The sequence below is a fragment of the Xenopus tropicalis genome, chromosome 5, assembly GCF_000004195.4.
Source record: "Xenopus tropicalis strain Nigerian chromosome 5, UCB_Xtro_10.0, whole genome shotgun sequence".
In the NCBI taxonomy this organism is placed as follows: Eukaryota; Metazoa; Chordata; class Amphibia; order Anura; family Pipidae; genus Xenopus; species Xenopus tropicalis.
The window spans coordinates 84,963,681-85,035,769 of NC_030681.2; the positions used below are offsets into that span (position 1 = coordinate 84,963,681).

At 39.6% G+C, this 72,089-nt stretch overlaps 1 protein-coding gene across 5 annotated transcripts; it reads left to right on the plus strand.

Annotated features, from left to right (window-relative positions):
- Nucleotides 1-16,185: 16,185 nt before the first annotated feature.
- Nucleotides 16,186-50,884, plus strand: map3k7 (mitogen-activated protein kinase kinase kinase 7). 5 transcript variants are annotated; one of them, XM_012962583.3, is made up of 17 exons: nucleotides 16,186-16,622; nucleotides 24,118-24,228; nucleotides 26,222-26,287; nucleotides 28,417-28,462; nucleotides 30,145-30,283; nucleotides 30,579-30,703; nucleotides 31,766-31,894; nucleotides 32,955-33,085; nucleotides 34,865-34,946; nucleotides 36,566-36,717; nucleotides 37,011-37,173; nucleotides 41,178-41,258; nucleotides 45,495-45,562; nucleotides 46,213-46,327; nucleotides 47,322-47,383; nucleotides 49,510-49,625; nucleotides 50,088-50,884. In XM_012962583.3, the coding sequence occupies exons 1-17, from the start codon at nucleotides 16,536-16,538 to the stop codon at nucleotides 50,266-50,268; spliced, it is 1,854 nt and encodes a 617-aa protein (XP_012818037.1). In that variant the 5' UTR covers nucleotides 16,186-16,535; the 3' UTR covers nucleotides 50,269-50,884. The 5 variants fall into 5 exon arrangements, with proteins under 5 accessions (XP_012818037.1, XP_012818039.1, XP_012818040.1 ...); XM_012962585.3 differs by having other exon boundaries at nucleotides 45,498-45,562; XM_012962586.3 differs by lacking the exon at nucleotides 41,178-41,258.
- Nucleotides 50,885-72,089: the final 21,205 nt, after the last annotated feature.

The window sequence follows — 72,089 nt, forward strand, 5'->3', positions numbered from 1 at the left end:
AGGTGTGAAAAACATAGGGGATTACATGTTTAAACAATACAGGAGGATTACAGGCTGAATCTGAGGTGAGAACCATGCAGGGGGCCAGTTAATCTCAGTACTGATACCATTTAAATCTTACACAAAGGTAAGCCATCAAAGCAGCCAGACAGGTGGGGGGCCACACAGAGGGGGTTCGCGGGCCGTCAGTTGGACAGCCCTGCTCTAGCAGAAGCTAGAGACACATTAATCAGGCAAAAATAAATGGAACAAAGTGCCTCTTTCTATATAAAGGAAGACAAAGTAACAAAAAGCTCTATTTCACATCTTTTTCTATCACACTTTTGAAATGCATGCGCTTAAATTAATAATGCATCAGAAACACTAAAATATAGCATGCCATACAATAGACAGACAGGTTAAGCTAAAAACTGGACTGGTGCTATGAAAGTGAAGCATACAGGAGATGTCAACCCCTCCCTTATATTTTCAGGAGTTACCTTGTTTTGGCATCTCTCCCCTTGTCTCCCAGCACCCCATACCATTCTCACAGCGCAAGTGCAGTGATGTCAACTGAAGCGATTGCAGATGCGTGGGTAGCAAATTTTCGGTGTCAGCTGTGTATTTTCACATGACGTCACTTCTGGGGGCACACACTTGCATCTGATGTTACTTCTGGTCTTTGGAAAGATCCTTCATCGGAGCAAGCGGATATTGAATATTAAAAGTTGACAGCTCTGGGCATCATATTGCTTGGTTACATGGTTACTGAAGTGGTACTGACACTAAAAAACTACTCTTCAATATATTACTGTACATTAAAAGTCACCTATAGGTCATGTTGCTCATTATTTGCTGATAGGGCTGCTTTTGTAGGTAACCATTACATGAGGTTTTAAACCTGACTGTTTTGCCAACCTGCCTCTTTTCGACTCTTTTCAAAATCAGAATTTCTAATACTAAAGGCCTACTGCAGCACAAATATGGCAGCCTTGTACAAAAACATGGGGAATCAGATAGGTATTGTAAAAGCATCAGGCAAATACTTTTATGGCAAAAATAGAAGGAACAGTGCAGTTTGTGGGTCAAAAATATGGTGACTTGCATTTTAAATTGCACTTTGCAAACTGTTCTTGCAGTGTTAAATGACCCTTGGGGCTACATTCATCAAATCACAAGTTTGAATTCCAAATGATAAAATTCGGATTGGATACGATAATTTCTGATGATCGTAAATATCACGAAAATGCTTTCGAAAAAATCAGAATAGTCATGATAATATTGTATTGGCGCTCCGAAAGCCACAAAATTTTCGTACCGAACGATTGTAAACAGTGGGAAAACCTTTCCAACTTTGATCCTTCTGTGCATGATTTTGGAAGCCTCCCATAGGAATCAATGGCACTCTGCAGCTCCAACCTGGACCAAGGAAAGTCACGATAACGAAGCTTGAATGAATCCGAAACTTTCATACTCTGCGCAACAATACGATTTTGTCACACAAATTTTGTCACAAGGTACAAAATCGTTGCGCAAGGTATGATATCGTCACAGAAAATACGCTCAGAGCATTTGTACATTAATAAATGTCCCCCTTGGAGTGTATTTAAATCTTAAACCTAATATTGTAACTCACCATGGATACCAAATAATCAAGGGATAGTGGATTTCCATGTATTAATAGGAAAGGAAAGCTCTGGAGCTATAAGGGCAGGGTCTGCATGACAAGGGATCTGAATGACCAGCAGCCAGATTACACTGGTTTATGTTTAGAGATTGGCAGGACCAGGTGCAGCTGTGATTAGGTGAGGAGGCAGGAGAAAGCTGTCCTGGGGGGGGGAGAAAGAGAGGTATGTGATGTCAGAAAAAGAAGCAGTCACTTCCTTATCTTCTGAGCAGGTAGAAACATCCCACCTACCCTCCCCCTTTTTGTATATTTTGCATATTTTGCAAAATGTCAGGAGTTTCTCTTCTTTTTGTTCTTATATTATCTGTTAATAACTGAATGTGGATGTTTTCTTGAATGCATTGTTATATTGTACTTTCTATATCTTTATACAGTATAAACTTGAGAGTCAGCATTGTATTTAATTCATGTTAACTACAATTACTTGATCCAAGGAATTTTTTCCCTCTTGAGGCATAACTGACACAAGCTTCAGGTTGGGTTTTTTGCCTTCCTCTGGATCAAAACAGTGGATATATGATAATGTATTTTAAGTTTTATATGTCACAGCAGCTGTAGGACCTTGCCAGAATACTGCACAGGTAATTTTAGCAGAGGGAGAAAGGAGGTTCTCTCCTGTGACTGCACGGTAGATTGACAGATAAAGACTGCTTGTGCTAGGTGACAGCCTGCTTGGATTTCCTTTCATCGAGACACTGCAGATCCAGGACCGGCAGCAGGGTTGCTAAACTTCTCTCATGGACATGGGTGTCCACAGAAGGGGGCAAGAGGGGGCACTTGCCCCCCCCTGGAAAAGTAGCAAAAAAAAAAAAAAACCTTACTCCGTTTCTGCACTGTCCTGGAATGTGCTTGCAAGCCCGTTTTGCTGTGCTCCGATTGGATCTTTCTTCTTGTGGATTCTCCAATCAGAGCACATCTTCCTTGACAGACAGTAAAATTGACCAATCAGAGCACAGATGCACACAGGGATCGGGAGATTTTGCAAACTGGAAACAGAAATGAAGACTGAAAAGAAGAATCTGCAGCTGTAACTTTACCTAAGAACCAACTCTCAACTTTTGCTGCAGTTTTCATCCCACAGGTACTATACACAGGCACTATACACAGGTACTATACACAGGCACTATACACAGGTACTATACACAGGTACTATACACAGGTACTATACACAGGCACTATACCCAGGTACTATACACAGGTACTATACACAGGCACTATACCCAGGTACTATACCCAGGTACTATACACAGGCACTATACACAGGCACTATACACAGGCACTATACACAGGTACTATACACAGGTACTATACCCAGGCACTATACACAGGTACTATACACAGGTACTATACACAGGCACTATACACAGGTACTATACACAGGCACTATACCCAGGCACTATACACAGGTACTATACACAGGTACTATACACAGGCACTATACACAGGTACTATACACAGGCACTATACCCAGGTACTATACCCAGGTACTATACCCAGGCACTATACACAGGTACTATACACAGGCACTATACACAGGCACTATACACAGGCACTATACACAGGTACTATACACAGGTACTATACCCAGGCACTATACACAGGTACTATACACAGGTACTATACAGTTCTAAAGAATCACTAGCTGACATTAAATAGTTTTTTGCCTGACCTGACATCTATAATAATTTATAATCTATCCCCTACCCTAACACATGGAGGGTAAGTTAACTCTTTCCCTCTGAAAAAGCTCATTGTGTGTTTCTCTTTCTCTTCTGCCTCTATACAGATTTCAAATGGGGGCCAAAAAATATTGCTCTGTGAGGCTACAATTTTATTATTATTATAATTTTGTATTACTTATTTTTCCAAGTAGGCCCCTTAACTATTCATATTCCCATCTCTTGTTTAAACCACTACCTAGTTGCTAGGGTAAATAAGACCCTAGCAACCAGATAGCTGCTGAAATACCAAATGGAGAGCTGCTGAACAAAAAGCTAAATAACTGAAAAACCATTAAAAATAAAAGTGAATTCAAATGCGAACTACCCCTTTAAAGGAACAGTAACACCAAAAAATGAAAGAGCTTTAAAGTAATAAAAATATAATGCACTGTTGCCCTGCACTGGTACAACTGGTGTGTTTGCTACAGTAACACTACTATAATTTATATAATAAGCTGCTGTGTAGCCACGGGGGCAGCCATTCAAGCTGGAAAAAAGGAGAAAAGGCACAGGTTACATAGCAGATAACAGATAAGTTCTGTAGAATACAATAGTGTTTTATCTGTTATCTGCTTTCAATGGCTGCCTCCATGGCTACACAGCAGCTTATTTATATAAATTATAGTAGACTTTCTGAAGTAAACACACAACTTTTACCAGTGCAGGGCAGCAGCACATTATATTTTAGTTACTTTTATACACTTTCATTTTTTGGTGTTACTGTTCCTTTAAGATAACTGATCCCAAACACAAATGTTTGCAGATCCCCTCACAGAAGTGCGCGTATAAATACTTTTACATCCTAAACATTTTAGGGTAAAAAAAAAAAGCACCCCCCGCACTTTTGTACAGTATCCCTGGGAGTCAGTGGGAACGGCAAGAGGTAGTTGGGAGGTTAACTTTTTACGCCAGCAGCGAATCCACTAAGTGTCACATTAGCTATAGGTCAGTCTGTGTATGGGCCATTTTTAGCCTCCCCTAGTATCATCCTGCAAAAAAAAAATATATATATATATTTATATATATATATATATTTGTCTGTTGCAGGATGATGCTAGCTTACTTGCCCCCCCTTGGAAAATTTTCTGCGGACGCCCATGCTCATGGATGCAGCTCCTGCTGGTAGCAGAGTTTGGGGCCATCCTCTTTGTAGGGAGAGGCAATCTAATACTCATTCAAGTCTTCAGCGAGGAACGGCAGAGCATAGTAGCGACCTCTTATGGAATTATCGGCAAAAGACAAAAAACACTACTCACTACGAATACTTCTCGATCTCCCTGCTGCTTTTGACACTGTGGATCACCCTCTTCTCCTCCAGTCTCTCCGCTCTCTTGGCCTTCCTGACACTGCCTTATCCTGGTTTTTATCTTATCTCTCAGATCGATCCTTCAGTGTCTCTTACAATGGAGCATCGTCTTCTCTCTTGCCTCTTTCTGTCGGGGTTCCTCAAGGCTCTGTCCTTGGCCCCTTACTATTTTCTCTCTATACCTCCTCACTTGGCAAATTAATCAATTCTTTTGGCTTTCAGTACCACCTCTATGCTGACGATACTCAGATCTATCTTTCCTCTCCTAATCTCAACCCAGAGCTTCTAACTCATGTCTCTTCCTGCCAGTCCGCTATCTCCACTTGGATGTCCAAACGTTACCTTAAATTAAATCTTTCTAAGCCTGAATTAGTTCTCTTTCCCCCCACCAACACCCACATTGTTCCCGAGGTATCTATAAAGGTTAACAATTCTACCATCATCCCAGGCCCGCTGCCTTGGGGTTATCCTTGATTCTGCCCTGTCCTTCACTCCTCATATCCAGTCACTTATCAAATCATGTCACTTTCACCTAAAAAATATCTCCAAAATACGATCATTTATCACCCAAGATGCTGCCAAAATTCTTATTCACTCTCTTATAATATCTTACCTGGACTACTGTAACTCCCTATTAATTGGCCTTCCCCTCCAAAGACTGTCCCCTCTCCAGTCCATAATGAATACTGCTGCCAGGCTCATACACCTCTCCAACAGTTCCTCCTCTGCCATGCCGCTCTGCCAATCCCTGCACTGGCTTCCCCTACCATCCAGGATAAAATTCAAACTAATGACTCTCACATTCAAAGCAGTTCATAACTCTGCCCCACCCTACATCTCTGAACTTATCTCTAGATACCATCCAACCCGCTTGTTACGCTCCTCTACTGACCTGCTCCTTAACTCCTCTCCCTCCTCACACACCCGCATTCAAGACTTTGCAAGGGCTGCGCCCTTCTCTGGAATTCACTCCCACAAACTGTCAGACTTTCTTCCAATCTCTCTGCCTTCAAAAGATCTCTAAAAACACATTTATTTATAGAAGCTTACCCTAATCTAGTTTAACCTAACCTCAGTGTGCTGCTATAAGCAATAACCTGTGCCACACCTCTCCCAACTCTGGTCATGCCCATTACCACACCTTGTGTCTCAACCCTTTCTCCTTGTAGATTGTAAGCTCTTTTGGGCACCTCTTGTATCGGTTATTGATTGCCTTATACTGTATGTTACTCTGTATGTCCAATGTATGAAACCCACTTATTGTACAGCGCTGCGGAATAAGTTGGCGCTTTATAAATAAATGTTGGTAGTTATTCTGCTGTTTTGAGCCCTCTACTTTATGGGGAAAAAGTGAGTAGTAAAGCGCAGGGGCACCTTTCAAATGTGGTATTAGTGCTAGGAACTTTGATATACTCATAGTGACACAATTACTGAAACATTTCACTATCTCTTTAAGAATAATCTTTGGAGACGAAGGCACAAATAACAGGAAATTGTGAAGGGAGGCGATTTCTCATGATTAAGCCAGATCACCTTGAACAATATGTTTTAATACATTATTTTGCCTAGTCCTGCGCTTAAGGGCAAATGCCCATACCCGGTGCACTCTTACTTTCCAGTTTGTGCCTGTATGTTACCCAACCACTTAGATTGTAAGCTCTACAGGGCAGGGACCTCCTTCCTACTGTGTCTCATACCACATGGCACCTATTCCCTGTGCATTTATATATATTTATTGTATTTATTTATTATAAAACTTGTCCTCCCTGTGTGTAATTTTGCATTTTGTAAGATTGTACAGCGCTGCATACCCTTGTGGCGCTGTATAAATGAAGTTATACAACATACATACTTGCAGCAAATCCCAATGTTAGTCTATGGCAAGGCATTTTTGGGGGAGATTTGTAGCCAGCAGTAGCCAGTTTTTAATGCTGGCTACAAATCTCCCCATGTGTCATTGCCCTTATGTTTCCCTATCAGCTACTAACTTGTATCTACTTATGAACAAACACTCAAATATTCAAGTTCAGGTCCCTCTCTTTTCAGTGGAGGACTTGGGCCAGCAATCCCTAAAAAATAAAAGTAAAATCTTGTAATCAAAGTTATAAAAAATGAATATAAAATGTAACATCTAACTCTAAAACTTTGTTCCTAACATGGACTGATAATAATTGATTGTGACTTGTAGTAGTAGCCCTCCTGACATGCACACATTTAAAAGAGAACCCTCTCTGAAATGATTAGTATATACGGTAGGTTATGGTTCTGAATTTTGGAGTAAAAAGCAAGAAAATGAATTTAAAGTTAATTATATTTTTATATAGAAATAAAAATAATTTATTGGGATGTATCTTTTGAACCAGTTAAAAGCTGCAAAATATTTATATTTGTGGGAGCACCCATGCAATACAGTATATAAATAAGGGCAGTGCTGGATTTGGGGAGGGATGAGAAGGGATGCCATCCCTTCACTTCTTTTTTTCCTTGAAATAGCATCCCCTTGTAATACTGGAGCTTTCTTTTGATACTCTCCACATCTGCATTCAAATAAAATGGAAAGGTTAAAGGACAAGTCAACCCAAAATATATTTTGCCTATAAAATAAAACATAATTCTAAGCAACTTTGCAGTACACACCCGGTTGGCTGGGCCCACCCCAGCTACCTGGAATTTGTTTTTCTGAGTTAGTGGCCATTTATTAGTAAAACAGAAAAGTCCAGTGAGAGACAATATCAATATCAAGGGTCCAGCAACATCAGGGTTGTATTCTTAAAGAGCCAGATTTATATTCAGGTGGTATTTTCATTGGAGGAGGATTTTGCATTTAAATGTGCCCTGGAGAATTGTGTACATTTTATTGTGCACTACAATAACCTGATGTTGTTGAACAATTGCACCCAGTATGAGTTAATCTTGATTATGTGTGAATCCGGCCGAAACCCATAGGTAGAGTGGGTACTGGACAACCAATTACCCCTAGAAGAGAATCATGGGCAGGTGTTGGGCCATATTCGACACCAGCTCAGCCGCTCCCCGACATCTAAAAGCTGGCCCAACCCCACACCTGACAGAGCGGCACTTGTTAAAATCTTTACACTTAGCCGTCCCTCCTCTGATGCTGTCAGAGAAGAGTTGGCAATGGTAATTAAATTGGTGCAGAGTGGTTCTATGGGTTGGTGTTGGGCTCAGGCTTAAGTTGTGTTAGGTTAAAAATATTTGACCCACACATCACAAATATTAAAGTATGTTGGGATTTGAAGTCCAGCAACAAATGGTTACAGTGTGGTTGAACAGTACAGTACAGCAGTGTTTAGTATTTTTTTAAAAGGGACCTGTCACCCAGACATAAAAAGCTGTATAATAAAAGTCTATTTCAAATTAAATATGAAAAACAAATTCCTTTTTTTATTAACACATCTATACCCATTATAAAGGCATTTAAAAATCCCAGCTGTCAATCATATATTGCCTGCCCCGCCTCTATGCCTTAGGCATAGAAGCGGAGCAGACAATAACTTTAACTTTCCATTCAGCACTACCTAGATGCCACTGCAATTCTCACTTTCCCCCTCCCACTTCACCATCTAATTGTGTAGGCAATGCATGAGTATGGGCCTCTGGTCCTCCATTCTATCAAATAAACCAGATTTTAGAATGATGCAAAACTTGTCATAATAACAGTGTCCACAAAATGGTGCCTGCCTGCTTGTTATATACATAGTTACATAGTTACATAGGGTTGAAAAAAGACCATTGTCCATCAAGTTCAACCCATCCGAGTAAACCCAGCACACAACCTATACTAACCAATCTATACACTCACATACATAAACTATATATATACAACCAGTAATACTAACTGTAGATATTAGTATCACAATAGCCCTGGATATTCTGCTTGTTCAAAAACTCATCCAGGCCCCTCTTAAAGGCATTAACAGAGTCTGCCATTACCACATCACTAGGAAGGGCATTCCACAGCCTCACTGCCCTCACCGTGAAAAACCCCCTACGCTGCTTCAAATGGAAGCTCTGTTCCTCTAATCTATAGGGGTGACCTCTGGTGCGCTGATTGTTTTTATGGGAAAAAAGAACATCCCCCAACTGCCTATAATCCCCTCTAATGTACTTGTACAGAGTAATCATGTCCCCTCGCAAGCGCCTCTTTTCCAGAGAAAACAACCCCAACCTCGACAGTCTAACCTCATAGCTTAAATCTTCCATCCCCTTTACCAGTTTAGTTGCACGTCTCTGCACTCTCTCCAGATCATTAATATCCTTCTTAAGGACTGGAGCCCAAAACTGCACTGCATACTCAAGGTGAGGCCTTACCAGGGACCTATAAAGCGGCAAAAATATGTTCTCATCCCTTGAGTCAATGCCCTTTTTATACAAGACAGCACTTTATTTGCTGTAGTAGCCACAGAATGACACTGCCTGGAATTGGACAACTTGTGATCTACAAAAACCCCTAGATCCTTCTCCATTAAGGAAACCCCCAACACACTACCATTCAGTAGATAGTTTGCGTTTATATTATTCCTACCAAAGTGCATAACTTTGCACTTGTCAACATTAAACCTCATTTTCCAGTTTGCTGCCCAGTTTTCCAATTTTGTCAAATCGCTCTGCAAAGCGGCAGCATCATGCATGGAACTTATAGTTTTGCACAATTTAGTGTCATCAGCAAAAATAGAAACAGTACTGTCTATGCCCACCTCCAGGTCATTAATAAACAAGTTAAAAAGCAAAGGACCAAGGACTGACCCCTGCGGTACTCCACTAACCACACTGGCCCAATTAGAAAATGTTCCATTTACCACCACTCTTTGTACTCTATCCTTCAGCCAGTTTTCTATCCAATTACAAATATTATGTTCTAGGCCAATATTCCTCAATTTGATCATTAACCTTCTGTGAGGTACTGTATCAAACGCTTTAGCAAAATCTAAGTAGATGACATCAACTGCCATTCCAGCATCAAGGTTCCTGCTCACCTCCTCATAAAAGGCAACTAAATTAGTCTGGCAAGATCTGTTACGCATAAAACCATGCTGGCACAAACTAATAGTATTGTGAACTGCAATGTATTCAACTATCCTATCCCTTATTACCCCTTCCAGAAGCTTTCCTACTACTGATGTTATAATAGTGTAATTCCAATTTTTAAATTTTATATAGTGTAAGTGAAGTTTATTTTTCTCAACTAACATGGTATAAATAAATTTGGAATTAGGTCCCCTTTAAGTCTGCTAAAAACATTTAAAAATAAATATAGCACTGTTTTGAAAGCATTATAGATTTCTGCTAGTTTAGTAAGTGTAACCCCTTTTTGGCTAAAAAGCACTTGAATCCCAGGCTATGGATAGAGCATGGGGCACATTGGGACTCTTCACAGGAAGGGTATAGTGTGTGCAGAGAATAGCAGATAATGGAGCTGAGGTTGTAGTTTAACTACAACTCACAAAGGCTGTATGGTGCAGATGTATCAAATAGAATGCCAAAAGGTTCAGTAGTAAACTATAATACAAGGCTTTATTCATCCAAGACAGATGTATTTTGCTTCAAAGAGGATCAGTACTCACATGAACAAGATAGAAGTAGCAGAACCCACTTAGGATAGCAAAGGAGGGTACCACCAGTTCATCCCACCTCTTTTGGAGTCTGGGCAGGGTAAAGTACCTGTCAGCTGAAACCACTTGGGAAGGCAGATCAGATAGTGAAATCCCCAGGTTGATAACCTTTAACTCTTGAGGGTCCTACAGCTGGGCATAGATAAGGGGTTATCCTGCCTGTATCCTGTCACTAGTTCGTGGCCCTAAGCTAAGGCAGCATTGCCTAGTGGAAGAAATACTTCCATCTAGTTGGGGCCTCAGCACATTGAAATGTGTCCATCTCTTGATACCATACCAGACGTCTTGGAAAAAGCAAAGAATAAGTAAAATGGCAAGTACAGTACCCTGTAATGCTACTATCAGGTTTTGGGATAGGTCTTTTGAATGTCTATTTAACTATACTTAACTCTTTATACTTCCACCACTCTCCAATCAATTAACTTGCTCTAATCTAAAATACCCCACAGGCCATACACACCAATATTTTGCTTATTGGTGAGTGAGCTTATTAAAAGCCTGTATCAATGAATCTGTCACTTGTGTGTATCATTTGGCAGGGAAAACATGCCCCTTATTAGTATGAGCTGCTCCATGTAGTGATGCTAGCCTTATATGGCACTCATTACAGAGATTATGTTTCCTTCATTTGTTCTGTAATTTTTTTCAGAAATAATATCCTATGAAGTTATGTAGTTATGGAGGGTGCATATGCCTATAGCAACTACTGAACATCTTAAATACTATTGGGGTTAAAACACCATAGGCATTGGTCTAAGTAACTGTATTTTCTACAAGCACTGGAAGGAAACCAATAGTGTTTCAATGGATATGAAGCAGATTCAATTATTTTGTGGTAGTAGTCATTCAAATGATGTTTCTTTTTCACTTCTATTTTACACTTCAGTTCTCTAATACTATGTCTGTCTGTCGTAAGACCTGAGTTTTTAAGTAATTGAAGCTATAAAACTAATTTCCTTTTAACTTCTTAAACAAGCTTATTCCTTTTATGAATGTGAATTTGGGTTTGCTTATCCTATTACCCTAATATATGTCCCTTTCAGTGTGCTTAGAGTAAGGCAGTGAACTGTACTTTCATTTGATTCTGTTATGCCATACACCCATAAAATCCCATTGAATTTACTTTGCTGACAGAACTCATTTCTTGTTAAGTATGATAATGACATCTTTCTGACACAATTTAACAGCTTATGTATCACTGAGCAGGAGCACCCAAGCATGTGCACTTATGGATATTCATTAGGACAAAATATTCAGAATGAAACAAGCCCAATGCAAGCAAATCACCTTCACTGCTCATTCCACATACTTTTCACCCTAATTCTTAATAAAACCTTACAGGGACTGTGTGGATTAAGCCACATTTGCAGCATTGTATCCTATATGTCTGTTCATGTTAGCATTAGACCATAATGGATATAATTAGTTTATGTCTGCTTCCTGTCTTTACTGCTATTCTTCCACAAGCATACGGAAACATAACAGGGCTCAGGCTAACCCATACGGCCTCCTATCTGACCCCCCCTTCTGCATGCGCACCTACATGTGCATGTTCGGCCACACTAAAGATGGGGGGAAGTAATAGACAGGTGGTTGGGGACAAGGTCACAGACTAGGGATAGGCAAAAGAGGTACGTGCCTGGCGGCCCCAACAGGTTTGTGGTGAGGCCAAAAAGGCCTGAGCCCAAGGCGCCATAAATGTAGGGGCGGCATGCTGCTTGAATGTTAAAATTGTTGGTTAAAGGAGAAGGAAAGGCTAGTAAAGAGTTAATCTCAAGCTGCAGGCATACCTTCAGTTGTCTCAATAGTGCCCTTAAGTCTCCCCATATTTCTTCTGTTCAGAAGATCTGAAGCCAAACAGGAAGAAAAAATGCTGAGCTGTGTAAAGAAAGTTCCCATAATGCCTCACTCCTGCACAGGCACCAGGACCAAGTGAACATGCTCAGTTAGTAAGACTATGAGTCAGCTTCCTGCTGATTGGCTCAGATCCACATTCCTAAGGGGGGGAGTGAGTTCTAAGCATTCTTGAGGGAGGGGGGGAGCAGGAGAGAGAAGGAAGCTGAAAGCTGCGTGTCTCTGGCACAAGAATTACAGACACAACTAATCTTTTTACAGAGAAGTCAGTGCAGCGTTTCTGTGAGTGCTTATGGCTGTATTTACATAGACCTTTCTGATAAAGCTTACTTAGTTTTTACCTTTCCTTCTCCTTTAAGGGTGAAGACACACAGAGCTGCTAGTAGCAGCTACTTGTCACGGCTACAAAAATAGACAATGCTGATCATTTACTGATAATTGCCTCTACGTGTGTCTTCGCCCTTAAGGGCAGGGGTACACGAGGAGATTTGTCACCCAGGGACAAATCTTCTTTGTCGTGGGCGACTAATCTCCCTGCAATGCCATCCCACCGGCTAGAATGTAAATCGCTGGTGGGACAGCATACGTGTCGCTGCGATGTCCCACATTGCTTCGTTTTGTTTAAGTCTTCTGTTCTGAGGGGTATGAAGGGTTAGGGATGGAGGAAAGGGTGGACAGAGTTGATGAGCTGGTCATAGCCATGGGCGAGAAGCCCCTGAACCAGCCAGCCCATGTGATATGCTAATTGTGGTCAATGTGCAAAAGCGGGCACCTGCTCACAGTGGGGTACCTGGCACCAGCAGGACTATTCCTTATTATTTCCCTCCATAAGTGTACAACATATAGCACCACAGTAGACAGAAATGGTGGATTGGCTGACCCTGGGAAGCTCCTTTTTTGTGGACAGCAGGGAGCAGGCTTCTGGGTGGTCCAAAAATATGTGCTGGCACAACGTGGCAATTCAAAGTGGGGGTTCCTCCTGTGTGTTTATTTGGATTTGTATGCACAGGAATAGAGGGTGTTGATAGTTCTTTATGTACTTAGCACCAGGCTAAAAACTTTGGAAAAGGTCAGGGTGTGCGAGTACTTTTGATAAACAGGTTTCTGGGTGAGTCACCAGTGCCTACAGCCACCTCAGTGCTGGAGGACTCCCTGGAGTATCTGCTACTTTTTGTGTAGGAGTCAAAGTTAATATTTCAAGATTCACTTTGGATGGACCTGGGTCAAAAATCCATCCCCAGGAACAAGGGAAAAGAATTTAGAGGTTTGCAGCTGGTGGTGGCCATGGTGTACTCTGCAACATCTGCACCCTCCTCTGCCACCTTCACTCCCAAAGCTCTATTCCTCCACAGTCCATGTCCAAGCTCACTATTTTGGATTTTGCTCCTTCAGACCTCCGGGAGCAACAAATTCCTATGGATGTAAATAGTTTTGATTTTCCATTGTCCTCTTCCAGAAATCCATGGCAAAGGCATAGACTCTTCCTAGGACTGAGACTGATTTTGTCCATTTGTCAGGTTCTTCATTGGGACATTTGGCCTGGGGGGGGGAATTTTGGTTGTAAGTTGAAATTATTGGCCAGCACATAGGTCTGAGTTATGTTAATTCTTTCTTGTGAAGTTTTTAATAAAAACACATAAAAACCCTACAGGTTTCCCTTCTCCAGTTTTTTGTCAAGATGCCTCTCTCCTCCAGCAACCCCCATGTGCAGAGCCTCAATGACAACCTGGTACAGCCGTTGGTAGTGCAGCATCTTCCTTATTAGTTGGTTGACTCATCCCCCTTCTGCCACTGATGGCTAGCACTGCCCCTAACTGGAAAAGCCCCAGCCACCATAAGTGTTCCAGGACAACTGTCCCTACTCTCTACCAGCAGGTGGTGGATAATGTTTCTGTAACCCTTTCTTGGCACACTCACTTATTTGGGCTATATACAGAAGAATTTGTTCTCTTTGAATTATAAAGATACTGGGAACTGGGATTTTAGCGAAGTGCCTCCACCTAGTGGACACTGAGGAACACACCTCAAGGGACTTTCCACTAGGAATAATCACACACAGTTGCAGAAATATCAAACTTTATATAACTGTTGAAATAGAATGTAAACCAACTTTAGGGATAACTGAATGTCCTGCCCTGAGGAACCTTTGCAGTCTAACCACTCCTGGCACAGTCTCTGTAGGTGCCCAGTCCCAACTTGGATCCGGATAGACCACAACCCCTTAAATCAGTTCAGTCCCTTCCCCAAGAGCTCTTAAGTCCCCCCAGGTAGCGCTACCTGCCCCAGAGTACCTTCACCTATGGAAAGGTGGCTGCTCCCATGTAGCGGGCAAACGAGCAATACCTTAGATTTTAAGCTCTACGGGGCAGGGACCTCCTTACTACTGTGTCTCATACCACATGGCACTTATATATACAGTATATATATATATATTTATTGTATTTATTTATTATATCACTTGTCCTCCCTGTGTGTAAGATTGTACAGCGCTGCGTACCCTTGTGGCGCTTTATAAATAAAGTTATACATACATATGTAGGGGATCAGAGAACCCTGTCCCCTGTTTCTCAGTCTGTGATCTCATCCAGCCTAGCTACAGCCTGGGGAGGGATCCGGTTGGCTGGCTGCCCCAGTGCACGTCTGGGAGAGGTGTGCCTAAGCTTTGGAGCCAAAAATCTAGGGGCGGGCCCAGCAGTTTATAAAGGGAGCCCCTGCTGTTGTTTGCCAGAGTTGAAAGAGATACAGTGTGAGCAGCCATATTGTGTGTTAGACTTGAAAGAATAAAAGTCTGCTGGGCTGCCAGGAAGGAATCAGTCCTCTGTGGTATCTCTAGTGTGTGTCCCCTGCTGTGAACAGGTATTGTTCGTTTGCCTGCTACGTGGGAGCAGCCACCTTTATAAAGGGAAGGTACTCTGGGGCAGGTAGCGCTACCTGGGGGGACTAAAGAGCTCTTGGGGAAGGGACTGAACTAACCTAAGGGTTGTGGTTTATCCGGATCCAAGTGGGGATTGGGCATCTATAGAGACTGTCGGTGCCAGCTGTGGATAAACTACATGGGTTCCTCAGAGCAGGAAAATCAGTTGTACATAAAGTGTTAACTTCCAACTCCAACAGTTATATAAAGTTTAACATTTCTGCCAAACCTGTGTGTGATTATTTCCTAGTGGAAATCCCCTAGAGGTGTGTTCCTCAGTGTCCACTAGGTGGAGGCACTGCGCTGTTCCCAGTTCCCAGTATCAATATTCTTTGAGAACACACATCTCCTGAAAATACAGCCATATATAAGTGAATGTGCCAAGAAAGGGTTACACATACATACCTGTTCTCACCAGGGGACACACACGGAGATTCCACAGAGGACTTTGTAATCCCTGGCAGCCCTGCAGACTCTTCTTTTTTCAGTCTCAACTCACAACATGTGGTACGGGCTGCTCACTCTATATCTCTCCTCCAAAAACTGGCAAAACACCTTTATCAACTGCTGCCCCCCCCTTGATTTTTGGCTCCAAACTGGGGCATCCAGCCAGCACTTGCCTGAGGCTGGAGATCTCCCTATAAAGTTAAAGGGAAAACCCAGCTTCTGCACAATTGTGTCAGATTTGTGACAAAATGTGCATACAGTTGTGGGAATTTTGTCACATCAAATGTAGTTGTGTAGGCGCAATAGTGATTGCAATTCAGTGGAAAAGGCTGCATTGTGGGGAAAAAATGCACTCAGAATTCCACTTTGTTTACTGCACTTGCCTATAAGAGTATATTTCTATACTTTCACTATTGGTTATAAATTAAGAGCAGGCACTGAGAAATGATTTCTGGAAGTTTTAAAAACCTAACAACACTTCCAGAGACAATTTATTTCGGAGGGCAGATAGTACCGTCATATAAGACAGCAAAACGTAAACAAAACAGCAGAGCAAAAAAAAAAAAGACTATATTGTAGAAAGAATTTTCATTTTGTCATGTCAATAAAGTTGTATAAAAAAACTATCTTTCCGAACACGCCTCACTTTGCTTCTGTGCAAGACGACATCACGAAGCCCCGCCCTGCTTTCGCCGCCGCTCTGCATTAGGCCTGCGCTTCTTCGCCTCTACCTGTATGGTCGGATCGGAAGTTGGCCAGCGCATCAGCGGCTACAGTAGTAGCAAGAGAGCCCTCCCCTCTTCCACCACAGGCCCTGGCTCCAAGCAGGCTAGGCCCAGCAGCCCAGAAGGGGGTTACCTGGTCCTTGATGGGCCGGGGCCGCCCGTCACGTACAAGTATTACGGTGGCTCCTGTTAAACCCGCTCTGTTTTCCCCAGCTGTGTACCCCGGCTTCCGCCGGTGGGGTCCCCGATTTCTCTTGTAAGGGCACGGCATGTCTGCCGCCTCTGCTGACATGATTGAGACTCCACCGGTGCTAAACTTTGAGGAGATCGACTACAAGGAGATAGAGGTGGAAGAGGTGAGCCTGCGGGGTGACACGGGCAAATGGGCTAAAGGCAGATCTCCAACCTGCAGCTTTTCATTAACATATAACTTCTAGCAGTTGCTGCCAGTAGTTGCACTTTACTGACCGCAGGTTGGACTTTCCCCGCTTATTGTTTGTAAATATTTAGTCCTATTCATTCTTTGCCAGAGAAAGTTCTATGGAGACAAATCTAGTAGTAAAGACACCCTTAAAGGGGAAGTTCACTTGTAAAGCAGCTATTAGGTTTTTCCTGGCTGGCCTATTCTCGGCAACTATTCAATTGATTATTTCTAATTTATATGTTTTATGGTTTTTTTTAATGATTCCCCCTCCTATCATTGCCATTTTACATGTTGCAATTTGAAAATGTCAGTTTTTTGGGGGACACTGTCCCTCCCCCAATTATATAGCTGATACTTGTCTTTGGCTTGTCTTTGTTTAGAGTTTCTTTCCTTTTCATCTTTCTGACTTTCCAACCACTGCCTGGTTCAAGGTAAACATTCTAAGTTGGATAGCTGCAGAGCAAAATGTGAAATAATTAAAAAAAAACAAAAAAACAAAAGAAATAACTAAAGAACAGTAGCAAACTGTCATAACATTCAGGTGAATTGCTTCTTGAAAGACTGCGTTTGTCCCAGACAACATATCTGTACATTTGCCGCTGATATGAGGCATCAGAGGTGACAGGTAGCCCATCCATTTTTTGTATGATTTATTTCATATATTTCCCAATGGCTTGCACATTCCATGCATCTCCATAGTGGTACAAACTTTGCTTGGAAACCTCTTTTTCTATTGGTTTCATCTGTAATATTAATGCGATAGCAAAACAGATTAATTCATAGTTTGTCAAAGAATTTTGTTTTTAAATTATCAGAAAACACAATGAAAAGACACTTGTGAAGCACCAGTTTTATGTAGTTGTTTTTATTCTTACCGCTGATGCATGTGTTTGAAGTATGACCATATTTATAGCCAAAAATATTGGGTAGGCATGTTTTCTGGTTGTAGTCACATGGGTGTCGTGCCGTACTCATGGTGATTCCTGTTGAATGTAAAGGGGAAGTGATGTTCCTCTAAATTATGTTAATTTACCCCAAATCTTGTCACATTAGTCTTATTGACGTTTTGCTTTTGTGTATATGCCATTTTCAAGCAAAGGCCAATTGGATATTCTTACGGTGGCCATGCACGAGTAGATTTTAGCTGCAGATTCGGGTCCTTTAGAATGATTCAGCAGCTTATCTGCCCATGTATGGGCACGCCTGCCAGGCCTACCTGACTACATCGTCAGATCCGCCACACACCCATCAGAGCTGAAACAGCAGATAAGGAGGAAGAAACAATAGGATTTCTACCTCCTTCTGCCGATTCAGCCCTGACGGCAGATTTTGGTCAGGCGCCTTCTATGGCGCCCGATCAAATTTTTTTAACCGGTCCGATCGGCGAGTCGACCGATATTAGCAGTTTCCTGCGATATTGGTCGACTCGCCGACATGCCATACACGCACTGAATATAGTACGAAAAGAGGTTTCGTACGATAGTATCGGTGCGTGTATGGCCAGCTTTAGATCTGCCCTAAAATTAACCAGATCTTGGTCAGATAGGTTTGATTTTATGACTTATAAGGGACTGCATCATTTGGTCCAAACTTGCCCACCTAACGAGAAGATCCACTCGTTTGGCGAACTCTCCAAACAAGCAGATCTTAAAGTGTGTGGCTGCCTCAACTCAACATTGTGAAAGTTCATCAATCTGGAATCGGTGAAGGATTGTTGTCTGATCCAAATTCCCTTGTACAGGAACATGCAGTATATTTTCCTGTAGAACCATGGGACTTGATAGCATAGGTTAGGTTTAATGAAACCATCAGGGTGAAGACAGACAGAGAAACTAGTCGCTGCGATTTTAAAAATCCAGTCTAGGTGACTTATTGGCCGCCACAAAAGTCTTGGATTTCTTACTGTTGCATGCTATTATGATATCTACTGGGAGCTGATATCTTGCTCCCTTCCCATTGTTCTGCTGATTGACTGCTGTGGGAGATTAATATCGCTCCAACTTGCAGTGCAGCAGTAAAGTGTGATTGAAGTTTTTCAGAGCACAGGTGACATGGCTGTGGCACCCTGGGAAATGAAGGATATGGCTAGCCCCATGTGAAATTTCAAAATTAAATATAAAAATCTGTGTATTTGAAAAATGGATTTTAATGCAGGATTCTGCTTCTCTCTGGAGAAGCTCCATTAACTCATGTGTTTTGGAAAAAAAAACATGGTTTTCCATGACAGTATCCCTTTTAAGGTGCATTTTGCTGGCAGTGCCTCTTCTCATTCTATGTACTGTTAGGGCAAAGACACACGGAGCTGCTTAGTAGCAGCTACTTGCGACGGCTAGAAAACTCCAGAAAATACCCTGCCACAGACAAAACTTGAGAATTGCCTCTACACATGTAGAGACAATTACCAGTAAATGATCAGCATTGTCAATTTTTGTAGCCATGACAACTAGCTGCTACAGGTATGGGATCCCTTATCCGGAAACCCATTATCCAGAAAGCTCAGAATTACGGAAAGCCCGTCTCCCATAGACTCTATTTTAATCAAATAATTCAGAATTTTAAAACTGATTTCCTTTTTCTCTGTAGTAATAAAACAGTACCTTGTAATTGATCCCAACTAAGATATAAATAATCCTTATTGGGTGCAAAACAATCCAGTTGGGTTTAATTCATGTTTTATTGATTTCTTAGGAGACTTAAGGTATGGAGATCCAAATTACTGAAAGACCCCTTATCCAATATACCCTTGGTCCCGAGCATTCTGGATAATGGGTCCTATACCTGTACTAGTAGCTCTGTGTGTCTTCACACATTGTTTAAAGGTGGCCACATACGTGGCGATCTGACGATCTTTCGTGCGACCATCGGTCGCACGAAAGATTGTCAGATCCGCCACTAACCTTCAGGGCTGAAACAGGCAGATAAGGAGGTAGAAACAATAGGATTTCTACCTCCTTCTGCCGATTCAGCGCTGAAGGCAGATTTTGGTCAGGCGCTTTCTATGGCGCCTGATCAAAATCTTTTAACTTGCCCAATCGGCGAGTCGACCGATATCGCAGGAAGCTGCTGATATCGATCGACTTGCCATACACGCACCGAATTTTGAAGGGAAGGAATCAGAGCATTATTGTTATGGGGGAGTTGATGTGAGTTTGCTCAGTATCAAGATATATCTAGCCATATTCTTTTTATGGCTTTATTACCACTTTAAAGGGACAGTATAACTCACTTTTTAACATTGATTTAATTAATAGGCCTTGTGCTGAACATACTACAATGTAAATTGCTGGTGGGATGACATACACGGCGACGCGTTTTTCCAAAGTTGCGGAAGTTTCCTCTGAAGGCGACTTCGGCAAATTTACATTCTAGCCGGTGGGATGGCATTTCGGGGAGATTAGTCGCCCGCAACAATGCAGATTTTGACAGTGAAAGGAAGGTCAATTCTACTTTCAGGTTTCAGTTAGCAAAGTCACAGAGTGCTTCTCAGTGGTCTGCTGATTTGTCTTTGCTCATTGGGTCCAGGAAGTAGAATGGGACTTCAATTTATGGGACTTCAATTTTCAAAATTTGTCCTGTTTATAACAAGAAAAAAAAGAGTTACGTTTTCTGTGCACCAACTGCTTCTATCAAAAGTGTCCCTTTGTGCTGCTTTGGTTCTTCTGTCAGAGCTCGGCAGCTAGAGCTCATCTGTATTTTAGCCCGTGAGTCAGCTCAGACCCCTTTTATTTTTACCAAAGTTTTCTTAGATGATTGCCCTGTTATGTTATAGTAAGCCTGCATGTTAAATAAGAGAATTATAGATGGCACTCAGCTCTTTACAGCAATGGGTTTGACCCTCCTAGGACAGTTTAGGTAAGTGGCTGAGGTGCTCAGCACAAGGGCTCATTTGGATTAGTTTTGAGGGGTAACCATAGATTTTCTTTCTTTTTTTTTTGTTTGGAACTCTGGCTGATACTGTAGTTGGTTTGGAAATTGTGTTTTTCTTGCATAGCAAAACCCCAAAAATACCTTCCCATATGCTAACATTTGCCACATATTTGCTGGTACAATCACATTATCAAGAGAAAATACAGAAACTAGAATTTATACGTGCTAGTGATTGTACTATTTGCAGAACCTGACTAACACTGCTAGATTATGTGTCTCTGGCTTACACTTTAATAAATGTCATGGATTTACTTGAAACATGCAGGGTAATCACATGAATAAACAGAGCCTTGGCAGCAAAGGGGTTAAATGCTAGTTTGGCTCTTTATGTGCAACAAGTCATTTACTAATTTGCAGATTGAACAGATTTGCCAAATAAGACCACTGTACATACATCTAATGTGATAATTCATTCAGGCATTCAGAGGAGTCAAACTATTGACAAATTCCTTACAGTGCAGGATTAGGATGCTTGGTATATACGTTGTGCTGAGGATTACAAAGATTTATTACAGAATTAAATATAGACTCGGCATTAGTAAGAAGGACATGGTCCAAGAACTGACATGCCGATGATTATTTTAATTGTGCCGGTATCCTTCTAATTGTTTGGGCCCAGAATATTAGATTATGTATATAAGTAGGTATATTTCTGCATGTCTGACCCCTGGCAACCCGAAAAGAATTTTTCCCCGAAATCTTTTCTTTTTTTTTTTTTTGTAGCTTTCTATCTTTCTCTCTTTGGGCCCCCTACTGTGCATCTTTCATTCTGACTTACAAACTGTTGCCTGTTTTTTAACCAGATTGCATTTGATATTTCAAGCATATGACCTCAAGAACAAAAATGTAAATATTTCAGTAATCACTGAAAATAAAAAATGTGGTGTTATGTTATAAAAGGTGCAACATTTGCTACAGGCCTAAATCGCCTATAGCAACCAATCAGCAGATAGCATTTTCTACAAACATCTTACTGGTTGCTATGATTGACTGCACCTTGGCAAATTTAGTATCTTTTATTACATATGGATGGAGTTGTGTCTATATATCACTGAAAGGACAACTGAACTCCCATCTATGTGTTGTTAACCGATGACCCCCATTCCAACCATGTGTCCTGGCTCTCCATATCAGCTATGTAACTGAAAGTACTGCAGCAGAGTTTGCAGAAGGCATATTCAGCTGCATTACATCCTGCTTTTTATTCCCTGGGGGTGATCATCTACCAGGAGTATGTGTAGTGGAAGACCAGATCTGTTTCCACGTGTGTGCTTCTGGAATGTTGCTTTTAGTGAAAAATCTATCTATCTATCTATTCTTTGGTCCCCTCAAAAATCAGGGTTTTACTGTATAATTCTTTAATGCTGAATTATTCACTGCTCCATATGCCATGTGTTGTCAGATTGAATTAATTTTTCCCATGCTTAAGTCTGCTTATGAAAGTAGTGCTATTAGGGCATCTTGGTAACATTTTATTTGGTCTTTATTTTATTTACTTATTTTTTAATAGCTTTTTAAGTGTTTGCCTCGTCTGATCTTTCTAGCTTTCTAATAGGTGTCACTGATCCCTAGTAGCATAAAAACCTTTATTCCTTCTCTTTTTATTCTCTCTCCTTCATAGAAATGCCTGGTTGCAATGGAAAAATGGATGCTAGCAAGCTGATTTAACTACTGATTCACCCCTACTGTAATTATTAAGGCCTCAAGTATAACACATTCCAGATAGGTGTAAAATGGTTAATGCTGGGGCCTTTTTGAAGTTTTTGGTTGTAGACCTTTTTAGTCCAAATTATATCCCCTGTCGAATAGAATGTTAGAAATTGCTAAATGCCATCCTGTGAGCAAGGCTGTGATGATATGAAGCAAGCTCTCGTTTTGAAAAGAAAGTGACTGTGCTAGTAGAAGGGCCATATCCCCAGAATATTAAAAAGGAAATAACTTTGCAGCACTTGCTTAACTAGACACAGATGGCAGCTGAGGTCTCAGAGGACAGTAAAGGGACAGATGTGATCCTCGCATAAAACTAAAGTTCTATTTGTCTAGTAAGTAAATTAATGGAAATGTTGCAGAGAGGAAGAATAATTGATTACCTTGTATCCAGCAAACTGCATAATCAAAAGCTGCAAAGATTCCCAAAGGAGTGATCATGTCAAACATATCTCAGATTTCTTTGACAGGGTTACCAGAGCAGTTCATCAAGGAGAGGAGCACTGGATGTAGTTTATTTTGATTCCAGCACCTCCTTTGACACCCTTCCATGTAATGTACTTGCTGAGTGTGTCCTGATACAGTCAGGTAGATAGGAAATTTGCAAATAGATGGAGTGTAACCAAGGGATTAGCATAGGGCTTTCTGTGTGCTTACACAGTTTGTGCAAGGTCTCTGAGGACTACTTTGAAACTTTGTCCATTACAAGATTTAAAAGTAGTGATCGGTTGGCTTATTTTTTTTTTCTTGATCTGGCAGGTGCCTTTTAGTAACAAATATATTCTATATTTACCTCAAATCACTATTTACATTACATTTTTTTTTAATGAACAGAACTCTCGTCTAATTTGCAGCTTTTGTCTCTACAGTTAAAGGAGAAGGAAAGGCTAAGTCACTTGAGGGTGCTAAAATGTTAGGCACCACCAAGTGACTTTAATCGATTACCTCGTACCCTGGGCTGGTGCCCCTGTTAGGAGAAAACAGCACCAGAGCACCATGCAGAGTGAAAAGCCGACTTCTCTGTTTAAGTTCGACTTTTCACTCTACTGCGCATGCGCGCACGAGCGATACAGGAAGGAGGAAGCGCTCGCTGCTACCCCGGGCTGGTGCTGTTCTCTCTCTACAGGGGCACCAGCCCAGGGTATGCGATTCAAGTCACTTGGGGGTGCCTAACATTTTGGCACCCCCAAGTGACTTTGCCTTTCCTTCTCCTTTAACACATATTTGCTTGAAGAAAGTGAAATCATTCTCAACCTATTACAATAACCATATAGTTAAAGGAGTTGACAACATTTTTATAGTTGGATCAGAGATTCATTTCAGACCACTGCCCCTTTTAGGGTGAAGACACACAGCTATCTATGGCGGGGTATTTTTTGGCATATAGTAGCAGCTACTTGTTGTAGCTACTAAAATAGTCAATGCTGATCATTTAATGATAATTGTCTGTATGTATGTGCCTATGGCAGGGTAGTTTCTGGCATTTGTGGATTGGAAAGGGTAGAGCAGAGCTGCAGCAGATTATCGGACTTCAAAGACAAATCAATATTGTTTCAGAAAACTACAAAGATAATCAATTATTTTTAATTTGGTTCTTTACCTATTGCCTGACTAAGTTCTATGCATTAGAAAAGAACATGTTTTCACATTTTAGCATTTTAGGTTTATTGCTCATCATGATTTATTGCCACAAAGTTGTATTTCTTTTTTAGAAGTGTAAAAGCAACAGCGATGCTAATGATAAATACGTTGTACTGATTTTCACATATTCTTCAAAATTTTTCTTCTAATAGGTAGTTGGAAGAGGAACCTTTGGTGTTGTCTGCAAAGCCAAATGGCGAGGAAAGGATGTGGCAATTAAACAAATTGAAAGTGAATCTGAAAGGAAAGCCTTTATTGTTGAGGTAAGGTTTTAATTCTGTAATGTTCTTTTTTTTTTTTTAAGAAAGAATGTCAGACTTCGTTTGACATGAAACAGTCTGTTATTGATTCTAGAGTATTGGCTTTTTGGGTAATACCATGGGGTGTTTTGTTACCGATGCAAAAATCACTTCTTCTCCAGCAGACAAAACACCCATGAATACATTTATATTGAAGAATAATTGAAATCAACTTATCCTAGCAAGTGAAATCAGGTAATTAAGTAGAACTATTATCAGCTGATTACATGATTCAACAAGCCAGTATAAGGGCAATTCTTTTAGAAAGAAATCTATACTTGGGCATATGTCCACCAAATGTGAGGAGGTTTTATGCAAGTGAGTACCATGCCACCTTAAAGAGCTTCATCTAAAGTCCCACATTATTGCCCCTTAAAAGCATGTAACAGTTGCAAATGCCTCTCACGTATCCACACCCTTAAAGGACAAGGAAAGGCAAAGTCACTTGGGGGTACCAAAATGTTAGGCACCCCCAAGTGACTTTAATTGCTTACCTTGTACCCTGGGCTGGTGCCCCTGTTAGGAGAAAACAGCACCAGCCCGGGGTACCTGCAGCGATGCGCTTCCTCCTTCCTGCTTCGTTAAGCTGTGACTATGCGGTAGGTGCATGCGCAGTAGAGTGAAAAGCCGGCTTCTCTGTTAAAGTTCGGCTTTTACTCTACTGCGCACGCGCGAGCGGTTCAGGAAGGAGGAAGCGCTGCAGCTACCCCGGGCTGGTGCTGTTCTCTCCCAACAGGGGCACCAGCCCGGGGTTAAAGGTAAGCGGTTAAAGTTACTTGGGGGTGACTAATATTTTGGCACCCCCAAGTGACTTTGCCTTTCTATGTCCTTTAAGTACTTGAATTAAATTTAGATATTCAATTTGATGCAGTCGCAGGTCTTTCTATTGCTCAGTTTTATATAGTGCTTACTGCACTGATTTTCCACCCTAGCACCAAGTGTTTTCCTTCAGGCAGGGCACAAGAAGCAGATCTGCTGCTTTCCTCTGCCTGTGTTTTTTCACCCAGTTGGGGAAAAACAGATCCTTTCATGTTCTACTTCCTGTAGCTCCATTCACATGCATGGTCTTGGCCTGTGTGGAGCTACATGGAGTGAATATCCGTGCAGAAATGTGCAATAGAAGGCTCATATTTCAACCTTATGTTAATATCCCCTTTCGGCTTGTGTCAAATTACATAACTGTTGTAAGATGCACAACAGTTATGTAATTTGATACAAGCCATTTGTACATTAAGGGGTATATTTATCATAGTCTGTAAGCCAGCATCGCTGGTGATGTTGCCCATAGCAACTTATCAGATCTTAGATTTGACTGGTCACATACAAGCTAGAAAACAAAAGCAAGTGCTGATTGGTTGCTATGGGCAATGTCACTGGTGATGCTGCCTTACACATCATAATAAATATGTCCCTAAGATGTAGTGTCATGAGACGAGACTTTCCCACTGTCGGATACGTCAAGCTTTCCAGAACACACTGTTGAGTGTTCAGCTATGGGAGCTGATATGTTGCTTGCCTCAGCCTGTGCCAGGACAAGCAGTAAAACACATTCCATTTACAGAATAATGCAAATATGTAGAGTAAGTGTAATTCTATTTTAATATCAAAACAACTGTGCCATGGATGTTAACTATAACATTTAGAGCATAAACAATATAGCTACGTCAATTGGCCTTGCATAGCAAAACACAATTTTGGTTCGGGAATCATAATCCAAAATGGAGATGTTGTTTATTTTTGGTATTATTTCTTGTTTTGTGTCACTTCTGTCAAATATATCTCAAAACTTTTAAGGCTGAATGAATATGTAAATTAATTTTGTCAATCTTTTGTTTCGCTATTATTTGAGAATTACTTAGGTAAACTAATAACGTTCTGTAAAATCCAGAGCATATCCGGTTTTGTTTTTACATTTTTTGTTGTTTCAGTCTTCATTTTGTTGTCCTTCCAATTTCAGCTGCGGCAGTTGTCTCGTGTTAACCATCCCAATATTGTCAAGTTGTATGGAGCCTGCCTAAATCCTGTAAGTTAAAATGCATTTTAAAGAAATTATAGACAAGAAAGTAGTGACAAAGTATGGGCTGTGCACACAATATGACAATAAACTGATGTGCAAATGACTGAGCAGGTGATTCTTTGAACAAATAACTAGTACTTATGTTATTAATACTCAAGTGTTTGCATTTTAATCTCAAGTAATTTATAAATTTTTTTTTAAATTCATTGTCAAGCGGCATATTTCAAAATCTCTTACTGAAGATGTTAAAAGAAACACAACATCACTTCTGTTAACTTAAAGCAGGGGTCCCCAACCGCCGGTCCACGGACCAGTTCCGGGCCGTGGACAGCAGGGCAGTGGGCCGCAGCGCACCCCCCCTCCCCAGCGCGTCGCATGCATTACGCGCTGCGCCCCGCCCCCCTCGGTCCGTGGGAAAAAAACATTTGCCTCCTACCGGGCCGTGCTGCTAAAAGGTTGGGAACCCCTGACTTAAAGTATGTACAGCAGCCCTATGGCAGATGCCTGCATCCACACAGCTTGCTCAGATCGGTGAATCTTGCAACCATAGCTAAAGGGCATTTTTCCATTCAGTTCATGGGCATCAGGCATATAGAAATGACAGTGTTAGGATTTTGTTCCTGTTATAGGTCTCCTGTATATGCTGTAATGTACTATTTAACCGTTTCCTAAAACTTGTTTGCAGCATCAAAAACATTTAGGCTGCAGGCAACATGGAAGCGGTTTGCTTCTGTTTGTAATCCACATTAGCATGTATCAAACACTTACCCTTTACTTACATGGCTGGAAAGAAAGATTGGACATGTTATTTAAAGGAGAAGGAAAGGCTAGTAAAGAGTAAATCTCAAGCTGCAGGCATACCTTCAGTTCTCTCAATAATGCCCTTAAGTCTCCCCATATTTCACCTGTTCAGAAGATCTGAAGCCAAACAGGAAGAAAAAATGCTGAGCTGTGTAAAGAAAGTTCCCATAATGCCTCACTCCTACACAGACACCCAGACCAAGTGAACATGCTCAGTTAGACTATGGGGCAGATTTACTAATCCACTAATCCGAATCCTGAAAGAGAAAAAAACGTATTGTAAATGAAAATATTGCGACTTTTTCATCGCCGTCACGATTTTTCGTATTTGTCGCGACTTTTTCGTATTGCGCGATATTAAACGCCGGAAAAACCAATCCGATTTTTTCCCGGCTGCAACGAAAAAGTAGCGGAAAATATACGAAAAAGTTGCGACGGCGATTAAAAAATTGCGTGACATACAAAAAAGTTGCGACGGCGACGAAAAAGTTTCAAAAATACTGATCATTACGAAAAAACGCTTTCGGTCCTTTCGTGGATTAGTAAATCTGCCCCTATGAGTCGGCTTCCTGCTGATTGGCTCAGATTCACATTCCGGAGGGACAGTGTGGATGTGCTATGCATTACTTAAGGACAAGAGTGACCAAGATGACCAGAAACTACTAAGAATAATTTTAAATATATGGGTATTTACTCATGATGCTGCTGCATCGCTGGGCTGCTTGCCCTGTGAATAATACTTCTAAGTACTGGTATGGGACCTGTTATGCAGAATGCTCAGGACATGGGTTTTCTGTAATTTGAATCTCTATACATTAAAATTACTAAAAAAAAAAAAAAATGTAAACAGATCAAACCCAATAGGATTGTTATTCACTAATATGGATTCAGGCAGTTTAGTTCGTATCAAGTACAAGGCACTGTTTTATTATACAGAGAGAAAGGAAATCATTTTTATAAATGGCAATTATTTGATTAAAATATAATAATATAATTCCAAACTTTCTGGGTAATGGGTTTCCAGATCAAACAGACTCTGCATAATAGACTTCTGCTTATTTGCGGGCCAAAACTGTCACAGCAGAGAGCCATGGGAGTGGCTTTTATAATTGTTGTCTAATTATCTACCTCGCAAGGATTAAACATGTAGTAGCTTTGATTTCTTTGTTTGCCCTGTTTAGCTCAATAAATAAATAAATAAACAGAAATCATAATTCATAATTATGTTGAACAAAAGGGTGTTTTACCCCTTTAATTGTAAATCAGCATATTGGAAAATAGAATATTATACAGTGTTTGCTGTTGATTAACTAATGGTTATTTTTATATTTTAGGTATGTTTAGTAATGGAATATGCAGAAGGCGGTTCCCTGTACAATGGTAAGGTTTCCACGCCTTGGTATGATCTGCTACATTGCATTTACCAGTTTCTTAAAAGTTACCTATCCCAAGTCAAATTTTTCTATTTAGTGTTGCAGGATAAGAGACATATTCTTGGTGTGCATTACCTTGGTCAGTTAGTTAGCATACAACTTTGTTCCAACATTGAGAGATTATTGGGTATTCCTAGATTATATTCAGTTTCCTTAGTAGTAGTAATACTTGTAGTAATACAAGTTGGTGTATACTTTAAATTGCATTAGCCTTGCTCCATTAGAACCTATCCAGGGCCAGTGATGAGATATTAACCTTTCTTTTGGGCTTTGTTGAATGGCACAGGGAGAGATAATTAGTGACTCAGAGCAATGAGACCAGCTTCCCCTTCCTTAATCACAGAGGATTTCCTCAAATATTTGTGTGTCATAAAAGATCTCTAAAGAGGAGAATTGAAAATACCCAAAATGTTGAATGTTCTTCTGGTTTCTCAAGTGTAGGTTGGTCAATTTGTGGTTCACCTGTATGTCTTTCAGGACCCCAGTAAAAAAAATTATTTTAGGTCCCCAAAGTGGGGTATATTAGAGTTACACCAAAGCTGCATATGTGGAGAATAGAGTGGACTTTATTTTTTAGATTTTATGCAATCGGTAGTGTTAATTGTGGGGCATTTTATATGGTTAGTGTTTTCTGTATTGGGAAATTTTTGACTGCTTCAAAGGTGCCTGAAAGATACCCAGGAGATTGGCATTTGTGTTTCCTTATCTTGGTGAAACCAGTTTTGTAAATTGTAAAGTTGCCCAGCTAAGTGATAAATAAATGGAAATGGGAGCCCCCACCCCTCTATTAATAACAAGTTAATCCAGGGTCTCCAGTACAGCCCCAAGTGACCGATCGGGGCCAGTTCATCAGCATAGTAATGTATCCTTTACTGTGCCAGTTCTCAACTAGAGGGGGAAACAGTCACTTGAAATTGTTATTAATCTGAGTTAATTTGATAGAGGTTTGTATATCACCTGAAACCACCTAATACAGTTTAGGCCAACCCGACTTTATTGCCCGACTTTATTGGCTAATCTTAAATCTTTAACGTGAAAAATCTGTAGATGTGTGTGTACACTTCTAAGGTTTATGACACTGGATTTGTTTGGCTGAAATCTTAGTCAGTCAGGGTATATTAAAAGTAATTACTTCTGCTTATTGGAAAGATTTCTCAGTATTTATAAGTGAGACTGTGTGAATGTTATACATTTATAGAGACCTGCAATTTTCAGAGGTATGGTAAATTGCCAGCAAAGGCCTCCGAGTGTATTATCTCTCATTCATATAGAGCTGAATTACACTGATTACATTGTTTTACACATTACCAGGAAAAGGATGGTTAATGTTTTATCTTTTTATTTATTAATGTTTAATAAGAATAGGATCTATTATCTGAGATGCTTGGGACCCAGGGATTTCCATGTAAGGGGTCTTAGGGCGACTAATCTCCCCATGTGCCAGAGCCCTTAATGTAACTTGGCTCACCATAGCTAATGTCTAAATTAAACATTTCAGTAGGGTTTTTTGCCACCTATTTGGATTCAATAGGCAACTTAGTTACCATCAAGTGTGAGGAACTGTTTGTTATTACAGTAAAAAGTAAATTATTTTTAAAAAAATGAGATTGTTTGCAATTTCTTTTTCAGTTTTGCATGGAGCTGAACCACTGCCGTACTATACAGCTGCGCATGCAATGAGTTGGTGTTTACAATGTGCCCAAGGAGTCGCATATTTACATAGCATGAAGCCAAAGGCTCTAATTCACAGGGACCTCAAACCACCAAAGTAAGTATTGTCTTTTCTCCATATAAGTATTCTAGTAAGAGTTTTTCTTTGTGCTCTCTCAAAAAATAGCTTTTATATAATGTTTAGCTAATACTTATATATTTTGTGCTTCCTGAATATTTGTAAAAAAAAAAAAAAATCACTTAGTTACTTATTCAGAGTAAGTTTCTTTTTCTTTGAACATATGTCATTGAATATAACATGGCAAAACCTAATGCATTATTTCTGTTATTAGGATTTTGCATAGGTTATTTTTTATAGAGCATGTGATTTGTATGTTGTTGTGTTGTTGTAGCTTGCTGCTGGTAGCTGGAGGCACTGTTCTTAAGATTTGTGACTTTGGTACAGCCTGTGATATTCAGACTCACATGACTAATAACAAAGGAAGCGCAGCATGGATGGCTCCAGAAGTTTTTGAAGGTATTTTTCTTTTATTTCTATATGGTAGAAAATAGTCTCTTGATATTCCTTTGCACACTTGTGTGTCTGCTTAGCACTGTTGAAATAGTAGTTTGGCCTCTTACTTCTGCTCTCTTGTGTCAGTCATAAACCAGGAGATTGGAATTGATGAAGACATGTTTTATTTGACCCTATCTGTTACTTAAAGGTGATGGAAAGGTAAAAATCACAAATGTTAGACACTCCTAATGATTGTAATTGCTTACCTTTTACCCCGGGCTGGTGCTCTTGTTAAATGAAAGACTGCACCAGCCCGGGCTAGCTGCAGCGAGTGTTTCCTCTTCCTTTTTTTTCTGTCTTCTGAATCCCAGGGCCAGCGCATGCACAGTAGAGTGAACAAGACGACTTTTTTGTTAAAGTTCAGCTTTTCACACTACTGTGTAAAAGACAGAAGAAGGAAGAGGAGACACTCACTTGAAGGTACCACGGGCTGGTGCTGTTTTCTTCTCATCGGGGTAAAACATAAGCGATTAAAGTCACTGGGGGTGCCTTACAATTTGTCACCCCCCAGCGACTAAAGGTCCCCATACACGGACTGATCCGCTCACTTGGCAATGTCGCCAAGCCAGCGGATCTTCTCCCGATATCCCCACCTAGGGGTAGGCGATATCGGGTATGTTGCCAAACGATCGAATTATAACAACGGGTATAGGAAAATCGGTCTGGGAACTGCATCAACGAACCGATGCGGTCCCCGATCCGACTAGATTTTTCAACCTGCCCGATCAAGATCTGGCCGATTTCAGGCCAGATATCGGTCGGGCAGGCCCTTCGGTAGTGCCCATACAACGGGCCGAATAGCTGCCGAATCAGTCTAAGGGACCGATATCGGCAGCTAGACTCGGACCTTTAGCCTTTCTTTCTCCTTTTTAATGTTTTGATTTCCAAACTTATGTTTGTTTCTTAAAAGGAGATGACGGCTTCTGTGCAAAACATTACATTTTTAAATAAAATATATTTACATAGATAATATGTATATATTTATAACATAAATACTTATAGGTTTCCCATTTTGTTCCTTAGGTAGCAACTACAGTGAGAAATGTGATGTATTTAGTTGGGGAATCATTCTATGGGAAGTAATAACCCGAAGAAAACCTTTTGATGAAATTGGTGGCCCAGCATTCCGTATAATGTGGGCTGTTCACAATGGTGAGTAAACAAGTTATGTGCTTAAAGTTCTTTGACTACTGCCTGGTACAGATGAACTATAAAAGTAGTTTTTATATATGTATATTGATTTGATTCTGTTAAGTAGATTAAAAAATGTTTTTAATTGGAGGTCTTTAGCAAATTTTGTAAAGGGTGTGAGAGTACTGGGGTTTGGCCCTAGGGCCTACCGATCAAATTAGAACAGCAGGCATATTTGCCGTTGCATCAGGGACCACATTAACGAGCTGGCATGGTCCCCGGTCTGATGGAACAATCAAACCTGCCCGATAAAGATCTGGCCAATTTCAGGCCAGATGTTGGTCAGGGAAGCCCGTCGCTAGTGCCCACACACGGACAGATAAGCTGCCAAAGTGGTCGGATATTGGCAGATGAAATCGGCCCAACGGTTTAGGAACCATTGTATTATTATTATGACCCGGTGTTGGCCAAACACCTATAGCTGCCCCACTGACAGTTTTTAATGTATTTTGGAAATATGCTTACAATTTTCTTTCATTAGATGACATTTTATTTATTAGTTTATATTCATTTAAAGTGATACTGACACGAAAAAACAACTTTTTAAAATATGAATCTACATTAAAAGTTGCCTATAGGTCATGTTGATCATTTTTTGCTGATAGGTTTGCTTTTTTAAGTAATTGTTACTTGAAATCCCAAAACCTGACTGTTTTGCCAGCCTGACTGTCCCTTCTCAGCCTGTCAGTTATAGCTTCTAATGCTAACGGCCCCCTGCTGGACAAATATGGCAGCCCCCTCATAGAGGAACATGGGGGATCAGATAGGGAATGTAAAAGCTTGGACAAATACTTTTATGGCAAAATTATAAATAGCATGCAAAGGCAATGTTATGACAATGTTATAAAAAAGGTTTGATTTCTGGTGTCAGTATCACTTTAAGGTTTATAGCAGAACTATAAAGGTTTTATAACAGCTTACAATTTATTAAATATTTTTTGTTTCAATGTCTAACTCCTCTCATTATTTTGTATATTTTTAATATTTTGCCACTTCATAAGCTCTTCTTAAAACTTCCTAGGTACTCGTCCACCATTAATTAAAAATTTGCCTAAGCCTATTGAAAGCTTAATGACTCGCTGCTGGTCCAAAGATCCCCCACAAAGACCTTCAATGGAGGAGATTGTCAAGATAATGACACATCTTATGCAGGTATGTTGCCATTGAAGATATGTTTTTGCCTTTAAAGGAAAAGTAACAAAAACATTTCCAATTACAAATATACTTTTGAAACACTCTTATCTACTTATATAATAGAGCCAAATTGCAATTTTATGAGTGGTTATTGAATAAATTGCATTACCTTGGCTGTATAGGGCATAGTTAAAAAAGGCGATGTGACGACTGCTTTACTTCTGGTTAAAATTGGAAGTTCATTTCCTGCATTTTCTAGCATACAAAGAGCCTGCTTTAAAAGTGATTTAAAGGTTTTTTCATGTCCATTCTGGGAGAGGGATGGGTGATGGAGGTCTTCTTATCTCCTACTCTGTTTGGATTTATGTGTGAGTGGAGCGCTGCTGTGGTTGCACTGGGAGGGGGAGGATGGGGAAGTTAGTCACGAGAGAAGCTGCAGCCTGAGCCCTATCAATATATGGTTATTTATTTAAAATCTACTTATGACATCAACATTTCAGTGATGACAAATATGATAATAAAAGTGTTTAGAAGGCATATGTTCAATGTCCTTTAAGCAACTTTCTGCAAAACTCTCAAAGGATTTGGGTTTTATAAAATAAGTGCTCAAATTTCCAGGGCAAGCACATTGGCTTCATGGTTCTTATCTCTTGACGGTGAGATTAGTCGCCATCCTACCAGCAAGAATGTAAATCGCCTATGGAATGGTTTCCTTTCAAGGCAACTTTGGCGTATGCCATCCCACCTGCAATTTACATTCTTGCCGGTGGGATGGCATTGCAGGGAGATTAGTCTCCTGCGGCAACAGAGATTTGTCGTGGGGCGACTAATCTCCCCATCTGCCCTAAACATTGTCTCAATCAAAAAAATGGTAATTGAACTGCTGTGGTCTAAAAAAGGGCAGCTCGTTTTTTCAAGTGCACACTGTGTAAAAGCCTCTGTTTTGGGACCCCTTTAAAGTTGCCAGTTGTTTAAAATATTTGAATCAAAACACCTGGGTTACAAGATCACTTGAAAATTCCTTGCTATGTCTAGAAAATCCAGCTAGAAGCTGATTGCAATTTAAATACAAGTGCCACCCTAAAACATTTATTTGTTAGACATGTCCCTAAATTTATAAGTGATCTGTTAACCCTAGTTTAAAGCCAGTTTCAACACTAAACTTCCAGATACAGGTATAGGACCCATTATCTAGAATGCTCGGGACCAAGGGTATTCCGGATAAGGGGTCTTTCCGTAATTCGGATCTCTACCTTAAGTCTACTAAAAAATCAATAAAACATTTATTAAACCCAATAGGATTTGTTTTGCATCCAATAAGGATAATTTTTTATCTTAGTTGGGATCAATTACAAGGTACTGTTCTATTATTACAGAGAAAAAGGAAATCAGTTTTAAAATTCTGAATTATTTGATTAAAATGAAGTCTATGGGAGACAGGCTTTCCGTAATTCGGAGCTTTCTGGATAGCGGGTTTCCGGATAAGGGATCCCATACCTGTATTTTCATTTTGTATGCGTAATGTAAGTGTTGAATTTGCTGTTTATACATAGTTTCTATAGGACCCAAAACACTTGAACAATACAAGTAGTCTGACATGACCCTCTTAACAGAGAATTAGGTTTGATTGGGTAGTTATTCATTTTAGCAATCTAAGTTAGAATTGTGTGTGAATGCAGCCAGGACATTTATATTAGTTCATGCATATCATTTACCAACACTGGTTTGTATGGGTTGGTTACTGGCCAGGTACAAATTTGTCGAGTAAGTAATTGATTGTTATTCTGTTAACTGCAGTATTTTCCTGGAGCGGATGTTTCCTTACAGTATCCTTGTCAGTACTCCGATGAAGGGCAAAGCAATTCTGCCACAAGTACAGGTAGGATAAACTACTTTTAGATGTTAATAATTATTCAAAGATAAAATGAGGAATATGGTTTTCTGTATTCACATAAAACTGGGAACTTGTTGGGACAGTCTCTGGTTGTATAGACATATTCTGAAGCAAGTAGCGCCTATTCCACCAGTTCAGTCCAAACTTGCATAGAACCAGAGTGCTAAGGAGAGCATTTAGTCCTTGATGGAGCATAGCTCATAGGTAATAGTCAAATGGTAGTTTTGGTGACTTTCTCATACCAGGTAGCAAAGGATGGGCTGATAGTTTGTAAACATGAGGATTCTATTAGACCCTGTGAGGAAATTTAGATGACATTAGGCTGTCTCTAGTTTTCATTAACAGTGCTACTAAATCTTGCTGCAATACTTCCAACTGCCCAATGGTAATGTCTGGGCCACCAAAGAAGGTGGGGTGAGTCCTTTACAGCTCCCAGAAACCCTTTTATGGGACCACCTTCTTAATTAAAGAAGCCGGGTTAATGAATAAATCGCCTTTTATTAACATTAGTGGCTTTATGTTGGATACATATTTACTGGTCCACCAGGGATGCTGCAACGTAGCATGGACAGAACTTTGGCCTAGAATTGAGCATATGCATTTTTAAGGGACATAATTTTGTATGAGACTTATATTGTGGATTCTTTCACAGGTTTTAATTGATGTTATCAGTGCTTTTCTAAATGACAGGTGAAAGGAATTTCTAACGGTACATCTGTTACATAGACAAGGGAGTATTAGGCATATGTGGAATACACTTTATATGGGATGCTAGCTGGGATCTTAAGGGCCTCTTCTTTCATGAGTAGCAATTTATGTATTGGCTTTTCACCTGTGGCCTAAGTAGGGAAGGTATGAGCTATGGAGATATGTTTTTAATTTTAGAAGGACTTTTCGCCATTTTATAAAAAAAAAAAATAGATTTGTAGTAGTTGCTCTTGTAAGAACATAACCCTTGTAGGGACCTCTGCAAGCAAGTGAATTACTGTCTGACTGCACTTTTCTTTGGCCAACTCAATAAGCATTTTCCCTGCTTCTAACTTTGACCATGGTACCAGTGTGTACCACAGCTGGTTTGCCCAGATGCCAGTTTTCCTAGTGTGGATAGGTGAGCCCCACTATTTGGCATGTAGTGCCTTGGCAGCAAATCACCCTTTTTTGAAAACTGTATTACATGTGCTTGCAGGTGATAGTTGTTTAAAGGAGAAGGAAAGGCTAAGTCACTTGGGGGTGCCAAGGGGTAGCTGGGAGCGTCTCCTCTTCCTGCTTTGCGCGCTTGCACATGTGCAGTAGAGTGAAAAGCCAAGCTTTTACAAAAAAGTTGCATGCGCCGGCCCAGGGATTTTGACACAAAAGGAACATGGAAGAAGGAAGCACTCGCTGCAGGTACCCCAGGCTGGTGCGGTTTTCTCCTAACGGGCACCAGGTCGGGGTAAAAGGTAAGCGATTTAAGTCACTTGGGGGTGCCTAAAATTTTGGCTTTCCTTCTCCTTTAAGTAGAGTGTTTTGTCACTTGCCCGCAGACCTGTTTATCGCCTTAAACAAAATGTCCAGACTAAGTAAAAGTGTCATTGCCACTTAGTAAAAGTGAATTTTTACCATAGGTTCCTGCATTGATATTACATCTACAAATACTAGTAACAAGAGTGACATCAATATAGAAGCTGGTGATTTCCAAGCAAGCGCAAGTAATGACACAATCAAACGAATTGAGTCGAAGCTGGCACAACACTTGAAAAATCAATCCAAGCAATCGGTAAGGAAATATTAATTACTAATTACTCCCTTTTTTTTCTCTTTGAATTCCTGCTTCTATAGAATGTTGGATTCATGTTTCTGGTGATAGAACACCAAAGCTTATTTGTGTTTAAAGAAAAAACTACAGAATAAGTCACTCTAAAGTTATTGGGAAACCAAAATATTTATATTGCATAGGTTTATGGCATTTTGTCTACCATTCCTGCTTTCCTGTTTCTTGTTTACCATTCATATGTTCAAAAAGCTGTGATGGTCAGCAGGTTTAAAAAGTCCACTTAATCTCTTTTGCAGGGTGAAACTGGTCGCTTGAGTTTGCCTCCCTCTCGGGGTAGCAGCGTGGAGAGCCTGTCTGAAATACGAGGGAGGCCACCATCTACTCTGGGTACATCTGAGGGGAAACGAATGAGCGCTGACATGTCTGAATTAGAAGCAAGAATTTCTGCAAGTACAGCAGGTAACTTTCTTAGTGTAGTTAAATAGGAAGGCAGGAAAACTTTGACCTTAGTTTGTCAGCTGCAGAATATCAATATATATTGTTCCTAACAGTATTCAGTAGTAGTTCTTTTTATATTCTTGATTTGGTTAAGATCAGGCCTGCTTCACTGACCACTAGAAAGGCCATTGCCTTTTTATTCTTGAAATGCTCCACTGTGTGGAGAGCACACACTTTCTACACACTTTCTAGCTGAGAGTGGGTGGTACTATTTTAAGGTGTTCAAGTATCTTATTGGCCTGAAAACCCTAGAACATATATCTCAGAAAGAATGGACCAAAATCACTCCCAAACAGACTTCAAAGCTGGTACAGGTATAGGACCCATTATCCAGAATGCTCGGGACCAAGGGTATTCCGGATAAGGGGTCTTTCCGTTATTTGGTTCTCAATACCTTAAGTCTACTAAAAAATCAATAAAACATTAATTAAACCCAATAGGATTGTTTTGCATCCAATAAGGATTATTTATATCTTAATTGGGATCCATTACAAGGTACAGTTTTATTTCTACATAGAAAAAGCAAATCAGTTTTAAAATTCTGAATTATTTGCTTATAATGGAGTCTATGGGAGACAGGCTTTCCGTAATTCGGAACTTTCTGGATAACTGATTTCCGGATAAGGGGTCCGATACCTGTACCTACTTTCCCATAAAGCTAAGGCTATATATTACATTAAAAGATGTTAACACTTCCTGGTGTAGGATAGGTTATCTGTATGTAATATATGTTGAGGAACTGATTTTGCACTTCTCTTTCATCTATGAAGGGCTTAAAAAGAGTGAGTCGGATATCAGTGAGATTTCGTATATTAAGATAACATTGGTTAAACAACAAATAAAAGACCAAAAATAGTTTTGAGAATGTGAAGATAATCAAAGTTACCTAGTCTGCTTTTCCATTAGTTAGATTTCCCTGCACCACAAGCTGAATATTCTCTTGGACCTTATTCTGGTATACAGTTTTTTCTCTATATACATGTCACTTTTGATCTTCTTGTGGTGTTTATTGCCAGTAAATATTTTTTAACTGATTTATTGTGCAAATGCATGATTTACAAAAATGTTCTTCCTTACCTCAAAAGTTAACACAACAGAACTCTCAAGAATTACCCATAAAAAAAAGTCTAGGATAGCCACCATGCCTTATATTGCTCAGAAACAAGAACTGCATTTTGTAGGTGTTGTTGCTTGACCGTGCCATAAGATAAGATCTCCTAGACACTTAATACTTTTTAATGAGAGAGCGCTTAGTTTTTGTTGCTGCAAAACTTTTTCATCTTATACAATTCTATTTATACTCTCAAATAGAAGAACTTTTATCTCAAGAGTAAGGAAGTAAACCCTCAAAGCCATTATTTTACTGTGCACACCAACTGTTAGAATAACCAGAGAATTTTCTACTTGTGATTCAGAAAAAAAAAATTTGATGTGCTGTAGATGAACTTGAGTTTTATTCACTAGCACCTGAAGCTTTGGGAAGTGGTTTTAGTTCGGATAGCTAAAGAACCATAGGTTTGAAGATTTCTTTGGGACACACATGCATTAAACCTAAGAGTGTAACTTAAAAGAAAAGCTCAAAGGTCATAAAATGCCCAAGCATCAGGACAGTACTTCTTTATGTCTAACATTGTTGGCCAGATTTGGGCAACAATGTTACAAATAATTAAAGTCATAATTACGCATTTGCCTTCCTATCTAGGAAGTGTGATATTTTAAATATGAATTCCTGTTTAGCAGGGTGTTTGTTTATCTTGTCTATTAATCTTGTTTTATTGCCAAATATAAAGGTAATTTCGCTAACATCCTGCTGAATTATTTTGATGACTTCCATATTTACTTACTATCTCGACCACGCATTATAATTTCTACCTCTCTAACCTCAAAGTTTCCACACAAATAAACCTATGCTTTAACACTTTTTTCCATTGGACATGTCTCCTCTATAAAATTTGACTTCTAAAAAGTATTTAGCTTGGCAATTGTTGGGATTTCAGGATGTTTCTCTAGCATACATTTTTCAAAGTTGTTAAAATAGAGTGAACAAGGCTAACCTGTATAAAAGATGCAAGGGTGTTTTCAAGGGGGTGCATAGAGCAGGCAATTGGTGCATTTCACCTTATTTTTTTTTTTACCCACAATTTAAAATTCTTGCCCAGACTTCCTGTTGTATTTGTCCCAGTACCAGAGGTACAAAAGTTTGGTCTGGTTAGTAAATTGAGCATATCTGCAAGGTAACAGGTTAGACATGAGAATGCACCTATGCTCCCTTCAATTGCGTGCAATCAAGGTGGCACAATATTGAGCATCTATAGGTGCAGCACGTAAAGGGATCACTAGAACAAGGTACTGCTCCTTGCTCTTCTTAGGCAGTAGGTGCAAGCGGGAAATTGATTCATGTCAATCAAATCGTAGTCAAGTAGTCACAATTGCTTTGTCTATGCTTTTTAAATAGGTACAATACTGTGCTTATTTTGTCACCATGCATAGTAGCTACTTCACAGAAATGTGCCCTACAGCTCATAGTTGCTGTGCTTGAAATGGACTTTTGTGATTCTTTGTTTTTTTGCTAGCTCTTGTATAGGAGTTTTTGTTAAACATAGTGTGGCTATAAGTTCTGTCTAGTACAGTCTCATTCTATCTACTGTCACTTTCGGGCAAGTGTAGGTTTACTAAAGAGAAGTAGTAGTTCCTGATTATAAATTCCTGACATGGCCCATTTTGTAGTAAAGATGAAGTCCAAATCCCAATGATCGAGCTTACAACTGAATTAGAGTTCTCTTTATGACTATAAGTGGGCTTGCTATATACAAGGGTTTCTTGGCCAAGGTTAGTTTTGTGGGGCTTTATTCATAGTCCTGTATTGCTTTTTAGTTAACTCATTTTAATATAATTTATTACCTAAAGCATTATTCTACCTCTTTCTTTACATGAAGATAACTTCATATTTGTTTTATGCTGATCTAACTTGTTTATGGTATTTCCAGTAATTCCAACAACGAAGTTGCATTTACCACTTGCTTTGTGCGTCAGCTGACTTATTTTCTGTGTATATGTAGTTCCATATTAATATTGTTTGTCCTTCTATCTAGTTTGTGGTAAAGAGAAAACATGCCCTGTTTGTAAGTGTGGATAATTTTACCTGTGTTTTAAGTTGACTGAAATGTTTGAGGACATGGCTTATGATGTGCAAAAAAAAAAAAAAAACATCCTTCTCTCAGGACTTCTATTGTATACCTGCATCAGAGCATCTATACCGATACCTTGGCTTCAAGGAGCAGCACCACTAGTGGTTGTCACTAGATTCACTAAATAGAATCACTATTCCTGAAGTCCACTATTCTCTGGAGTGGATGCATTGGAGTGCACCCAGTATAATGGACAAACCTTCCTCCTGGCAGGTACTCGTATGTCATAAAAATTGTACCCAGGGGTACAAATTCTAAATAATGCTGCACTTCATGTTTAATCTATTACCCAAGCAGGTATATTTGCAGTATTGTAAACTCACCAAGTACTGCACAGAGAGGTGCTGGGTATACCTGAGAAATGGATAAAACAAGGTGGTATCCTCCAATTTTTTATAGAAGATGCTTTAATTTTTAGTTTCCTTTTAATTTGACAACAGACTTCATAAGTTATGCAGTCTATTTTGTTCTTCCTTAAGCAATAAAACAGTTCCCAATATTTATAAATCTCAATAAACATACATCAAATATGTAGAAAAAGACTGTTTTGCACATAAGGACTGCTATGCAATCATACATTCTGTCTATTTAAGGTAAAGAAAATAATATTTACTTACATATAGGGTATGAATTACTTTTTACAAGGGAACAAAAATGTTGCTTCTTAGACTGCATGTTTCCATTATGCATGTGTCTCCCTTGTTTAACTTTGTGCCCTATTGTGCTTTTATACCACTTGTAGTTGTTTGCATGTGTATTGTGTATGTGTTTTTGCAGCATATGCCAAGCCTAAACGAGGCCATCGTAAAACTGCTTCATTTGGCAACATTCTGGATGTCCCTGAGATCATCATTACAGGTATTGCAGAATGGTAATTAACTTTCAAGCCAAAAATCTAATCAATCAAGAAAATCCCATGCTTTTTGCTCCAATGTGCTTCTCTTCATTAGTGTTTTTTTCTGCTTTAACTCCATTATACAGAGTTGCTTAAAAATGCTATGTTTTGGTCCTAATTGTATTTATGAGATCTTTATAGCACAGGGGTGGGCAAACTTTTTGGCTCACGGGCCACATTTACTTACCCCCGGGCCAGAGCGGGCAGGGCCAGGCCAGCGTTACGCCCCCTTCGTCTCTTTAATTCCGGCACGCCAATGACACCAAGTCTCGCGTGATGAGACTTGGCGTCATCGGCGGGCCGGATTAAAAAGGCCAAGGGGCCGGATGTGGCCCGCGGGCCGTAGTTTGCCCACCCCTGTTATAGCATCTCCTCCTGTGGTTCACATACACTATCTGTGTGTGAATATTTTAGTACCATAGATATATTATTCATTATTTAGAAATATTGTTTCCAGACAGTGTATGGTGTATTGGCAGATAAGAGTAAAGAGAATCTGTTCTATCTTGATCAGAAAAATAGAACTGTGGATGTATCACTTGTACAGTAGCCATCCATTCAGCCCACAGGTCAGTTAATCATATGCCAAGCTGAACTGGCTTACCAGTTTACCATTTGCATAAAGTTGTCCTAGCTGGATCAGTCAGCTTTGTGGGTTACCACCTTAAATACAGACATGTAGGAACATACTGCTTGTAGATAAATACTCTTTCCACAAAGTCTGTGCATATTTATATTTGTTCAGTTTATACTTTAGGATAAACTTTGCCATGCTGTGGGTTATAGCACCTAGGCTCCTTTGTTGGTTTTACAAACTCTTTTTGGGAGCTTTAGTTTGGCAGCTGGAGGGTCTCAGGGGACATGACTTGCTTATATACTACTGTACAACTGTACATGGTAGTTGGGGATGCAGTGTTCTCCATATTTCATTAGTATTATATCAGCACATTTGTGACACCACAGATCTAACATTATAGCAGTATTATATACAGCACATTATTTAGTTGTCAGTGGTACTCTTGTGCCTTAAACCTTCTTTAAAAAAAAAAAGAAGAAATTTTACATATTACATTCTTGCTGCTTGACAAGCATGATTGGAGCAACAAGCACGGTGCAAATTTGCTGTTTCCATGTTAAGCAGCGGGGAATTCCTGTGTTTGCTTTGTGTATAAATAACATGCATGCTATGCATTAAATATGCTCATTGCCTAATTTATTTTTTTTGTCTTGTATGTTTTCACTTTATGTTGTCATTTGTTTTCACTTCACTCCACCCTGACAATTGTGACTTCATTTCTCATTCCTCTCAGCATGTGCAGGACTTTTGAAATTCACAAGTACTTCTGTTTCTAATTAAGAATGCTAAATATTTCTACAAGCTAAAATCATTCTTTGCTAATTTTAGAGCTGTGCCACTAAATAAAATGAACTTATCTAATGCTAGACTTCCTCTGTGCAAGGCCTAATCTAGATTTATACAAAAATAGTATCTGGTCTTTCTAATGAGTGATTTGAATACATTTGCTTTACAGTTACCTTACTTGTTTGCTTGGTCTGCATCTCACACTTGTGTTACAACCTCCATACTTGAAAATGCATGCCTTCATCACTGTGTGAGATCAGTAATCCCATGTGCAAATACATTAATCGTAAGCTCATTGCAAAAATGATAAAACAAAATAAAAATTGTTTGGTGTGGGTTTTTGTGCAAATGTAGTGTTGTGTGATACCAGGTTGGTATTTTATTATTTATTATGTAACATAGACATTTGCATTTGAAGGTACCTGAAAATTAAATGAGACGATTTGTTAAACTGAAGGTAACAACTGGGAATGCTCTTATCAACACAAATGGGTGCTACTATTTCATGTAGTGTAACATACTAAATGAGGCAGTGTGCTACCTCAACCTGATATTTGTATCCTCCTGCAAACAACACAAGCATGCAGTTTGGCACTTGGGCATGCCAAATCCTAGGCTTATGCAGAAATATCTCCATTTTAGTTCACTTGAACTAAGTTTTCTTCCATCTTAACAACTTTGTGTAACAAATATCAGATGTTCACAGCATGGGTGAGTTATTTGCCTGCTTCATTTTTCTCTTCCTAAGAATTTTGTAAAAGAAAAACACTTGCACTTTCACATTATTCCCTTTGAACATAGTGTAGACAACAGGGGCTGATCTCAGGTGCCTTAACTAGAAGAAAAAAAAGCACTGCAAATGAAATGACCTAAGATCAGTATTAAGGTGGCCATACACGTTGCAATCTGCTCATTTGGCGAGGTCACCAATCGAGCATATCTTCTCTCGATATGCCCACCTAAGCCCAATCAAGATCTGGTCAATTTTAGGCCAGACATCGGTCAGTCTGTTAGGCCCATCGAGGTTGCCCATGTACAGGTACACGAGCTGCCAAATCGGTCTGAAGGATCCAAATCAGCAGCTTAAAACGGCCCATTTATGTCCACCTTTAGACTTGCCCATTTTCTCCACTAGATGCTGAAAGGACAGTGTTATACTCGCCATTTTCTTAACTCTGTAGATTAGCCAGAGGAAGAATCCTGATCTGTTCCAGTTCACGAAGTCCAGTGCACACTTGGGCAAATTTCCCGAAGTATGAGCTTTGAAACTGAAATCCACTGATCGTGTGTATATCAGTGTATACTCAACATGAAGTGATAGCAGCAGATTGGCTTTTTTTACTGGTGTTTCTGGTGTCCAAAATGCCAAGTGTCACTGTTAAAGTTGTAATGGCAGTTTACTAAACTGTTCCAATTTTATCAAAAAAATATATTCTTTAAATAATCTGCACAATGTATATAGCATAGAAAGTCACACTCCTGTGAAATTGCACTGGGTACTAAAGGGAATGTAATAAAATCAAAAGCACACAGGTCTTGTAAAACAGATATTCATATTATATAAGCCTTCATTAGAGTATAACTGGACCCAAAATTGGGTCCCTGTGCTTCTTAGTGCTTGTCTCCCCGACCCCCTTTAATAAAGGGAATATGTCCTGCTACAAGTTGCGACCAGACTTAATTTAGGTCCTATAAGCCTATGTCTCAGAGAGCCTGCTTTATTGCAGATCTCATACAATATAATACAGCGTTTTGTACCTAGAGTCCCTGTCTCAGATTTGATGCAAAGATTCTAGAATAAAAACTACTTGCTATGCTAAAGCTTCTATACTATAATTCCAAACCCTGTGACTCCCTGTAACTTGAGCAGCCTCAGTGACCATGGTAGTTCCCCAACAACTAGAGGGCTGTTATTTGTCATCCATGCCTGTTGGGTGATGCCACAGCAACTGTTTGAGTGGCCAGTATCAGAGAGGTTACGTAATGCACAATCAGGGAACAGGAATGCTAAGTATTGTATCAGCTGTCCCTTACTGCAATCCAGGGTTTCCTTTTAGGCAACTGATCTCTCATCTCAAGATGAAGCATAAACATGACGTATTGGCCGTATGAGTGGAGTGCTGCGAGACCTTAAGAGTTACACACACTTGTTATTTTCACATTCAGGTCAAAACTGTGCTTTTATGGCCGCTCCGACTAACACAGGAAAGGACTGTGTCAGTCAATGTTTGAGAGCTGCAAGCAGGTGTTAGCCTAGGCAGACAGAATGCTTCCACATTGCCGGCAATATCCAAGACTTCACTTTTGGGACTGCATGCTTGCGGAAGGGGCACAGAATGCAGGATTAAGTGCTTTTTATGTTTCCAGATAAAAGCTTTTCTTTTTATACATGAAATAGCTGCGCATGTGCCATTCCTTTAAACTGACTGGCATCATGCAAGCAGCAGCACAGCGCTGGATTTGTGCTGTTTCCTGCTTGCACAGTAGATAAGCCACCCGGCTGCAGAAACACCATAACGTAAGAACCTTGAAATAGATGCCGTCATCAGCCCTGGACACCAGGCAGGCTGCCTGTTCAAACACATGTGACAGAAGCTGGTAGAGGAGAGGGCAGATATCCATATGGTAGGAGTGGTTATTGTCTTAGCATATACTTTGTTGGCCACACAGAACTCCTCGAGTTAAAATGTTGCAGCTGTTTCTTTCCTGCCCCATGTCGGTCCCTCTCTCCCCCTCCGTCAGTGGTCTTGAACAAATTCCAAGCTTCCACACTTGCACCCTCCTTGAATTATATGTGGGAACAGCGTTTGGTTAATCATATTTGTCTGACATCCAGCAGGGAACGGGCAGCAGAGGCGCAGATCTGTACAGGACCTCACTATTGTTGGAACAGAGTCCAGTCAGGTAAGGAGCCATCATCTTGTGGCATCTATTGGATCTTTTTGCAAGGGAACACTGCTGCTTTGTACTAGCTTTGCCAAGAACAGAAAATACGTAATTTAGTCAGTGTCCATTAGAGCATGTAACTTTTAACACTTTGAATCCACTTATCATCCATGTCTGGTTTATCCCCTCTCGCTTCTTTTTCTGTCTTCTAATCTCCTATATCAGTAAATCATTATGTGTATATATAATATCTGTAGCATTTCGTTATCTACTAGAAATTTCCTACTACAGCTATGTCACAGTTTATTGGCCTTAGTGTAACTGTGCCTTATTTATGCTGTAGAAGAAACTTTTTCATGAGAGGTATTTTAATTTGAAACTAAAATATGTACGTTTGGGAAAAACAAATGGCAAATAGACCAGCTTGTGTTTTCAGTCAGTCGTTTTTAGTACAAGGTTTTGTTTTCACTCTGTAAGTGCTGAACTGTCTCCTCTACTGTATCCTTTTTTTAACCAGCTACTTCTGCACGCGGCACTACTCCGTTACGGTTGCGCCCACTATTGGGTACTACTTTTCAATAGGGCAATTGCCATCCCTGTGTCTGTTGTTGATAGGATACCAAGATTCTTTAACCATGATGTTTTCTGTGCCTCTTGTTGGCTCTTAGGAGAGCAGAAACAGCAGCAGATCGTCAAGTCCTAGTGTGAGGATGATTACTACCTCAGGACCAACCCCAGACAAGCCCCCACGTGGTCTTCCATGGGGCCCCGATGAATCTTCAGGTAATATTTTATGTTAGCATTCCTTGTGGCCACGTGTGGCTTTTGCTTTATTTACATTATTCTCTTGCCTACACTTCAAGAAATTTGTGTAGCATTTCTAGCCATAGCATGTTTTTCCTTCAAAAGTCCATTGTCTTTTTACTGAAAGCATGTGTATCAGAGGAACAGATCTATCAATAATGATATAGGGGTATATTTATAAAAGCAGTATAAAAGGTAGCAAAGAGTTTTCTTTACTGCTTTTTACACCAATGTTATGCCATGTAAAGGCCTTAGTAAGTGACAATAAAGCCACAGAAGTGTAATAATCTGTTTAAAATCTGGTAAAGTTAGCCATATTGCATACATTTGGCCAGTTTTTTTGGGGGGAGGATGTAAAATGAATAAGCATATTTATAAATATTCTCCATTGTGGTCATTTTTCACCAATGTTTTGATGTGTGTTTTATGCTAATGTGCCTAAATCGCCCTTCTTAGCCAAAGCTTAGAGTGACAAGCACAGCATCCTATTGTCAGGATATCACATTTAATGTATTTATTATAGCAGAGCTCAAAGCACAAGCCTTCAAGGGCAACACTCTTCCTTATGATCAATGAATTCAGGAATAACATAACAATTATTGGAAATATTTAATGTACTGTATATTGAGAAGTCACTGAGCATTACATTTTGATATGTTTTACAGACAGTGATTTGAATAAGCAGCCATACAAATGTATTTTTGGCTTTTTTTTTTTTTGCTTTTGTGGGAGTAAACAATTCCTGCAGACAGCAATTTTGTGTGCCATTGCCTTGAAGGACTATAGTGCTTTAATTAAGATGATTCAGTCAGATCAACTTGGTGCTTCATACCCGTTTTTGTAGATCTCTGGGGTCACTAATGCCCACTTTAGGTACTATTTCAATGTGAAAAATAATAGTGCATATTATTTTAGAAGTTATTTTCTATGTATATTCTAAATGGTTTTTTTGGGGTTTTTTTTTATTTTGTAGATACAAATGGATCTGATAACTCCATACCTATGGCGTACCTTACACTGGATCATCAGTTACAGGTCAGTTTCATCAAAGGGGTTTGAGTAAAACTTACACATCTGACTGAAAATCAGAACATGAGCATTTCTAATTCAGTGCAAGTAACTATTTCTAACAAAGTAACAAGTTGATCCCGTAATACATGATTGTACAACTGGAGGGCCGGCTCTGTGTGGCCCCCACCTGTCTGGCTGCTGTGACTGTTTACCTTCGTGTGAGCTTTAAATGGTATCAGTGCTGAGATTAACTGACCCCCTGCATTGTTCCACCTCAGATACAGGCTGCAAACCCCCTGTATTGTTCACCTGTATGAACACTGTATGTTGCCTGTGTTTGCCATACTCTGCCTGCCCTGTGCTGTCTGTGTGCAGAGTATGGCAGGGGTTTGCGCTGAAAGTTTGTTAGCATTTGGAGATTGTCATTACATGGTCCTTAAGGTGTGTAATTATGCTGGGGGTTGCTGTGCTATCCACAGGGGAGGAGGAGGTGGCATATGGATTTATGGGTGTGGCTTAATATGACATAATTCTTTGACATATGAATGAAGGGTGATATCCCTACATTCACCTTTGGAAATGGTCTTTAAAAGCTCTTGAGATAACATGGGTATGGTTTAAAAAAGGGGAGTGGTTAAAACTGGCTTCCATTATCGGCCCTCCACTATGTAAGCCAGAAAAATTCCGTCCCTCAGTACCACAGAAGTTGGACAGCACTGCCTTAATAGATATAGTACAGAACACTCCTCTCCCTCTGCTTTATGGCCAGGGGAATCTCTGCTTTTAACTATTGTTTTAAAGAAGTTTTTTGCCTTGAATTTTTGTCGGGGTTGGAGGCATTCTGGGGTTGGATCCTGCATGTATTGCTCATCCTTTCAATGTAACTGATGGCAATGGTGTTTCATACACAGTTTATTATGTCCCTGTTATTTAGTGCCAGTGGGTTAAAATATGGTGAGTTAACTATAACTTTAATAAAATATATTCTCTGTTCAAGGAATGCTTTGTGTTGTGTGACAGTAGCTGCAGGTTTACATTCCTTTCTGTTAACTTTCAGATATGAGATTATAAAAATGCATGAAAACAAAGAATGAGGTTAGAAATGCTGCACATTTTGGGGTTCTGTACCAGCTGAAGGCAACCGCAGCTCTTTAGCAGGGAAGATCTGTGCCTCCAAAGATGCCTCCCAATAGCTCCCCATCTTTTTTCTGCTGATTCACTGCACCTGCTCTGTGCTGCTGTCACTTACTGAGCTTAGGGAATGACTCAATATTCTGCATATATAGATTATGGAAGTTACTATACAAGGTTAATTAATAATTCAGATTCTCATTACATGGCACCTTCAAAACTAGCGCAGCTTTAGAATTTAATAACTGTAGCATCAGTTTATATTACAGGTGAGTCTCATTTTCTGCTTGATAATTTGTGACAACCGCTAAGCTTAGGTTCTTGACAGCTGCCCAGAGCCCACTGAGCATGTGAGTGTCACTGACATTCCTAACAAAATCCAAGATGGTGATCACCTGGGACAACTTAAATTCAGTATATAAAACATGGCATTTCTATCCATATTTGATTTTAGAGTTTAGTTTTCCTTTTAAGTATTGATGCATATATTTGTCTAATTTAGAACAGTAAAACAAGGCCCTTAATTTTAGTTGGGACAGATGCTGGTTCCAGCCCTGAACCCTGATGCAGAACTTTATGAGAAGCCTACCTATGATTATTAATGCAATGTACAAAACCTTCCCCTGTAGTACATCAGGTCCATGGTGCCAGAATTACTGCATTTTTACACTTCCAGCAAGCCCTTGTTGACGGTCTTAAGCATTGTATAGAGTAATGATTACATGATTTATATAGTAGTACATGCCAACTCTCATGCAGACCCCAATTGAGCCTACATTATGATCATCCTGTGGTAAGCAAAGGGTGGTATCGCGTCTTCCAAGTTACCTTTTTGTGCCTGAATAACTTTCCATATTGCTGTAGCCCAGTTTCATTTGGTGGGCTATGAATCTGTAACATTGTCTAGGAAGTCTGACTCAAGTTTAGAGGTTTTTTATATTTATTTTTAAAAGCTTACTTGTGTGAATATTTAAATATTGAACTTTAAGTTGATTGGTTTTTATTGTGTCTTATTTCAGCCTCTAGCACCATGTCCAAACTCTAAAGAATCTATGGCTGTGTTTGAACAACACTGCAAAATGGCACAGGAGTACATGAAAGTACAGACTGAAATTGCTTTATTGCTGCAAAGAAAGTAAGTGTGAGCAAGACATAATAACAGACCTTCAGATATGGAAAAAAGTGCAGTTTAAGTGTTGGAATTTGTCATTTGCTGTTACTCATGAGCCACAGTCAAATGTAAAAAGACTTGGAGAGCAACACAAGCATCATAAAAGTTCATGGAGGTGCCACATAAAGGCTAAGATTGGCTATTAGGTAGCCACTATGCACACTATCAGCTTACAGGAGGCTTTATTTGGTTGTAAATCTTGTTTTTATTCAACCAAAACGTGCCACCAAGTCAGGAATTCAAAAATAACTACCTGGTTTGGGGGCACTGAGAGCAGCATCCAAGGGGTTGGGGAGCAACATGTTGCTCACGAGCCACTGGTTGGGGATCACTGCTGTAAGCCATCCTTCTTTTATCTGTCTATCTGAATGGATTTCTCCTTTTATTGTGATAGTAACACATTTTTTGTGGGTTCTTTTGTTTTAGACAAGAACTCATAGCAGAACTAGATCAGGATGAGAAAGACCAGCAGAACACATCTCGTCTGGTGCAAGAACACAAAAAGCTTTTAGATGAAAATAAAAGCCTGTCAACATATTATCAGCAATGTAAAAAACAGTTGGAAGTCATCCGAAGTCAGCAGCAGAAACGACAAGGAACCTCCTGATTTTATTGGACTTCTTCTCAGTTAACATTTTGCTATGGTGCAGACAAGCCGTTTGCCAACTTGACTTCCTTGCTTACTGGAGCATGAGGATGGACAAGTCTGTTCAGAACCTGAAGCTGCCGTTAGGAGTAATGTAAACTCTCTACGCTTCATGACTCTGGAATCTCCAGTGGTGTTATCTATATGAAGAGCTGTGATATTTTTGCCTTTACTCTTGGCAGTGTTTTTTTTTTTTTTTTTCTCTCATCATAAGGCTGGGGACTTTCTTCTTAAGTAAAAGGAAGATATGATGTTTGCAGAATAAGCATCGGTTGCTGCAAAGAGCTGAGTAGTTCTCAAATAATGTTCAAGGTGGCTGTCAGTTTAAAGTATGTGCCGTATACTCTGTATGTCTGGAATTTTTTGTGTATGCCCTGGTACTATTGCAATTGCATTAACCCCTTTAGTGCCACACCAAAAATCCTATGTTGTGGTTAGATCTGTTGGAAAACTGTGGCGCCAAAAGGACAAATAATTCTGTTTTTTCTGTGTGCAGAAACAATACAGTGGTTGACAAGACTTGTATAAATGTAATGGAAATGAGACATTGAATAAAATTGGATTTATTTAAACATTTTCTGTGAATAAGGCTGTGTTACTGAACCTTATTTAAAGAATATTAAAAAACTAAGGAAGCTTTACCAGAAAGGTCAATGTAAATACAGCCATAAGCACTCACAGAAACGCTGCACTGAGTTTTCTATCAAAAGAAACAGGATTTGTTATCTCTGTTTTCCTGTGCCAGAGACACACAGCTCTCTCCTCTCCCTCAAGAATGCTAAGAACTCCCTCCCCCACTTAGGAATGTGTGATCTGAGCCAACCAGCAGGAAGCTTCCTCACAGTCTTACTAACTGCCATGTTCTTTGGTCTCGGTCTTGGTGCAGGAGTGAGGCATTATGGGAACTTTCTTTACAGAGCTCAGTGTTTTTTTTTTTTCCTATGAGGCTTCTGATCATCTGAATGGGAGAAATATGGGGAGACTTAAGGGCACTATTGAGAGAACTGAAGGTATGCCTGCAGCTTGAGATTAACTCTTTATTAGCCTTTCCTTCTCCTTTAATACTTCACTGCAAATAAAGCTGAATTGCCTACTCAATCAAAACCTTCAACCTTGCTGCCATTGCTTCCAATAAATGTTTTATATGCATTTTATAGGCTATTTCAAGTTTTTTTTTTCCTTTAAACTTTATAGTAGTTCATAGTTCAACCCTGAAGGAATAGTCTGGTGAATTTCAGTAATGGCCAGCTCACATCTAGAACAGCCACATTCCCAACATATCTATCATTTGCACTGGTAGCAGAATGACTGGTCAAATTGCTCAAGAATTACAAGGAATCCAGCAGAAAATGACTGACACAACATATTTAATCAAATGCAGGGCTAAGCCCCACTTGCATTACACTCGTTGTGCCAGTCATTTTCTGTTGGATTCTTGTGAGAGTGCCGACTCTCTAGCCTGTGCACCGAGTCTATTGTTGGAGGAGGTAAGGGTGTGCTGGTGGAACTCTGTCTCAAGAATTACAAGGTACTTGTGATGTATAGGGGAACCCAGCAGGGCCCTGACAAATGTACAGTTCAATATATGTTTGTGAAAGAGTTGATCTTCCCAAAAGATTTGGGGGCCCTCAACAAATTATATAGTGAGAAATTTCTCTATTAAGAACTAAGGGGAAACCACTCACACACCTTGACTCCAGAGGTCTAAAAACCCCTGGTAGAAGTTAAGAAAATATGAATCTAATTGCGGACTTTAGAAAGGACATTTCAGTTTTAATGACACACACTCTAGTAAAATGCTTTTATCCAGCTGTCAGATAACTATCTGCACTACCTATGGAGTCAGACAGGGCATTTACAGACAGAACTGCAATATTAATTTATCCTGTAAACAAGCTCGGCTTAAATGCTATGTGACTTGAAACAGTATGAAGTTAGAGCCTTAAGGTGCCCATACACAGGCCGATAAAAGCTGCCAATGAGTCAGCAGCTTATTGGCTCGTGTGTGGGGCCCTCAGACGGGCCTCTCCAACCAGTGTCTGGCCTTGTTTCAATTGGGCAGGTTTGAAAATCCTGCAGGAGCGAGGAGCACATCGGAACATCGATGCAGTAATTGCCCTGATGGGCTGCATCAAGTCAATGTGATCCGATTCTTCAGCCCTCGCCAAACGAGTGGATCAGCACATGTGTGGCCACTTTACTTGCCTATTATAAGTTTGTTTTCCCACTGGCAATAATGTCAATTGTAAAACATACGTGTCACTTTGCTTTAGTGTTTAACAATTATACACACAACCCAGTTAAGATTCCTAGTCCAACACTACGCAGGTACACTTCGGAAGCGTGTGTGACGCCACGTCCGGGTATCGAACAGAAAATTTTGGTGGCACGCCAATGCAAGCCGCATTCCCTTGCGTATCAGAGCGGTCAGGTTGACAACTGCATTCACCAATCTAACAGGTAACATTAATAGAACAATTTTTGCCATATACATAGATAACAAAAAATGAGCAGCTGAATAGATATTCACCTCAAAATGATCTCTCTCCTGATCCTTCACTTCTGTACAGACCCTATGCTGGGGGGGGGGGGTCTATATCATTAGTTTAGAGTGCACAAGCAACCAATGAATTGTTCCAGTAGGAAAAAGTAAGGGAAAAGCCTAGACATGATGATGTAAGCATATAGGAAGTTTATTAGGTAATTCTCAGTGTGCCAGGTTCCAATTAGGCCACTCCCATCCCTTTAGAAAACTGAGACAGAAGGACTGATTTAACAGGTATAAATAGTAGCTTTTACAGTGGCCCTTTTACTTTTTTTATGGAAAATTGATTTTCTAACAGGGCATTGTTGGTGGTTTAATAAGATATGGACTTTGAAGGTGAACAATCCCTTAAAGTTGGCTATACACTGGTTCATACTCCACCACGTTTGACACACAGACAGTGTTGGACTAGGACCTCAGGGGCCCACCAGAAAACCTTAGACTATAGGCCCATTCTAAAAACTATTTTTCCTCCTTTCTTTGCCCAACCTCTCTATTCTCCTAGTCTCTTTTATTTACATGCTAGTATCTATTCTTCCATCTATTTCTACTCTTCCTTCCCATTCAGAAATAGGGAATGACCATGAAACAGGCCAAATGGTCTGGTGCAGGAGGGATCACTGACACCTGGGCCCAGCGGGAGTTTTCCTGGTATCCTGGTGCACCAGTCCCACACTGCACACAGATACACAAGCAGTTCATGACAGAAGATGCCACAAAAACATTCAAATTCACTCTTTCATCTTATTTCCAGGAGTGCTGAGGTGATGGGACACTGTGCATTGCAAGATGAAGTTTTAAAACTAGGATAGATCATTTCTGATCCAATAATATTGCTGCACGGTCAGTCAAATTCAACTCCCAATTACCCGTACATACCAAGATGGTTTGATAAAATGGTTCAAAGAGCCTGAGCAAATTTGGCCATGAATGGACAGCTTTAAATAATAACCATTTTAAGCACAATAGATTTTAATAAGGTCCATGTGATGTTATGGGAAACTTAAATTGTTCACGGTCAGAAAATTTTTACTTAAATCAATAAATTTCATGTTGCCAGGAATTAGAGATATTAGAAACATAGTTATTACTGTGGCAAACAGTCTGCCTTGGATGGGAGCAATTTAGATAACAAGTCCTTTTCATTTAAAGGAGAATTAAAGCATAAAAATGCCATATTTTATTTACTGAACTTATTGCACCAGCCTAAATCTTCAGCGTTTCTACAGTAGAAATGATCCAGGCCCTGTCACAGGGGGTCACCATACTGGATTTTTAGACGCATCAGTGACACTTACATGCTAAGTGCGTTTGGGGCCTGTTGCAAAATATAAAGCAGAAAATTAGATTTGTCCCAAAACATAATGTACATCATTTTTCTGCCCTACTTCTTTTGTTACAGCTTTAGTTCTACTTTAACACAGCTGCAAACAGGCACAAAATAAAATAAATTGCTTTGCATCAAGCATACTTGTCTCTGCCATGATAAATAGACCAGTGAGTAAGCCTGAATGCTTGGAAAAAAAGAATTTGTTTCTACTGTAAAAACAAATTGTCTTTTTTTCCCAAAAATATTCCAGCAGTGGCTTTCTGTTTTGATGCTTACTAGATATTGGAAGTGTTTAACATTTCCAACTACAGCAGAACTTTCTATCAATGAAAAGATGTATTCCAAGGTCTGACATTTGCACAAAATCAGAGGGGGGAATTAGCACTGTAGGTTTAACATACCCATACATTCCAAATGTACTGATTTTCATGGGACAGTCCTGATTTCAACACCTCAGCCCGCAGCCTCTCCTGCAGTGAAACCAAAAAAGATACAAAGTTTCTCAAACCTAATTATATAAGGAGGCTTTTGGCAGAGAGCCCAGAATACTCAACAGTCAACAACTGCACTTAGATACCATTGTAACTAATAAGATAAACCGGTCTCTTGGGGGGACTGAGAGTTGCATCTTAAAGGACAATTTAACCATCATTAGCAAATCTGTAATAACACATAAAACAAAACCCCCAGAAATGTGTTCAAACCTGCGGGTGTGGTCACAAAATGGGCATGGTTACAAAAGCATTTCTTTTTGTCCCTCTTTACATTTTTCAACTGTTGGGATGTATGCATTACCTAAAAAGTTTAAACAAACATGATAAAAGAAGTATCCTGTTGTTCTCTTTTTTTCATTCCCCACAAAGCCATTAAATGCCTTCTACTCTTAAAGTGATACTGACACCAAAAAACTACTCTTCCAAATGTAAAAGCATCCGGCAAATACTTTTATGGCAAAATTATAAATAGCAAAACATAATTTCTAGCGTAAGTACCTCCTAAACTACCACCCCGCCCCCCCCCCCCCGGGTATAAAAGCCCCCTTAACTGGCCTGAGGAGAGACCCGAAGAATTTTCACTTGAAGGGAAGATGTCACCCAGGTACGCTGCTGTGCGGCCTTGCCTCACCTCTCCCTATCGCAAACCCCAACCTAAAAGAGCAGCGCAGCTATACTTTGTTTGGCAGATAAAGGTACTCTCCGCAGAAGCTGCCCCAATCAGTAAACGCAATCGCACTGCATCTGCTGCTTGGTCTTTGCTTCCTCCTTCCTGTTTCCCCCCCCCAAGCGCCGGCCCACAGATGAAGACTGCAGCAGGAGGACCAGGACTGCGATCCCTGCTTCAGGACAGGTAAGGTGGGGTTTTTTTGCACTTACACACACTCACTTACACACACTTACATACATTTACACACACAGCATACAATTTAGCAGGTTTTTTGTTTTTTTTGTTTTTTTTTTTCATTTTGCACACTTATATACACTAATATACACACTTACATGTTGTCACACAACTTTTACACATGTACACACATGTATACACAAACTTTTTTTTTTTTTTTTTTTTTTACCACTTTGTTTTTTGTATGCAAGAAACTGTGAGATAAATGCTGCAAATTGCAACATTTTTAGGCGATTTTCTGAAATGTCATAAAAATCGGCAAACAGGAAAGCTTTACGGCTTGGTACTTTGGAGTAAAAAGAAATGTGTACCCATTATAGATTCAGGGGAATGTGTACTTTCCAAAAATATATGGCTTTCTGGGGTGAGTGTACTTTTTGTGTACCTTTATCCCACATAAAGAATGTTTACAGGGTAACCCTTTTGAAATAAAAAATAACAAAAGTGGTATAAAGGTGATACCTTTATTGGCTAACTAAGATAACCATAGCAAGCTTTCAGAACATTTTAGTTCATTTTTCAAGCTGAAAAATGAACTAAAATGTTCTGAAAGCTTGCTATGGTTATCTTAGTTAGCCAATAAAGGTATCACCTTTATACCACTTTTGTTATTTTTTATTTCAAAAGGGTTACCCTGTAAACATTTTTGACTGGCTAACACGGTACATCACCTTTTCCTACATAAAGGATGTAAATGTGTTGATTTTGCAGGAGCTGAAATGACTGATCATATGGGGGTATGTTCCCATTGGGGCCCCTACATGCCACATACTTAGGTAAACCTATACATATTGGTATCAAACTGTTCAGTGGACCCCTGGCATTCATATTTAGGGTGTTATATCTTGGTACCTAATGCTATATGGGAGATAAGATGCTGCGAAGTGGAAGCTTTGAGGGGATTTTTGGAAATGTCATAAAAATTGCTAACTTTAGAAAAGCTGTGCGGCTTGGTACCCAATGGGTACCCATTTTAGATTCAGGGGAATGTGTACTTTACAAAAATATATAACTTTCTGGGGTGAGTGTATTTTTTACTAGCTTTGTCCCACATATAATGATGTGAATGTGTTGATTTTGCTGGAGCTGAAATGACAGAAATGATTGATCATATGGGGTTATGTTCACTTTGGGGCCCCTACATGCCACATACTTAGGTAAACCTATACATATTGGACATCAAACTGTTAAGTGGACCCCTGGTGTTCATATTTAGGGTGTTTTATTTGGTTACTTTATGACCTATAGGAGATAAGATACTATAGACTGGAAGCTTTGAAGTGATTTTTTTAAAAATCTCACAAATTTTGATATAAACCAATAACTTTAGGAAAGCATTGCGACTTGATAGTTTTGAGTAGACAGACAGTTCTACCTATTCTGGATTCCACAAAATCTGTTCTTTCCAGAAATGTGTAATTTTCTGGGATAAACCTTCTGTAAGTGGAATTTTTGGCCTATAGTTTTTGACCATTGACCAGCTATATATATTTGGTATTGGCACGTTCAGGAGACATGGGACTTTCCAAATCAGTTGTATTTTTGTGCATAAAATAATTTTTGTTTCATTTTTTAGACATTTAGAAGCCTATATCTTGTTACAGAATTGGAATTACACCAAAATTCTACCATATTTTGAAAGCTTAGGTTGTCCTGAAAAAAACAATATATTGTTTTCCTGGGAAAACTAAAAGTCCCCCCCCCCCAGGAAAGGCCCCTAAATTGAAATGTTCAAAAACTGTCTGGCAGTAGAAGTTCCGCTTTGACCAAAACGGCTGGCAGTGAAAGGGTTAATGCTGCCAACTGCAGTTGGAGCTAAATTAACACAAATCAGCTGGTATTCTCATTGTGATGCAGCCCTCCTTTCTTCTGACACAATTAAACTACGCACAGGGGGTGCAACGGGGGCAGAATCAACTTTGCCACGTCAGGCGGCCAGGGCCCCTGAAGTGGTACTGACTGTGGAGATTTGGGCAAAACTTTTGGAAACTTTTATTGCCCAATATTGCTTTAAAAATACAACCCTGGGGGGGCATGGCCATCTGCTCAACGGAATGGTCGCATAGCTTTGCAGCTCCGCTGCGCACCTGTGGGATAAGAGACAGAGATCACATTTAAAATGGGCAAACATGGTAAAACTAAAGACACATCGAAAGAGGATCCTAAGACACGTAAACTTACAGAGTCACAAAAACTTCTGAAAAAGTTCTTGCAGGCGTCCGAGGGTGAGAAGGACAGATGCGCGATGGGGCCTACCATGGATGCAGCCGGCGGAAATGACCCGGAATCTGATGACGACTCTTCAGTATCTGAAAAAAACACGATTACCTATTTGAAATCTCTACCAACAAAGCAAGACATAGCGAATCTGGCACAACAAATTACGGCGACACTCAAAGAAGAAGTTGCAGATCTAAAAGCCAAGATAGCGGCGCTACATGTAAAAGCTGCATAAAACGAAACGAAGGTAGAGTCCATAGAGACCTCCATAGACTCACTATTGGCAGTGACATGGACACAAGGTAAAGCTATTCAATCACTTACTAGACGTTTAGAAGACCTAGATAATAGAGGCAGGAGATGTAATCTAAGAGTAAGGGGCCTCCCCGAAACGCCATATTAAAACAAAAAGTACAGTCACTGTTTAACTTTATATTGAACAGGCCTGATGCCAACAAGATTCATATTGAACGTGCTCATCGAGCTCTACGGCCTAAGGAGCTGGCATCAGAAAAACCTAGAGATATAATCTGCTGCCTTCTGCATTATACAACTAAAGACGAAATACTTACTAAAGCCAGACAAATGAAAAACATAAAATTTGAGAATGCGGAGATCACTATACTACAAGATCTTTCATGGTCATGGACGCATGCTCAAACCACTCACTGATACACTTAAGGAAAAAAAAATTATTCTGCTGGGGCAACCCTTTCAGTATACAAGCTACAATCGCAGGGAAACTGCATACCCTTGCGGAGCCAGAGGATATACAGCCTTTTCTCCAAGCCTGTGACGCACCAGAAATTTCACTCTCAGAATGAATAAGATTTGTACAACTACATTCATTCTTCATTGCATACCTAAACATACCAATGCTTACAGTTCTTTCTTTTCTTTTTTTTTTTTTTCTTCATATCCTTATATTGAAACTACGGTACTGTTGTTTATTTGACTTATTGAACTCTGTCAAAGATAATATGCTTACTACACACAGCACTGTACTTTTGCTTTCTGTTCTGTATAATTGAAAAATAAAAATATAAGTTACAAAAAAAAGATTTGTACAACTACCAGAACCAGTACCACTCCCCACGAGAGAGGCCTGGACTGAGGTCTCCACCCCCAAAGCCAAGAGGAAAAGACCTAGGCAGACCCGGAAAAAATCGGAACCCACTCGGAAGACATGGAACCCGGGTGACTTTGGTAACTATAACCAAAAGAGACAGTAATATCTCATTGCACCAACGTTTTTTTCTACATCCTCTTGACAAATGGTTTAATTGACCACGATATGCTAACCCAATATGTGATGCCTTTAAATATGATAAAGGGAACCCTATCCCCACAGAGGCAATGCTGATATCCCCAAGGACATAACCCCCCCAGGTAAAATGGGTATACCACATAGCCTGCCTCTGCTTGATAAGCAAGCGGCATTCTACCCATTTCCATATACGCATGTTATAAAGTGTAATTTTGATGTTCAAGGTCCGTCCGGAACCAATCCGGTCAAATCACAGGTAATACAGAAAATATGTAAGGTTACTGTGATCGATATGTCTGTACATAGTTCAAGGCACACATTGTTTTTTTTCATATGTAAAAGGTCTCGGCATGGCATTATTGAAAGCTATAAAAGGTTTCGGCATGTTTCAATACTTACTTTATAAGGAAAAATGGCAGGTAATCTGAAGGTAATATCTCTGAATGTGAATGGTCTAAACACCCCTGAAAAAAGAAAACAGTTAGTTAATATTATGCAGAAGCAAAAAGGAGACATAGTTATTTTATTTTATGTTCATCCTGTCATGACTGGACTACTGCAACCTGCTATTAACCGGCCTCCCTAACTCCCATCTTTCCCCCCTACAGTCTATATGAAACACTGCTGCCAGAATTCTCCTCCTCTCATCCAGGAGAGTTCAGGCCCTTCTCCTGCTAAAGTCCTTATTGTGGCTTCCTATCAAACAAAGAATATCTAACAAACTCCTTCTCCTAACCTTCAAAGCCCTCCATTCCTCTGCTCCTCACTACATCTCGTCCCTTGTGTCTCCGTATGTTCCCGGCCGACTCCTTCGTTCCTCGCAGAGCAATCGTTTGGTTGCGCCCCCCACTACTACTGCGGTTTCCCGCCTTAAACCCTTCTGCCTTGCTGCCCCCTACATTTGGAATGCCCTCCCTGATTTCCTCCGGAGAGAATCCTCCCCCAGTCTTTTTAAAACTAAGGTTAAAGACTACCTTTTGGAGCACTCGCCCAGCACCTAAGCTGGGAACTGGCACTTATATTGTAGTGTCACCCACTGTGACCTACAGCACTTATATTTGCCTATTTGTGTCTGTAAGTTACCCTACCATATAGATTGTAAGCTCTACGGGGCAGGGACCTCCTTCCTCTTGTGTCCTCGACTCTTAACTTATTGCTGCTGTATTTATCTGTATTTATTATTATACTTTGTAATTATCTATTATCTTATTAACACCCTGTTTATATTAATGTATTCTACTGTACAGCGCTGCGTACATAAGTAGCGCTTTATAAATAAAGATATACATACATACATACATACATTTTACAGGAAACTCATTTTAGGAGAGATGCCCCCCTGATGCATAAGTTAGGCACATACTCCCAATGGTTTTTTAGTAATAACCCCCTGCAAAAAACAAGAGGAGTAGCCATAGCAATAAAAAACAATGTGGACTTTAAAGTCCAGGCAACCCTGTCAGATCAGAACGGGAGATATTTATTTATCAAAGGATTATAATTCTACACGGTATGCACAGTGGGTAGAATTTATCTACCTAACACGAAACAAGTAACTTTTATGTCGCATTTAACCCCTAAACTTGCAGAGTTCGCAAAAGGACTTACTGTTATAGGAGGAGACCTAAATTTAGCGCTCAATCCTACCGTGGATACTTCTAAAGGGGTATCAAACCTATCCACAAAATTGTTAAAAGAGATCCATAAAGATCTGCAATCACTCACAGACTTATAGACTCATGGAGAAACAATACACATTCTATTCCTATGCTCAAAATAGCTACTCCCGAATTGACCATATACTCATTTCCCACCACCATCTCCATTAGCTAAAGCACACCACTATTGACAACATAACATGGTCAGACCATGCAGCAATATCAGCCTCTATAATGATCCCAAATAGACCTAACAACTGTTGGAGTTGGAAACTCAATGATAATTTATTGAAAGATCCTGACTGTAAAGCAGAACTCCACTCGAATATTGAGGAATACAAAAAAAACATAGCCCAGGACCCCGCTTCCCACCAGTCCAAATGGCAAGCGTTAAAATGCCTACTTAGGGGAATTTTAATTAAACATGGCTCCAGGTTAAAGAAACAAAAACAAGCCAATCTAGACAGATTACATGCCGAAATCCAGCAATTAGAGTTACATCATCAAACTACCCTGGACTCCTAATAGTTTAAAAGCACTGACCAGTAAAAGACTAGAGTTAAAACAATATCTCAATATACAAAAAAAATTTACTCTGATCAGATTAAAACAAAAGTCTTACGAATTTGGAAATAAATCGGGGAAGCTCCAGGCCAAAGCACTGAAAAATAGACAAGCAAACCATTATATTCACAAAATCAAAGATCCAAAAGGACAACTACAAGTCCTCCCCGGAAAAATTGCTTCCATATTTAAAAACTATTATGAAAGCCTCTAAAACATACCCCAAACATACCAAAAGGATCTGCTATCTTCCAAAATTAAGGCATATATAGCTACACACCCCTTACCAAAACTAAACCCCTCAGCCCTAAAAAATCTGTGCGCTCCCTTCCAAATACAAGAGATAACAGAGGCTATTAAACAAATACATTCACACAAAGCCCCAGGACCAGACGGTTTGACAGGTCAATTCTATAAACAATTTGCCCCTTCCCTTATCCAATTATTTTTAAATTTCATTAATGAAATAGGCCCCTCCTGGCCTTTAGAAAAGGAATTTCTTTCAGCTCACATATCAGTCATACATAAACAAGGTAAAGACCCAACTGCCTGCAGCAGCTATAGACCTATCTCCCTTTTAAATATTGATTTGAAAATCTATACAAAAATTATAGTCATGAGACTAAATCCTCTCCTACCCCAACTAATTCACAGAGACCAGGTGGGATTCGTAAAGGGAAGAGAGGGTAAAGAGAACACAATGAAAATTTTACACTTAATAGCCCTAGCTCAAAAACAACATATACCATTGTTGTTATTATCTACTGATGCAGAAAAAGCATTCGATAGAGGGGAAGAAGGGATAGGACTATCCAATGCCTTTAGAGATAAAATCATGGCCCTTTATACAGACCCTACTGCTCAAATAAAAATAAATGGCATTAGATCAGACACCTTTCATATACGAAATGGGACCAGACAAGGATGCCCATTATCTCCTTTACTATATGTCCTTTGCATGGAACACCAAATAACGATTTCAAAGGTCTAACGGTTGGAAAGAATGAATATAAGATAATTGCAATTATATGGGGAAATTTTTAACTATAAAATAAATATGACTAAGTCTGAGGCACTATCCATCTCTCTACCCAAACACCTAGACACTCAGTTAAGACTGAACTTCTCATTCAAATGGCAAAGAGACAGCATACGCTACCTGGGAATACTGGTTCCCCAAAATTTAAACAATATCTTTCAACTCAACTATAAACCCTTACTCTCCTCGATTGAAAAACTACTCAATGATTGGGATCCAAAACACTTCACGTGGACTGGCCGGATTAGCATAATTAAAATGACAATTTTACCGAAAATTCTATATTTATTTCAGACTCTCCCCATCTGCATACCAAAAAGTTTCTTCAAAAATTTGGATGCTATTGTCAGCAGATTTATATGGAATAAGAAACTCCCCAGATTGCGGAAACCTATCCTTTATATTCCCAAAAACTCAGGGGGTTTAAGCCTACCAGACTTCTCATCATATTACCAAGCATGCCTACTAACCAAATTGACTGAACACACCTAAACCACCATAAAAAAACAATGGAAAACACTAGAAGACCATTGGGTACATGGTATGGGCCATAACCCTCAAATACAAGCTTTAATTGTTTTTTGGAAATCCTTCAACACAAAATATCAACTCATTCCGCATCCATCACCGCTGATACCACTGAGCTCCAATCCTGAATATCCACCTGGTATGATAGATGACAACATATACCTTTGGATTACAAAACCTCCAACTACGCCACATCTTAGCCTCCACTGACAACCCCTCTACGACTGACACAAACATTCTGCAATGGAATAAAAGAGACCACTGGAGAAATATACAAGTTAAACATTACTTACAAAAAAATCCTATGCTACAACAAGCCAAAAGGTCACTCACCGATTTGGAAAAAATATGCGACTCCAAAACACCAGTCAACCACCTGATCTCTGTACTCTATAAACTGATTGTGCTAAAAAAAATACCCAAATCTACCTTATTTCACACGTGCCTGGAAAGAAGAACTTCAACTGGACCTACAAGAAAATGAATGGGGAAAAATCTTCAGACTTATAGCAAAATGCTCCATCAGTAACAGATACCAGGAAAATTCTTACAAAATTCTCTCAAAATGGTACAGAACTCCCTCTCAACTTTATCAAATGCGGCTATTACCCAATGACCTATGTTGGAGATGTAATTCTGCTCAGGGGTCTATATCACATATTTGGTTTTCCTGCCCTATCTTATCTCATTTTTGGAATACTGTACACACTATATGCCAGGAGATCCTGGGTTGCCAGATAACGCTCACTCCTCAATTAATATTATTACACCATACAAACATGCCTGAATATATCTTCAAACACAGCCTCCTATTACAAATGATACTTGCAGCAAAGATCCTAATACCCAGGCATTGGAGGGATAATAACCCCCCTACTATTGAAGAATGGTTTGCAAATATGAATGATATCTATACTATGGAAGAAATCACCTCTTCCCTGCATAAGAAACAGCAGGAGTTTGTTTTAAACTGGCAACCTTGGGTATCCTACTTAAACTCACATAATAAATTTTAATCTGAAACAGTAAACTTTGAAATGCCATGCCGAGACCACCAAAAAAAAAAAAACAAATAGCTACCAAAGAGCTAGTATACATACCTTAATAGTGCCACATAGTTCGATGATCTGTCCTCCTCTCCTTCCCACTCCTTTCCTCTTCTCCGATCTCCTTACGGGGAAAACTTCTTCTCCGGTGCTCTCCTCTTCTCTCTCCCACTTCCTATCCTTTCCCTCTCCCTTTTGGTTTAAACAATCTATGCTACAAGACTGTTAATAATGTTATATTATATGGTATAACAATGCTGTTATATTTGTTCTGTACACAATAATAAAGATCTTGTTGAAATAAAAAAAAAAATACAACCCTGATGTTGCTACAGCTTACATCTTTCTGGGATTTGTAGTCCTGCAACAAGTAATGTTTGGTTGAGCAGTGCAACAGGGTTAACATCCCCTTTAGGAATAAACATTTTAATGGTAGAATGAATTTTCTGCAATAAATACAGTGTAATGTAGTGATAAAACTACACCATAAGATCATCACATAATCCCTTTAAGCAGTATAGTAAAATCAAAGGTTGATAGTAAATGGAAATAAACTAATACGGTGAGAACCCTTTTTTTGTGCTAAATCATTTAAATCATTTGTCATGTAAACAATCATTTGAACATAAAATAAGCCCGATAGGATTGTTTTGCCACCAGTATGGATTTATACAGCTTAGTTAGGACAAGTACAAAGTTTCATTATTACAGAAAAAGAAAATAATTTTCAAAAATTAGAACTTCCTACGTACAGTCAGTGCAGGATGACTTGGGTTGCTCCTTTTGGAGGCAGGAAAAACTAAATGGTTCTTTGAGTTTCCTCCTTCCTGGAATCTCTTTATCCAATGTTTTTTGGGTTTTTTTTGCTCAGATAAGTTTTTTGAGAAAACAGATTACATGCTTTGTATTCAACTTTACATTTTTTTCTATAGCAAAATGTAAACACAGTGTAGTTATAAATTCAATTGGCATCCTCAATAATAATGTCACAGCCTCTTTATCCCCTGGACCTTCCTTCTGCTACAAACACAAACTTATTACACTACTACACACTCAAATGAAACTTACACACACATACATTTTTGAGGGTGGGGGGCTTTTACACATTCACATTTTTATCGCATCATGGGTTTTTTGCTTGAAAAAATGGTTTTCTTGCCATTGCCAATAGTGTATTTGCCAAAGACACTGTGCAATACCTTTTTATGTTATTTCAATGATTATATTACATTTTTAGGAAAGTAACAACTGAGCGTGAGAGTGAGGGAAGTCAGACAGGAGGGGGACAGATGTAAAAACCCACCATTTATAAGAATATCATTTGCAGTTTGGTCCCATAAGGAAATGACCAAACTGCAGTATATAAATCATCACCTCCAATATCATAGAATACATCATAAGCAGGTACACACACTATGGAGCAAATTATGATCTTACAGAGAACATACAACTTATATGCCTCAGTGCCTTTTAAGCAGGTCAGTCTGAGTCTTGCACTGCTTTGGAAATACAAGCAATCATGTCTAATAAACAGCACTGTAAGTTTTCTTCAGAGTTCAGCACTTAGAATCAAATTATCCTCATTGCTAAAAGTGCCTGACAAGCACATGTGCCGAGCATGATTAGCCCTCAGAGTAATCTGTAGATTTATTAATGTGTTCCAGTTTGTATTTGTTTGCGCAGTTGGTGTTCTGAAGTCAGTGATTAAAATTAATTAGGTTAAGTAAAGTTTATCCCCTATGAGTACTAATCTTTGAAGAGAGATGCTGAAATTCTGCTTGTGCTGGCATTAAATAAAGCAATATATTTAGCAGCTGTATGTGTAATAGTCATCTTAAAGGGCCACTTTCAGCCTGCCCCCAAGTCTGATTTATTACAATGAAACTTCAAGAGCCATTATGCTTTGCTTATAATTTTTCCTTTGTAAAAGGAGAATGTATAATTATTTTTTTTCACTTTTCTGAATATGCAGTTATTTCCCCTTTGGTTTGATTAGAGTGAATGTACTACTGATTTGTGTAGTACCTCTACCTTTGAGTGGGTGTGTTGCAACATCCTTTCATCCTCCCACAACCCTCCTATACTATTATAACATCCTTATACATGGCAATACAGCAATGAAAAGGAATACTCTGTAACTGGTTTTCCAACATTTTAGGCTAAAATGGTACAAGATTTGGTCAGGGCTCTTAATACTTCATAACATGGTTACATACTGTAAATGTGAAAGCATTGCTATATAGATTATTTTGTTTCAGCAAAATGTTCACAACAAACCTCATAAGCCTCAAGAAAAATCTAGTCCTAAATGTCATCCTAATTAGCCTTTAAGATAGCCCCATTCACTGCCTCAAACCCCCAACTAAAATGCCCCCTACAGTTGGAACCATTTATTTAAGAGGATCTGCACTAAAATGATATATTTATAAGTGGGGTTTATTTTATTTGTATTTCCTTAAGTATATAACATATTTGTAATTAGATTATTTCTTCTCTTAGCATCAGCAGTTTTACAAATATATGAATAATCATAATATAAAATGAATTGCACTTTAAATGAACCTCCATAAGGCCAATTAAGCCTACACTACCTTTTATTTATAATTTGACCCATGTGCATTTCTACAACAATACACAGTCCCCACAGGGCAGTGTGTTTTGTACCCCCTCTCCTACGACATTAGAAATAATATATTTTAAATTAACATCCATTAATACTTTAGCAATCATGTGTTAATACATTTCACCACTAGAGTGAGCTCTTGATTCAATCACATCCATTTCTTTACTTGGTTTAAATTAGAAGGCTTAACTGCCCCCCTTTTGCTTTTGAACTTTAACTCTGTTTTTGCTGATGATACCAAGTTTGCATGCAGGATGGTTATTTGACTAAATTGGAAAACTGAGCATCAAACTGGCATATAAGGTTTGTTGTTAATATGTGCAAAGTTATGCACTTTGGTAGAAACAATAAAAATGTGAGTTATACACTAAATGGTAGTGTGTTGGGGGTATCCTTAACTCAGAAGGATTGGGATTTTTATAGATAGAAGCTATGTAATTCTAAGCAGTGTCATACTGTGGCTACTAAAGCAAAATCAGTGTCCATGTTCTAGTGCCAGGGCCTGTATATCTGCCATCAGTACCCACTGCTTCTCACTGCATATAATGTGCTGGTTTTGTACATACAAACTGCATTTGACTGTATATAATGTGCCTGGGAAGTCAATACCCACTACCTTTCTCTCTATAAAACTAACTAAAACTAATTTAAGCTAACTGATCCCAAACACAAATAGATAAAGAACACTTTGCATAAGTGCATGTAGAAATACTGTTACACCCTAAGCATTTTAGGGTGAAAAAAACACTCCCGCCCTGGAAGTCAGTGGGAACTGCAAGAGATAATTGAGGGGCTCATTTTTTTAGTGGACTTGCCAGCAGCAAATTCACTAAGTCTCATTAGCTTTAAGTCAGTCTATGTATGGCCTATATTTAGCCTCCCCAAACAAAAAAAGTCACCCTCTGCCTATGGCTATGGGTTACTGCTTCTGGGCAGACTTAGTGCCTTATTACATAACCCCCAAAGTTTACTGGTATATGGGCCTATCTGCATGCTAACAAGCAACAATTAGTTAAATAGCAATTAAAAGCACCCCTATCTATAGTGTTTAATGAATGGCTAGAGGTGAAAAAGTGGCCCAAGCCTAATACAACAAATGGTTGGGGTGTCTACTTTAGTGGTTTTAATTGTTTTTTTATTTAATTGCTGCTTGTTACCTTGTAGATAGGCCCATATGAAGTTTGCCTTTTTTTTACTACTAAAATAGCAGCTAAAATGCCCTGTTACCACTAACTAAATACAGGACTGTTTCTTTACCAGCAGTGCTTTTAACCCAAAGCAGAACCATGACAGTAGCAGAGAAACATGGAGGTGCTGTTAGTTCTGGCAGCTGAATCCTTTAGCAGAGGAGCTGTTATCTGGTTACCTACCCATTGTTTTGCTGTGGGGAAGGGTGTATTTGACATTACTACAACTTACATTGCAGCATTAAAGAAAGACTGAAGCAAAGCAGACCAGGCACCTTAGGTTGACAGAAGAGGTACTTACCTAGCGCTCACCTTCCCCGCTGTTATCCCCTTGGTACTTGCCTCTTCTGCTTACCCCTAGCTCTGGCACTGGAGTGAACCTTTGTGCACATGCACTAATTTGCACGTTTATGTGCATGGACTAAACTATACGCATGCATCAGAAAATATGCCTTTTTATGTTGCATGCCTATATGTGCGCGCTAAATTACGCAAAAAAGCCACATTACTCTGCGGGAAAGAGTTCCTGCGGAAGTGATGTCGGCATATGTGACATCACGTACCCGGAAGTAAGCCAGGTGTTCGCTATGAGAAAAAATTGGTGTTTAATGAGGGAGCGTATTTATATTTTCCACATAAACTTATGCATCAGGATTCCCCTTGAGAAAGGCTCTTTGCCGAAACGTTGGGGCAATTCTCATCTTTGGCAAGTGTATCCACTAACTTGTGTGTCTTCTTTTGCCTATGCACATTTTGTGGTATGTATTATCTTATTAATCTATGTATTTTTTGTAACTTTGCAATTAAAATTGACTGCTGTTTTTTGACTGATCTTTTGTATACTATATACAGGACTATATTTTTTAATACTACCACTGTGCTTGTGTTTCTTGTGTGCAAACCCTTATCCTATTTAAAATTACTGGAGTGAAGCTTTATCAGAGCACAAGTCACAAGATTGAGGGGTCTTGAGAAAGGACCAAGGGTATTCTGGATAAGGGGTCTTTCCATAATTTGGATCTCCATACCTTAAGTCTGCTAAAAAATCAATAAAACATTAATTAAACCCAACAGGATTGTTTTGCATCCAATAAGGATTATTAATATCTTAGTTGGGATCAGTTACAAGGTACTGTTTTATTACTACAGAGAAAAAGCAAATCAGCTTTAAAATTCTGAATTATTTAATTAAAATGGAGTCTATGGGAGACAGGCTTTCCGTAATTCTGAGCTTTCTCGATAATGGGTTTCCGGATAAGGGATCCCATACCTGTAAAATGTATTGTTGCCCTTTACTGGTAAATGCTATGTGTTGCTTCAGAAATGCTGCTATAGTTCATTTAAAAAAACATGGGAGTAGCTATTCAAATTGAAATAGGGCTAAATGGCATAGGATACATAGTAGATAACAGATAAGCTCTGTGGAACACCATTGTATTCTTGTTGCATTGTAACATAGGGTTGAAAAAAGAACCCATCAAGTTTAACCCTTTCAAGTAAACCCAGCACACACAAACCAGGAGACAGGCCAGTACATCAGGAGACATGGAGGAGGTCGTAGGAGGGCAACAACCTAGCAGCAGGACCGCTACCTCTGCCTTTGTGCAATGAGGAACAGGAGGAGCACTGCCAGAGCCCTGCAAAATGACCTCCAGCAGGCCACAAATGTGCATGTGTCTGCTCAAACGGTCAGAAACAGACTCCATGAGGGTGGTATGAGGGCCCAACGTCACAGGTCGGGGGTTGTGCTTACAGCCCAACAACGTACAGGATGTTTGGCATTTGCCAGAGAACACAGATTGGCAAATTCGTTCATGTGGCAAGAGTGTGTCAGCAGTTCCTGCAAGACCAAGGCATTGATGCTATGGACTGGCCCGCCCGTTCCCCAGACCTGAATCCAATTGAGCACATCTGGGACATCATGTTTCGCTCCATCCACCAACGCCACGTTGCACCACAGACTGTCCAGGAATTGGTGGATGATTTAGTCCAGGTCTGGGAGGAGATCCCTCAGGAGACCATCTGCCACCTCATCAGGAGCATGCCCAGGCATTGTAGGGAGGTCATACAGGCATGTGGAGGCCACACACACTACCGAACCTCATTTTGACTTGTTTTAAGGACATTACATCAAAGTTGGATCAGCCTGTACTGTTTTTCTCCACTTTTATTTTGAGTGTGACTCCAAATCCAGACCTCCATGGGTTGATAAATTTGATTTCCATTGATAATTTTTGTGTGATTTTGTTGTCAGCACATTCAACTATGTAAAGAACGAAATATTTAATAAGAATATTTCATTCATTCAGATCTAGGATGTCGTATTTTTGTGTTCCCTTTATTTTTTTCAGCAGTGTATATGCCCCCTCACTCCTCCCCCACAACCCTTTGCTAGTCCCCCTGCCCATCTACACTAGCTTTCCTATAGAACTCTAGCTCACCCACCCCCCCCCCCCCCGTCTAGTTGAAACACTCCAGCCTCTTAACCATTCTCTCCCCTAGCACAGTGGACCTCCTTCCATTGAGGTACAATCTTTCACAGCTATACAGATTGTACCCTAAAGAAAAGTCAGGCCAGTGCTCTAGGAACCCAAACCCTTCCTTCCCTTCACCAAGACTTTAGCCACGCATCTAGCTCCCTAAGCTGCCGCTGTCTCCCTAAACTTGCACGTGGTACCTGCAAAACTTTAGAAAAAATGACATTTTTATCTGTTATTTGGCTGTGGCTGCACGGCAGGGTATTTGTATAAACTTTAGTAGTCTTTCAAAAGCAAACACACAACTACTAGTACGGGACAACAGTACATTATATTTTAATTGCTTTAAAACACTTTAAATGTTTTTTACTGTTCTCTTTACCATTAGGCAAGCCATTTTCTAAATATACTTTTCAAAATAAAATATAAAAATATGTGTTTGTTTTTTTAAAAATGGTAGGTGCACTAATATCTGATGCATTTTGAAATAATATTTCCCAGTGGGGAAAAGGGACCAAACATGGTAATAGTGAATTTTCTATTTAGTTCTTTCTAATAAAAGCAATGCAATTACAACTGACATATAAGCACACCTTATATATAATCTGCACGTTTGTACAGATCTGCACAATCTGGGCCCGATTTGGCCACCCATGTGCCTGTACCAAACAGATGTGATCTGATCGTTGGCCTTAGTGCTGATGATTTGATTATACAGTGGGACTTACGGAGACTCACCAACAGGCTACTTGTCTGGCAGGATATGCCTGTAGTGAGGAATTCCTTCTGCAAAATAAGTGGACTTTTTATAAAACAGAAACAAAGGGCTGCTGTGATAGATTTTAAATGTTTTTTTGTAACAATGTTTGTAAATTTGTAATGGATTGTATCTGATTAATGACCACTAGATAGTAATGTGTTACAGACTATAAATGGGTCAGTTTGCAACACATGTGGTTAGCTTGACAGTTTGGTGCAGGCTACCAGCAAATTACTGATAGGATATGTCTGCCCAATTGATATCTGGATCATCTTCTGACAGATTTTGGTCTGGCAGGCCTGCAAGTGAGCCCCATGCATATGCCAATAGTCTGCTGACTCGATCTAGAAGGTCTAGAGAGTTGGAAGCTTTTATCAGCCTGTGTATGGGTATGTGTATGAGTCTTATTACAGCTATGCCAAACCATGTGATCTCAGAATGAGTGGCCTTCTGCCAGAATAGACTTAAATGGGATGTTACCCTTCTGCAACTCTTTGCCCAACATTTTCTTTGCTTAAGTCACAAAAAGTAGCCAGATTTACACTGAGGAGGCTGAGGAGGGCTACTGACCCTGAAAAACAATAAAAAGGTTTATTTAGGTGTTTTTAGAATCCATCCTTGATGTTGCTTAAAGGAAAGGTAACACTTACATTTTTTAAGTAAAAAATCTATTGTACCCTGTCCCAATAATTGCCCTATCCTGCACACCATTTAGTATTTTGAATGCTTTATTAGAAAATACCTGCTAAAACTTGGCTTCTGGTCATTTGAAATAGGGTGATATGGCGAAGGAAGGAGCAGCATCCACTATGCGACAATCGATTGATCGAGCCTAGCCTTCCTTCTGTATAGGAAGGAGTGAGGCTAGGCTTGATCAATCGATCATCACATAGTGGATGCTGCTCCTTCCTTTGCCGTATCGGCTTATATCAAATGACCGGAAGCCAAGTTTTAGCAGGTATTTTCTAATAAAGCATTCAAAATAATAAATGGTGTGCAGGATAGGGCAATTATTGGGGCAGGGTAGAATAGATTTTTTACTTAAAAATTTTTAGTGCTACTTTTCCTTTAACTACAACTCTGAAAGTGCTTTAACCCTTAATAATATGGTTAAAAAACCAGAGTGTTGTAGTTAAAACT

Bases quoted from the DNA above. Each gene is read 5' to 3' on its own strand.
- map3k7 (XM_012962583.3), top strand. From the start codon at position 16,536: ATGTCTGCCGCCTCTGCTGACATGATTGAGACTCCACCGGTGCTAAAC. The intron at 30,704-31,765 runs GTATTTTTCTTT...TTTGTTCCTTAG, and splicing joins GGCTCCAGAAGTTTTTGAAG to GTAGCAACTACAGTGAGAAA. The intron at 49,626-50,087 runs GTAAGTGTGAGC...CTTTTGTTTTAG, and splicing joins GCTTTATTGCTGCAAAGAAA to ACAAGAACTCATAGCAGAAC.